The sequence below is a fragment of the Vitis riparia genome, chromosome 15, assembly GCF_004353265.1.
Source record: "Vitis riparia cultivar Riparia Gloire de Montpellier isolate 1030 chromosome 15, EGFV_Vit.rip_1.0, whole genome shotgun sequence".
In the NCBI taxonomy this organism is placed as follows: domain Eukaryota; kingdom Viridiplantae; phylum Streptophyta; class Magnoliopsida; order Vitales; family Vitaceae; genus Vitis; species Vitis riparia.
The window spans coordinates 3,024,641-3,080,968 of record NC_048445.1 but is presented as its reverse complement, the minus strand read 5'-3'; the positions used below and the strand labels follow the sequence as shown (position 1 = coordinate 3,080,968).

General features: G+C 32.1%; 6 protein-coding genes across 8 annotated transcripts; 4 read left to right on the top strand and 2 right to left on the bottom strand.

Annotated features, from left to right (window-relative positions):
• Positions 1–18,408: 18,408 nt before the first annotated feature.
• LOC117932602 (B3 domain-containing protein At1g05920-like) lies at positions 18,409–19,014 on the bottom strand. Its single transcript, XM_034853877.1, has one exon. It carries the CDS (start codon positions 19,012–19,014, stop codon positions 18,409–18,411), a length of 606 nt encoding a protein of 201 aa, XP_034709768.1.
• Positions 19,015–32,098: 13,084 nt separating this feature from the next.
• Positions 32,099–32,569, top strand: LOC117932601 (putative B3 domain-containing protein At3g49610). The gene has a single exon (XM_034853876.1). The coding sequence runs from the start codon at positions 32,099–32,101 to the stop codon at positions 32,567–32,569; it is 471 nt and encodes a 156-aa protein (XP_034709767.1).
• Positions 32,570–39,875: 7,306 nt separating this feature from the next.
• Positions 39,876–44,186, top strand: LOC117932156 (probable F-box protein At3g61730). Its single transcript, XM_034853248.1, has 8 exons — positions 39,876–39,954; positions 41,048–41,247; positions 41,344–41,388; positions 41,977–42,141; positions 42,234–42,281; positions 42,873–43,043; positions 43,586–43,693; positions 43,923–44,186. Exons 1-8 carry the CDS (start codon positions 39,887–39,889, stop codon positions 44,003–44,005), a joined length of 888 nt encoding a protein of 295 aa, XP_034709139.1. The 5' UTR covers positions 39,876–39,886; the 3' UTR covers positions 44,006–44,186.
• A 74-nt stretch (positions 44,187–44,260) lies between these two features.
• Positions 44,261–46,427, top strand: LOC117932155 (putative RING-H2 finger protein ATL21A). The gene is made up of 2 exons (XM_034853247.1): positions 44,261–45,172; positions 45,935–46,427. The coding sequence occupies exons 1-2, from the start codon at positions 44,500–44,502 to the stop codon at positions 46,378–46,380; spliced, it is 1,119 nt and encodes a 372-aa protein (XP_034709138.1). The 5' UTR covers positions 44,261–44,499; the 3' UTR covers positions 46,381–46,427.
• A 145-nt stretch (positions 46,428–46,572) lies between these two features.
• On the bottom strand, positions 46,573–49,239 carry LOC117932154 (replication stress response regulator SDE2). The gene is made up of 3 exons (XM_034853246.1): positions 48,511–49,239; positions 47,623–48,161; positions 46,573–46,968 (listed from the first exon to the last, which is right to left on the bottom strand). Exons 1-3 carry the CDS (start codon positions 49,151–49,153, stop codon positions 46,822–46,824), a joined length of 1,329 nt encoding a protein of 442 aa, XP_034709137.1. The 5' UTR covers positions 49,154–49,239; the 3' UTR covers positions 46,573–46,821.
• Positions 49,240–49,862: 623 nt separating this feature from the next.
• On the top strand, positions 49,863–56,044 carry LOC117932153 (beclin-1-like protein). 3 transcript variants are annotated; one of them, XM_034853244.1, is made up of 11 exons: positions 49,869–50,095; positions 50,993–51,354; positions 51,500–51,670; positions 52,395–52,519; positions 52,709–52,757; positions 52,857–53,015; positions 53,502–53,587; positions 54,190–54,261; positions 54,590–54,739; positions 55,500–55,794; positions 55,904–56,044. In XM_034853244.1, the coding sequence occupies exons 1-10, from the start codon at positions 49,948–49,950 to the stop codon at positions 55,744–55,746; spliced, it is 1,569 nt and encodes a 522-aa protein (XP_034709135.1). In that variant the 5' UTR covers positions 49,869–49,947; the 3' UTR covers positions 55,747–55,794; positions 55,904–56,044. The 3 variants fall into 3 exon arrangements, with proteins under 3 accessions (XP_034709136.1, XP_034709135.1, XP_034709134.1); XM_034853243.1 differs by having other exon boundaries at positions 55,500–56,044; XM_034853245.1 differs by lacking the exons at positions 54,590–54,739; positions 55,500–55,794; positions 55,904–56,044 and adding an exon at positions 54,339–54,574 and having other exon boundaries at positions 49,863–50,095.
• The last annotated feature ends 284 nt before the right edge of the window (positions 56,045–56,328 follow it).

Below are 56,328 nucleotides of genomic sequence, written 5' to 3'. Positions count from 1 at the left end.
AAATATATTTTTATTTTTAAATAAAATTAATAATAACTTTTAAATAAAATAGGATGTCTTATATAAAAAGTAGCAATTTATATGTTATATTATTAAAAAATCTTTATCAAAATTCTTAAAATTTAAGTTAATAATTTTCTTTATATTAGTATATTTTAGCAGTTTTAATTTTTTTTTAAAGCAATGTCTATGATTTAAATAAGAGTTCTATTTATTTATTTTTATTTTAAAATAGAAAATAAAGTACAATTATGATTCTTGAGATTAGTTTAGACTAAACCTAATAGATTTTTCTATAGAAAAAATTGTATTTTGTTGAAATGATTCCATTTATATTTGAATATTTGGCATGACTAAACCTAATTATGTCTTTTTTTTTTTTTTTTGGAACAAGCTGATGGCTTGTTATCAACAACTCCTTGACTATAAGTAAAATAACTCCCCTAGCCCCCTTCTCCTATCCCTTTTTTGAATTATTGCATTTCATCCATATAAATCATAACTAACATATATGTGAAATATTATTTTTGTTTATTTAAAAAAAATGTTATAAAGTTTTTGGCAAATCTGGAATACATGGATGGGGCCTCTTTGCACGTCGGAGCATTCAAGAAGGAGAAATGGTATAAGTTATAAGTTAGTAACAATAGTATTTTGGAGGACCACATCATTTGTTGTGATAAATTTACTGTTGATAAGTTCTCCAAATGGTTGCATTCCACTGATTTTACAGCAAGGCTAATACACATGCAGACTAAACGAAAATTAATAGAAGAATATATTGTGTGGTTTCCTCAAAAGGATAGAATTATTAATTATGGGATATCAATCTCCAGGTTATTGGGTATCGTACGTGGTGAGCAGGTGAGGCGCAATGTTGCAGATCTTAGGGAGGTACGGTATCGATTAGAAGGCAAAGATTGTTATGTGAGTAAATTCTTTATGATTCTATAATGTATATTTGTCTCACGCTTTGTCTTGACTATGTTTCGCTATGACTTGCTCAGTTCATCAAATGATAATCTTGGTTTAGTTTCTGAATTGCCCAATCATTATTGGGTTCGTTTGATTGTCATTGGAATTGTTAGCTATAGGTACTCTTTATTTCCTCTCCCTCATTTTCTCTCAAATTTCCAAGATCCAAACATAGGGGAAGTTTTTTATTGTTGGTTCAGTCTTATCTTTTAGAAAGTTACAGCAGTAACAGCAAGGGGTACTGATCCATCTCCCAACCCAGTGAGAGAATGGATCACACAGTTGTTTTCTTTTTTGGTGTTCAAGCATATTGAACTTGAAATTTTCTTTTTTAATTGGATTCTTCATACCTCAATTTATCCTGTAATCTTTTTCAGCTGCAATAAAATGTAAATTCTCCAGCAGATTGGCAGGTGCCATTTTTATGAATTACTGCATTGCATCCATGTAATCATAATTGATTAAATATCTGAAATGTGCACCCTCATTTTTTGTTGTTGTCTTTTCAGTAAAGGAAAAGAATTTTTTAGGAAGAAGATGAAAACAGAGGTGTAGAAGGGAAGAAAAGTGGGGAATGAAAAGAAAAGAAGAGAAAATTAAAGGGTTAGGTGTGTGGGTTCAGAGGTTGAAAAGAAGAAAATAGTGATTTTTTATCCTTTCATGCTAAGGTGTCAAATGGGTTGGACCGCTTGTTTGACATGTGGCTTGGCATGCAACGGGGCGGGTTTTTTAGGTACTCGCCCCGTCCCTAATGGGACGGAGTTTAAATTTAATAAACGGGTTTGAAACAGGTATGAGATTTTTTTTTTAAACCCGAGGTGAGTTCGGGTATTGCCCCGTCCCGTTTACATATAAAATTAATTTTAAAATTAAATTTAATTTGAATTTTAAAATTAATTTAATTTAAAATTTTATTTTACTATTTTTAATATATAGATAATAATAAAAAATTTAATAAAATAAGTTATAAAAATATAATAATTTCATTATTTATAAAATATATTTATTTTAATGTAATTAAAAATTTTAAAAGTAATTTAAAAAAAAAAAAGTTAAACGGAACGAGAATAAGAATTGCTTTTAATAAACGGGACAAGGTTGGGATGGAGTCCAATTTCTTTTTTAGTAAAAAGGGGTACTGATCTATCTCCCAACCCAGTGAGAGAATGGATCACACGGTTGTTTTTATTTTTGGTGTTCAAGCGTATTGAGCTTGAAATTTTTAATTTTCCTTTTTCTTTTTTCTTTCTTTTTTAATTGAATTCTTCATACCTCAATTTATCCTATAATCTTTTTCAGCTGCAATAAAATGTAAATTCTCCAGCAGATTGGCAGGATCAATATTATTTAAAAAAAAAAAAATAGTGGTGCAATCAAAATTGAAGAGCAGCGTGATTTTAGCTGGGTGTGCTCCTGGGATTCTTGGGAAAATTTTGGAAAATCGAAAATAAATCTTTTTCTAGATAAGAATCTTCCTACTAGTTTTGATAAGGGGAATTTATGTAACCATACACCAAGGGGCAAAATTTTGCCTTTTGGAAACTTTACTTTTTACTTTTCAAATTCAATGGATTTTGTGAAAAATAAACCACCTTTCATACACTGTAATAGTGATATTGAGGGCCCTTCTAAAAATACCCTCATACACTTTGACATAATCAATTGCTCAGAAAAGTCAGGTTCCACTTAAGCCAATGACATAGCTCATATGACATGTAGACACTCCATGTGCCAATATTTAAAAAAAAATATTTACTAAAATATAATAGTGAGATTTACCCGAAATCATTTCTTCTGTGTTGAATCAAAACCCTCAATCCATTCTTCTCTCTTTGAACCAAACCCCCCAAATCCTTTCTTCTCTCTTGAACCAAACCCTAACTCCAAAAACCCATATTTTTTCACTTTCTTTCACAGCCACAATTCGCGAGGGGAGCTTGCAGTGAAAACAGAGAGAGGTGGTCTGAGCTGAGAGGAGCTTTCCCAGGTACGAATGTAATGGATTTATGAGTTAATTTGGGTTGGTATTGTTGCTTGTTGAGATCTTTGACAGAAAATTGGATAATTTTTTAAAAATATCACCGAGATTTTGGTATTAATGGGTATTTTTTACCTATTTTTCAGAAAAAAAAATAAATACGGGAAATGTCACTGAAACTAGTGAAGTTGTAAGTTTGTAACTGTCAAAAAATAAAAATAAAATTCTAGGGTTTAAGTTGTAGGTCTTAAAAAGAGGCTTTGATGGAAATAAAAGGAAAAATTGATTAATTAAAGAAATAGTGTATTTGAACTCCACTTACCAGTCCAGCCCGCACATGCACATAGATCCACAATTTGCGAGCAAAGGTTGCGGTTTTCAGCGTGGCTCAAAAATCGTGGATTTAGGGTTTGTAGAATTTAAATCCAATGGCACAAAAGCAAATAGAACCCTAGAACAGATCCAGAAAACACAGGGAGCAACAAAATAAAATCATTTTTTTTTTTGGTTTTCCTTGGGAGTTTTGATGGATTTCTCTCGGAAATCAAACGAGGATGAATTTTCCCGGAAATCGAATGGGGGATGGGTTTTCTGGGAAGCAAACCGGGGTTGAAAAGAAATATTAATAACATGATTAGATTAGTACCTGCGAGGATTGAGAGTGGCAAAGGAAAATAGGGCATGATGCTTGCCTGGAGAGGAATTCAGCAAAGGGGCTTCTTGATGCCTCACTCGTGGTGGCCGTCTTTTGTTTGTTTTTTAGATATAGTATAGAAATAAAAAGAAAACAAATCATAAGAACAATAATATAAATCAAAATTATTAATTATTAATTATAAATAATTATTAATTATCCATCTTTATTTTGGTTAAATCAAAATTTCAGTTTTTATCAGTAATATTTTATAAATTAAAATTAATTTGATAAGATAAATTATTAATAATATTAATTATTTAAATAAATTAATGTTAATAGAAAATTTTGTTACCACATATTTTTAATACAAATGTAGAAAATTTTTAAATGGTAGGTTACTCTTTTCTTTCAGTAATTTTGTAACTTCATTAATTTTGTAAACATTGGTCTTTTTGTTGTTTGATGGATATTGTAGTTTAAAATGTGAAATGGTCTCTATTTGTTTGTGTAGATTTGTTTCAATTATGACAATTCATCTTGATGGCACTAACTTCATGGGTCATATGAAGTGAATTGTAGGATTACTGAAACAGAGGTTTGAGGACTATGATTTTTATTGAATTGGATTTTGATATGTCATATTTTTTTGATATGTCATATTTTCTTTTATAACTATTTTTGTAATCATATCAATGTTGGGGCTACCGATCTTGTTGTTTATTGAATAAAGTAGTTTAAAACAATATGACTTTTATTTATCAATATAAAAAAATATTATATTTTAATTTACAAAAAAATCAAAATTTACATGAACTATTATATATATATATATATATATATATATATATATATATATATATATATATATATATATATACAAAAACTAACCTCCTCAATTCTGGAGCTTATCTGTTACAAGAACTTTTTTTCTCAAAACTGATTGGTTGACAAAGAAAATTCCAATATTATCTTCAATTATTTAAAAATAATTTAAAATGCATGCACTTTTTAATTTATGATTTAATTATTCCCAAAAATAGCCTTTTACTTGTCATGTCATCCTAATCCATTGACAATTAGAATCCTTTGTATAAATATTTCCATTCTTTTTAGATAATTTATGATTTAATATACGAATCTATTGATATAATAGGCCGACATCCCATTTGAAACCCATGTATTGACACTGAAAGGGCAACAAACAATTGCATAAAATGACCATCATCCGAACATCTATATTCAGCAATCGTCCTTGGATTTGTTTCAATAAGCTTTGTACATAACCAAGGTAACGACTTATATGAACATTGCGGCACACCATGAATTCGTTCTTTAGCCTTCTCTTTCAAGTTCCATGCTTGACAATAATTCAATTGCATTCCGTATTGTCGACGAAAGTCTTTACATATTTGACGGGGTAAGTAATCTGGATTTGAACAAATAACATCATCAATCATAGCTGTGGCTCGATTACAACGAACTACTGTTCGGAAATTGACACATCTTCTAAAGAGTGGTTATGTTCATTTCTAAATGTATGCACTTGAACTATTTTTGTTCTCCTAATAGCACGAGTAGTTACTTTCCAAGGGCATCCTTTAACAACACATATTACAGTCATATGCTTAAGACAATTCCTCTTAAACTTACATCTAAAACGACCTCCTACTGACATGAGATATATTGCCTCCCAAAATTCATTTGCAGTTGAGAAGGTATGCCCACTACCCAATATTGCACTCTCAAAACGGCTTGACTCTAGTGGACCAACATGTGATTCAACACATCTTTGATGAAATCATTGTGATTGCATTCTAATATCAACATCTCTTGTTGAATACGGGACCAATGAGTTAGACCCTACGATTGTTTCGTTCAAGCTGCATTATAACATCTAATGAATAAACATAAATATTACAAAATAAATAAATACATGGAATCATTTAAGATTATATATTTTTTTTATATAACTTACCCTTGTTCTCCATTCTCAATCGTTTCATCGTCTTCAACTGTTGATGCTAAACATATATATACACGTGCACATCGGTCACTAAATTGAAACATGTTTGTCAAGTCTTCATCATTTTTCAATGGTTGAAGTGCATATAAATCAAACGGGAGAGTATATGAAAATGTTGGTCCCATTATATTGATGTTCATTTTCCCACAAATCCTTGAAACAAAATCATTATATGTCATTGATCGTTCTAAACTTAGACCCTCTCGTCTCCCACCCATATATTCCACATTGCCATGTTCATCCCTTACTAGCTCTCCTCCAATGTGCAGATAACAATAAATTGTATTACTTGGATCCATTTAAATGCTACTCGATCATGTGCAGCCCCTATTTAGAAGCATGAACCTTTAGTCAAGCTGAAACAATTAACTAATTTATTAATAACACTACATAAACCAACTTACTTATAACAAAACTGATTATCATGCCTATGACCATCATATATTAATACATCGTTTATCTTTGAAACTTTACAAACGAGTTTCATTTACATTTCATAGTCTACAATTAATGGTGTAAATATAGACATGTATAGTGTATACTTAACATTAAGCAATGCAATTATTCTATTTTACTTCGTAGTAATTTGCTATGTTATATAAGTTAGGGAGTGAACCTCTCAATTCATGGGCTAACCATTGTTTTGGTAACTCTTCAAGCCAAATTGTGCTAATGTCACTCTCTTCGGGTCACCCCCTCAAACAATGGGTCGACCTTTATTTTCCCCACTGCCCAAATTTAACCACAACAATGTTACAACCAAGGACCGACCTCCAAACAATTGGGCCAACCCTTATTTTGCCCACTGCCCAACTTAAACCACAATAATGTTTACAACCAAGGGCCGACCTCCAAAAAAATGGGTCAACCTTTATTTTGCCCACTGCCCAGATTAAACCACAACAATGTTTACAACCAAGGGCCGACCTCTAAACAAATGGGTCAGCCTTTATTTTGCCTACTGTCGAGATTAAACCACAACAATATTTATAACTAAGGGCCTACCTCCAAATAAATGGGTCAGCCTTTAATTCACTTACTGCAACCTCTTACGAAAACAATAATTTCATCCAAATGTCATTAACTGAATTACGGCTAACCCCTTCATCCAAGGGTAGACCCTTACTATGACCACTACACACATAAACAAAACAAATTTCATATTTGTGGTTGTGACCATCAATTTTAAACCTAAGGCTCCACTACTATTTTCCCTAATTCCCACATAAATTCATGCCCGCTTTACTCAATTTGTTTTATTTTCTTCTTCAATTCAACCCTTATTCATTACAAATTCAAAACTTTTATTAAGAAATTTATTCAAACTTTAATCCCAATCATTTTTAAAATTTATACTCATCTACTCATGACTAAACATCAGTTCTTTTCCCATGCATTAGATTTACCAATTAACAACTATAAAAGATCACTCAAATTACTCATTTTGAAATCCCAGATAAACAACATTAAACAACAAAACATCTTGAATCCCATATAAACAACATTAAACAACAAATTGTTTGAACATTCCTAAAAATTGTATTCCCTTCACATGCAATAGTCATATTTTTCTTCTCTTTTCCGTATTCTTCCCAACAACCACATACAACACAAACACAACAATTCAGAAAATAAAACAAAATCAATATAGCTTACCACCATCTCATTTTCCCATCATTTATCAAATTTTAAGCCATATTTCATTTCAAATAAACCCTAAATAAATTAAAATATAAATTTAGATACAATATTAATGGACATTGAACATGTAGAAATATGCAATGTAATCAAGTTTAAATCACAAAATTGCACAAATCACATAACTATGACATTATTCAAATCTCAAAGAATCAAAATGACAAATCAAAATATAAAGTTATTACAAAATTTAATAACATATATATATATATATATATATATATATATATATATATATATATATATATATATATATATATATATATATATATATCACCTGGAAAAACCCTTGCTTTAAAAGTTAAATGCAACTGCAATATTTTTATTCTTCGTTATCTCGTTCTCTCAATTGCTTTCTTTCTCCTTTTTCGATGTAAAAGCAAAATAGGAAGTATAACCAGGAGAAAAATGACTGTCACTCCTGAAATAAGAACAAGGAAATGAGTTTTTTTGTCTACCTGGACTTTGTTAAGGGGTTCGCACTTGGACTTTTGTTTTCAGATTGATGTTGTGTGGGAAAATGAAGATGTCATCTTCCTTATGGTGATGGGGGAGAAACAAAATAAGAGATCAAGTTTGGAGGTTCGTTTGGGGTTGATGGGTTATCGCGATTTGAGAATCTACCAGATTTTTATGGATCCTTTCGCCTTGTGATGGGTTGTGGCTGTGAATGAATAAGAAAGAATATGAGTTTTTGGTGTTAGGGTTTGGTTGAAGAAAGAAGAAGATATTTGGGGGTAAATATTTTTTAAAACATCAATTCATGTGGAATGTCTAGTTGGCCGATGACATGTAACTGAGCCATGTCATTGGCTTAAGTGGACAACAAACAACTTATCCAACTAGGAGAGATGTCAAACTATAGGAGGGTATTTTTGGAAGGGTCTCAACATCACTATTACAGTGTATGAAAAGGTTGTTTATTTTCCACAAAATCCACTGAATTTGAAAAGTAAAAAATAAAGTTTCCAAAAGGCAAAATTTTGCCCCTTAGTGTATGGTTACATAAATTCCCCTTTTGATAAACCCGGACAGCCGCTACTCGGTTTCCTTTCTGGGCCCAGCACACCAGCCAACGTTTTTTGTCCCCTTGACCTGTTGACCTTTTGTACCTATCAACGACTAGAGCGCTTGTTTTTTAAAACTTTTTGTTCATTTGCTTTCACATTGTTTATTTTTTTATTTTATGATTTATTATAAAAAAATTTATTAAATAAAAAAATTAAAATATGATTTTTCTAAATAAAAAAAAACATATTAGTTTTTTTTTTAATATTTAATAAAAATAAAATATTAAAAAAGAATCTAACACTTAACCTTATTAAACATTAAAATTCTATTTAACATTAAAATTCTATTTAAAATTAAATAAAGAAAAACACTCCATCACATCATATTTATAAAAGAATGCAAAAATATCATAATAAAAAATTAACTTAGGAAGAAATTTTTTACCAATTTAAAAATTAACTTACAACCTAAATATTTGTTATTGACTCACAACAAATAAAAAATATTTATAAAATAAAAAATTATTTTACTTTTATTTTTTTGGCATATTGTGATTATTTACAATTTATATGTACATGATTAATGTGTATAGTTTTAAATGGATAGTTGATTGATAATGTGATTATAATTTTAGAAGTTTCAAAACATGATAATTTATTTTTATTTTTGAAAATATTTTATTCCAAAACCGATGTTCAAAAATATTATTTTTTGTATTTATTCATGAATTTCTAAAAATTAAATCCTTTGATCAGGATTTGAAGGTTGAAAATTTATAGGTCCAAGTTAGATGGGTGTGAATGTGTTTAAACATTCTACTATATACCATTCGATCTTAAAAAAATGTATATTATCCTTTGAACCTTTTAGAAGCATATCAATTCGACTCCGCTAGAAGCATGTGGAATGCGTGAGGGCGTTTCGCAAGAAGAAAAATAGAAAAACATAGAATGCCGTAAATTATTAAAGTCGTCTGTGTCCTTCAAATGGTTTTTTTTAGCCTTTCTAAAAGTATGAATGCTGACTTTTAGGGTTTTGCTTGTTAAACCCACTTGAAAAATGTGTGCAAAAGTAATTTTTGTAAATATTTTTATTATTTTTAACACTTAAAACTTTTTATCTTTTAAATATTAAAAATACTTTCTAAAATTATTTTAAAATATACTTTAAAAATAACATTTCAGTTATTTATGATGGGTCACAAATTAAATCATGGTATAAAAAATTTCAAAATTTTAGGATTATTTTAATTTAAAAATAATAAATAATATATAAAAAAATATATTCCAAACAAAACATAATAATTTTCTTTTAAATAAAAATTACATTTAAAAAATTTAAGATTAATTTAATCATTTAAGTCATTAATTTAATGGTGCACAAGAATTAAAACAGGACAACGTTTAGAAAAATAGTTTAGCTATTTGATAAATTAATTTAATGACTTAATTTATATCGATTATAATTTTTTAAAAATATAATTTTAGATTGAAGTAAGAATAGAATTAATTGTTTTTCCATAATAATTAAAATTAATTTATTTTTATTTAAATTAAAATTATATTTAAAAAATTTAAGATTAATTTAATCATTTAAGTCATTAAATTGACAATTAGCACCGACATTTTAACGGCGGTTCCACGTAAAGATCGTGGCTCTCAATAACTTCAAAAAGTTTGAAAAAAATTGTACGGTATTTTGGACAATCACGAGATAACATCCCCCGCAACTTCAAATAGCTTGGAAAAAAACGTAAGGTGCTTATCTGTAATAAAAATCTTCTTTTAAATTTCTTTCTGTTTTTTTCAAAGTTTAAACTAGTTGCATCAAGTATATATGTTACTAATTTCGCCATTCTCTTGTTTTCATTAGTATTAATGGAGGTTTTGGTGTTGCTTAGTGGAAATTAATGGTGGTAGACATGAAAATTCGGTCTCCAGGAGTGAGCTGATCACTGATGTCAGCACACTCGACACCATATAATAAAGCTTTATGATCAGGCCTCATGCCAAGAAAGACTTTTCATTCTCTCTAAATCTGAGATGAGGCTCTTTGGTAAGGAGATGGTGCCGAATGAAGGAGAAAACGACCTGCCTCTCTCCCGACTGCCCGCTGCAATGCTGCATCCTATTGAAGGCATGCAGGGGCATGGCCTAGTTTTGGTGACGAGAAAGACAGTGACACGATCCGATGTGGCCGTGCGTCAGGGTCGGCTTTTGATCAGCAAGGGTGAGGTGCTGTGGGGGCAGTTATCGGAGGAGGAGAAGAGGGAGCTGGTGAGACCAAAAGGGTACGTTGAAGTTGAGGTAGTGGATCCGAGGGGGGAGAGGAATAAGATGAAGTTGAGGAGGCGGGGGAGTTCAACTACGCTTGTGTTGGGTTCTGGATGGATAAAGCTTGTGAAGGATAATAAGCTGGAGGCAGGGGTGGATTTTATTGAGTTGTGGAGTTTTAGGATGGGTTTGAAGCTGTGCTTTGCTTTGAATGTCGCAAGACAACTGACAATACCATCCATGATGATGATCCATTATTAATTTTCAAGAATCTGAATCTAGCTATAATGGTACTATATAAGAGTGCGTTGGTCCGGTTGTTTTTTCACTTGGATTTCCTTGGAAATATGTGAGTGAAATATGCACGTGAGAATAGCGATGAAGATTGTAATATGTGGGTTTAGAGACTTTAGTCCATACACACTTTTTCTCTTGAAATTTCATGTTTTATATACTTTTTTTTTTAATATAAATAAAATGTACATGATGGAATTTGGCTTGTTATCTCAAGGTCACGCTGATTGGATTTTCACTGCTGACAATATATAGTGATGGTGTAATACTCGGGTTTTTAAGTACACGTCAGATTCTCCGAGTATAAAGTCTTTTATAAAATTGTGGGTCAAATAGTTAAAAAGAGTGATAAAGATCTATGTGTTAGTTTTTAATTAGGAGAGATTTTGGAAAAATTGATCAAAAATCAATAATTTAAAAATTTTGTTGGATGTTAGGAGTGAGAATTTTAGAAATTAAATTTAGATTTAAAGAAAAATTTAACTATCAAATAATTGAGATTAGGTTTTGAAATTTTGAATATTAAGTATGTTATGAGAGTTAATTTAATTATTATTTGATAATTATTATAAAATCATAGTAAGAAAAACTTGGTAAAAATTTATATTATATCAAATTGTTATAATGGATAATTAAAAAGAAATTGAATTTAATTTTATAACAAATCAATTTATTTCTTAAAATTGGAATTAAACTTTATAGAATTACAAAACATTAAACAGAGTTGAATTGAAATTAAATTAAGCTTAAATTTTGATATGTGAATTTAGAAAATATATACAAAATGGGTAAATTAATTAAATGTGAATTTTATAAATTTAACTTTTGAAATTTTGATGTGATTGAATAATTTGACAAATGAAGTAAATTAAATAAAATTTATACCAAAGGGTTGATGATTTGATTTTTATAAATTGAATGACTAATTAATTTATGGAATTAAGTTTTAGAATATTACTTAAATTTTTGTTGATAAATAAATATTAGTAAAATTAACGGGTTAAGGGTTATTACAAATTTCAACTTATTGGGCGTTCAAAAAAAATTATTTTATGTTTATAATTTTTTATGAAATTGAATTTTTTTAATAGTAAATTATATTATGTTTTAAATGAATTTCAGAGTAAAAATGCCTAAGGTAATTAAACTCAAATTATATTTTTTCAAGAACAGATTTGTAGCAAATTTAATTATGAATACGATAGTATTTTTTGTGAGGTGGAAAATCATAAGTTGAGTGTAATTTATAATTATAAAATGTGAAATAAATAATGATAGTTTAATTTATTATTAAAAGAAAGGAGGTGCGCCACATTTTCAAATTTGTTTAATATGTATATAAAAGTGGATTGGTGGGCGCAGAAAGCAAAAGAAGAGGAAAAGAAAGAAAGAAAGAAAGTGGGGGATGCTGGGGAGGATCTCTATCGCATGTCTCCGTCGATCCGATGGTGAAATGACTTTCGATCGTGACGAAATTTCAAACAGTGATAGTCTTCAATGTGGTGAACACTTTTACAGAGTTGGATTTTCGATCCATGTTTGGATTTTACTGTACAGGTAGGGGTGTATTTTTCCTAAATTTCTCTTTTTAACTTTTTTTGGGCTTTTCCTTTTGCTTTTATTTACTTTCAAAAAACTCTATGGAAATGAGTGAGTTGTTGCATTGTAGTAAATCATCATATAGTTTTTATTTAGGTTGTTTTTGGAAACCCTAAACATGTAAAATGATTTGGTTTTGCTTTGAAAATGTTAAATGAGAAGTAAATGAAAGTTTAATGCAAGATAAAAATATTAGAATTGTTGGTATTTAATTGTTGTTTCTATGATAGGATTTACCAGATTGTTGTGGTTGTGAAAGTTCTTTTTATTGGAGTATTGGTTAATATATTTTTGTGATTGTTGTTATATTAGAAATTATATAAATTTATTGGTGATATATTAGTGTTGAAAATAATGGAAAATATTTGTTGAAAATTTTGAGTATTGAGATATGTTTAAAATGATTGTTTTAAAATTATTAATATTATTAGAAAAAAAAAATTGATGATATAAATTGAGTTTTTGTTAATATTTGAATTATTGAAAAAATATTTCCTAAATGTTGTGGTGGCGTAATTATGGAAAATTGTTATATTAAGTGTTAATATTATTGAGATTATTGGAGATAAATAAATTATGATATAAAATATTGTTTTTTTGTTGATATTTGTATTAGTGAGAATTTTTTTGGATATGTGTGATTATTTAATTAAAGAAAAAAATGGTTATATTGGTTGTTGGAAATTATTAAGTACGTCGGGAATAAATAGAATTTATGTGGCTACAATTTAAAACTATGTTTTGATGCTATACAATTAATTGTGAATTTTCTTTGATGTTGGTAGTGATTAAAATGAAGAAAAATCAATGTGTGGGTTATTGGAAATTACGAAACATAATGGGAGTAAATAGAATTATGTCTTAGAAAATTATGAATGTTGAAATATGATTTGATTGCAGTTCATATGCGTCATGATAATGTGAAGAAAAAGAAAAATTAAAGAAATGGTTATATGAAATGGAAATGAGAATGACAAGATGGTAATGAGGGCAAAAATGAAAAAAAATAAAAATGGAATGACCCAGAGAGGGCGAATTAAGAAGGGAGTGAGATCCTTAGGGTGAAAGACCCAAAATTTTATCTCAGGAAGATTTCGAATGAGGGGTGTATTTGGGTACATACGCGTATCATTTGGTGAAAGCCTGAGAACGACAGTGAATTGCGTGTAAGTATTTGCATCATGGTTGCATTTGGAAGAAGAATTTGTATTATTTATCAAGTGGATGTTTGAATATATTATTCAAGACTAAAATGACTTGTTTATTTTGTAAATTTAGAATTGTTGATATGCTAAACATATGATTGAATAAGGAAAATGATAATTTTGATTGGTTTAAATTTGTACGGTTGAATTTTCTTTTAAAGTGTATAATGTAAATGAAATATTATCTTTTGACATATGGTTGTGTGTGTATGTGTGTTTTTTTCTTTTTTTTTGACCTAGAATTTCAAGCCCATTTGGGTGTAAAACACCCTAATGAGCAATGTGGAAATGTTCACCCTTTTATTTTCTAAAAGTTTAGATGCAGATATAGTTTTGTAGGGACCACGGGAAGATAAAAAAGTGTTCCAAAAAGCAAAAGAACCATAATAATGGTTGTTTTTAAATTTATATTACCCTTTTGACATGTACTAATTTGAGTTATGGACTTTTGTAAGTTCAATTATATTTTGTTAGTCTGTAAAACATTTTTGAAAATATTTTTTTTAACTTAGAGATTATTGTAAATATTTGAGCTTTTGGATAGGAAGATGACTAATGGATTTATCATACTTGTGAACATGAGATAGTGTAATGGTTGATTTTGGAAAAAAATAAAATAATATGTTATAGTAAATCTAAAAAAAATAAAAAAATAAAATTAAAATTCAGAGTATTTTGATTGATTATCAATATGGATAAGAATAATCCTTAGGATAAAATCTTTAACTTGGGGTAAGGAGTCAAGTTTTGAATTGCCCAAAATCAGGGCGCGAGAGATGGCGTGCTTCGGTGGTTGGTTCAAAGCGGCCCTTATGTTGGCAATAATGAATCACTTTAGATTCTTATAGTTTTCAAGCATGTTTGTTTGTTACTTTATCATAACGGTATAGTAGACAGCATAATGATACGTTATTTGAAGATGGGTTGAGGATTGGGACTGTAACAAGATGATAATATGCAACAAAAAGCCATTCCGTTATTCAAGGCAAAACACAGCTTCGAATCCGCCCTAAAAACTCCATAGCTCTACACAATCCACCTCTGCCTTCAGCCCGTTATCTTCCGCAAGCTTTCGCCACCCAGAATTCAGGACTACTTTATTCAAACTAACCCACTTCTTCAACCTTATAGTGTACTTCCCACCCCTCGGATCTACCACCATTACTTCAACGCCCCCTCCTCCTTCCACCTCCCTCTTCTCCTCCTCTGATAAGACCCCCCATAGCACCTCACTCTTTGGGACAAAAAATCGATTCTGACCCGCGTCAACGTCAAACCTGATCCCTCCCCTCCATGTTATGAATCATCTGCAGCAGTGGAAAAGGAAACAGGGCTGGAGGTAAAGGCGGTGAGATGAGGTTCGGGTTTTCTTAATTGCGCTCCTCCTCCTTTCAGGAACCAAATCTCTTCCAAATTTCATGGTGGACCTTCTCTTCTTTCCTCTCTTGGTTTCTTTTGGTTTTTCATTCGGCGTCATCTCCACTCGAAACAGTCTCATCATTGTACCAGAAAGAAAAAATCAATAGAATGCAAAAGACGAGAATGAAGAGCAGCTTGCATGCAAGTGTCTGATTTATAGAGAATACTGCAGAGTTGGGGTGAAGATATGAAAGGTGACGGCCAAATTTGAGAAGGAAAAGGAAAGTGGAAGATTCTGTTCGTTTGAAATGGAGATTTGTTTCTAATATCTGTGGGAAATACTAAAATCTTATTTCTAATTTTAATATTTTCATTGCAACGTACTTCTTAATCCAAGCCTTTCTTTCCTTTTTTCGATACAAATATTTATTTATAATTATCTGAAATTATTTAATTTTTAATTAATTATTCATTAAATTTAAAATAAATGTCATTCATATTATGATAAAAATGCTAATAATTTTACATGAAAAATGGTAACATGAAAAAATTTACTATATTGGATCCAAATAGATAATTAGAATTATTAAGATTTAGTTTACATATAATAATTTATTTATTAAAAGTTTATTTATTTTTAAATTATTTAATTTTTCACAAAAAAAAAGCAAAATGAATTTAAAGAAATGTATTAGAATGATTTATTGAATATAAATTCTTTTTAATTTTCTTTATTTTTTCTCTCTACTTTATTTCTCTCAAATTTTCCTTTAAATGAGAACCAAACATAATATAAAAATAATGATAATAAAGTAAAGCAAAGAAATATTCAAGTTAAAATTACTATATTAATAAAAGTAATAAAGATTGTTTACATATATTGATAATCAAATCAACCTTCAAACTTTAAAAAAAAACCCTAAGTCATTCTGTTGAGTTGATCATCAAGAACATAACACAATTGAACTTTACACGATTATCATCTTCTTCTTCAAAGATTAATTACTGGACGTTGGTCTCTCTTGACATTCAAGGCAAAACACAGCTTCGAATCTGCCCTAAAACTCCATAGCTCTACGCAATCCATCTCTGCCATCAACTCGTTATCTTCCACAAGCTTTCGCCACCCAGAATTCAGCACAACCTTATTCAAACTAACCCACTTCTTCAACCTCAAATTGTACTTCCAACCTCTCGGATCCACCACCATTGTTTCAACGCCCCCTCCTCCTTCCACCTGCGTCCTCTCCTCCTCAGTTAGCACCCCCCATAGCACTTCACTCTTTGGAATGAAAAATCGGTTCTGACCCGCATCAGTGTCTGACCGTTCTAGTATCTTTGTGGTAACAAAAACCTGATCCCTCCCCTCCATGTCATGAATCGCCTGCAGCAGTGGAAAAGGTAACGGGACTGGAGGTAAAGGTGGTGATGAGCTTCGGGTTTTCTTTATTTTGCTCCTCTTCCTTTCAGGAACAAGGTATCGTCCAAATAACCTCGCGGACTTTCTCTTCTTTGTTCGCTTCGTTTCTTGTTCCTTTTCCTTTGGCTCCATCTTCGTTTCTTGTTCTTTTTCCTTTGGCTCCATCTCCACTCCAAACAGTCTCATCTCGGCGTACCAGAAACAAAAATTGATAAAAACTAAGATAAGAGAATGAAGAGCTTGCATGCAATGGTATGAATTTATAGGGTATAGAGTTGGGTGAGGATATGAAATGCGATAGCCAAATTTGAGTAGAAAAAGGAAAGTGAAAGATTGTGTTTGTTTGGAAAGGAAATTTGTTTCTGATATCTGCAAGATATGAGTGAGGAAGAGTTTCTAAAAATCTTATTTCTAATCTTTATATTTTCATTGCAACATACTTCCTAATCCAACTCTTTCTTCGAATTATTTCCTTTTCCGATACAACTACTTATTTTTTTTAAGTACATTTTTAATTATCTGAAATCCTTTAATTTTTTTTTTTTAATTTATGGCACAATTTTTTTATAGGCATTTCCATTTAATTTCTAATATATATATAGATTTTTTTTGAAAATTTGTACCTGACTTTTTTTATGTTCTCCATTATTGACGTAACAAATGTATTATTCTTCATATAAAATTAGAATTATTATGGTAACGTCTAAATATATATTTATTTTTAAATAAAATTAATAATAACTTTTAAATTAAATAAAATAGGATGTCTTATATAAAAAGTAGCAATTTATATGCTATATTATTAAAAAATCTTTATCAAAATTTTTAAAATTTAAGTTAATGATTTTCTTTATATTAGTATATTTCAGTAGTTTTTAATTTTTTTTAAAGCAATGTCTATGATTTAAATAAGAGTTCTATTTTTTATTTTTGTTTTAAAATAGAAAATAAAGTACAATTATGATTCTTGAGATTAGTTTAGACTAAACCTAATAGATTTTTCTATAGAAAAATTTGTATTTTGTTAAAATGATTCCATTTATATTTGAATATTTGGCATGACTAAACCTAATTATGAATTTTTTTTTGAACAAGATGCCTTGTTATCAACAACTCCTTGACAATAAGTAAAATAACTCCCCTAGCCCCCTTCCCCCTATCCCTTTTTTGAATTATTTCATTTCATCCATATAAATCATAACTAACATATATGTGAAATATTATTTTTGTTTATTTAAAAAAAATATTATAAAGTTTTGCTTTGCAAGTTTATTTATTTATTTAAAATCATCATATCTTTTGGTTATGTTTGGTTCTAAAAACTATTAGGGATAGAAAAAATAATGTAAAAAAAATTATTATTTCATATTTGATTGTTCCATGAAAAATATAAAAGAAAATCAAATATAATAAAAACTAATTAAAAAATTATATATTTTTAAATTATTTAATCTTTATATTGATAAGTTAAAATAAATAAAATGAGTTTGAAGTAGTAAATAAAAATAATTTATTAACTTTTAATCTAATTTTTGTTTTTCTTTACTTTTCTTTAATAATTTTTTCCCTTGTGTTTTCCCTCAAATTTTCCGGGAAGCTCTAATACATCACCATAATAATTAAAGAAAATAAATTGAACTCCAATAATTATATAATAGCAATAATGATAATCAAATAAAGAAAAGAAATACGTAGTTAGATTAAACAATTACTATATTAATAAGAGTGATAAAGATTGTTTACATATATTGATAATCAAATCAACCTTCAAACTTTCAAAAAAAACCCCAGTCATTCTGTTGAGTTGATCATCAACAACTTAATGCAAAAACTAAAAACAAGAATCAGTAACATAACACAGACTCAACATCAAGAACTATGCACAATTGCTCTTTACAACTTCATCTTCTTCTTCTTCTTCTTCTTCAAGCATTAATTACTGGACTTGTCTCTTGACATTCAAGGCAAAACACAGCTTCGAGTCCGCCCTGAAACTCCACAGCTCTACACAATCCAGCTCTGCCTTCAGGTCGTTGCCCTCCACAAGCTTTCGCCACCCAGAATTCAGCACTATCATGTTTAAACTAACCCACTTCTTCAACCTCATATCGTGCTTCCCACCTTTCGGATCCACCACCATTACTTCAACGCCCCCGCCTCCTTCCACCTGCCTCCTCTCCTCCTCAGATAAGACCTCCCATAGCACCTCATTCTTTGGAATGAAAAATCTGTTCTGACCCGCATCAGTGTCTGACCATTCTAGTATCTTTCTGGTAATAAAAACCTGATCCTTCCCCTCCATGTCATGAATCGTCTGCAGCAGTGGAGAAGGTAACGGGGCTGGAGGTAAAGGCGGTGATGAGGTTCGGGTTTTCTTGATTGCGCTCCTCCTCCTTTCAGGTCGCTTGGTTTCTTGTTTAGGAGGCTCCATCTTCATTCCTTCTTCTTTTTTATTGGGCGCCATCTCCACTCCAAACAGTCTGATGATCTTCACCTCTTCGTTTTGATTCGGCTGCATCTTCACTCCAAACAGTGTGATCATCGTAGCGTGGCAGAAACAAAAAATGGATGAAAAGTAAGAGAAGAGAATGAAGAGTTTGCATGCGAGGGTCTGATTTTACAGGGTGTAAAGTTGGGTTTGAGTTCAAAAAGGAAAGTGGAAGATTGTTTTAGTTTGGAAAGGAGATTTGTTTCTAATATCTCCAATAATATGAGTGAGGAAGAGTTTCTAAAATCTTATTTCTAATTTTGATATTTTCAACTCTTTCTTTCCTTCTCCAATACAAATATTTATTTTATATATAGAAACTGTATTTTTAATTATATAAAGTCCTTTAATTTTAATTTTTTCTAGTTTATCATTTCCTTTTTCTATATAAATATTTATCATTTCAATGCGTGAGAAGTATATTTTTAGTAACCTATAATTAATATGAGCCCATTTAAAAATAATAATAATAAAAATGATTCAAAACAACTGGCACAATAATTATTATTTTATGTATTAATTTTTGTAATTTATATTTAAAATCCAAATTAATAGCATGCAGAATATATTTTTTCATGGGTCTATGTTATTTTATGAAAACAATATTTTATTTATTTCTTATGAAAATGAACAAAAAAAATATATTGGGTAAGGAAGAATGACTTCATTAGAAGTCTTCTATTTTTAGACCTACATAGAACGTAACCGAGTAAAATTATAAAACTTGTGGTTGGTTTATAATTTACACCTAATTTAAATTAAAAGGAAAGAGCTAGATTGTGGTTTTTTTTTTTTGTTTTTTTATTTTTTTTTTTTTCGATTCCTCATTTAATCTAGTGTATTTAATTTAGAGTTTGTGGATTTTGTATATATGGATTTTGGGAAGTTAAAAATAGCTAATTTAATTTATTGGCTAATTATGAATATATGAGTTATAAAATGATGTATATATTATATACAAAAATTGAATTTATATTAAAGGTATTTTTTCAAGAAACACGTTTCATAATTCTATAAAATTAAATTTATGTTAAAAATATTTCTTCAAAAGATACTTTTTCATAATTTTTTTATTAGTCATACACATTAAAAATAAATAAATTTATATGAAAAAAAAAAATCTCATTTCTATAGTACCATAAAATCAAAATTTATATTAAAGGTGTCTCTTAAAAAAACATATTTCACAATTTTCATATCAGTTACATAATGAAAAAAAAATTGAATTTACATTGAAGTACACTTCTATAAAATTGAATTTATCCTTAATGTGATTTTTATATTAGTTACCCGTCGAAAAAATTAAATTTATACTAAAAGTGTTTTTTTCGAAGGAAAACCTTTCAATGTAAATTTAATTTTATGGAATTATGAAAAATATCTTTTAAAAAGACATTTTTAGCATAAATTCAATTATTTCAATTAATAACTAATACAAAAATCATTGAAGGTATCTCTTGGAGAGACACCTTTAATATAAATTTAATTTTTTAAAATTGTAAAAAGTGTCTTTTAAGGTGATATTTTTAGTATAAATTCATTTTTTTTATTATGCAACTGATATGAAAATTATGAAATATTTCTCTTTAAAAGATACTTTTAATATAAATTCGATTTTATAGAATTATAAAAAGTGTTTCTTGAAAAGACACTTTTAAAGTAAATTTAATTTTTTTAACGTGTATTATTAATATAAAAATTATAAAAGGTGTCTCTTCGAGATACCTTTAATATAAATTCAATTTTTTAAACGTATATCATTAATATAAAAATGACTGAAGGTGTTTTTGAAATATATTTTTAAAGTGATAAAAAGTGTCATAGATTTGAAAATATTTTTTAAAATTAATTTTAAATTCACAATACAATGACCAAAAATCCCACGTCAAGGGATTGCTTGATTCTCAAATTTATGTAAAAAGGAAATCACGAGCCTATATGAATAATCGAAACAAACTATTTCTTATCATTTTTATCTTAAAAAAAAAAAATTATATTTTTATATTTCCAATTTTTTTCAAGAACCATCAATTACTTTACTCTTTTAGACTTTTCAAATCAAACAATTTTGTTTGATGTCCAATTAGACAAATCACACTGTGGGTGTTCATGGACTGAACTTGATAGGTTCGGATAAACGTGTTATTCAAATTTTGGGTCAAATATTCAAATATTTTAAAATAAAACCTAAAAGAACAGCTTATACTAAAATATTTGAAATGCATTAAGAATTTACACTTAAAAATAAGTGGGTCTTAAATTTTGTTAAGGATTGGAAAATTTTTTATTATGTAATAATTAAAACTTTGACAGGCTTTTAGAAGTCATTGTTATTTGCAGAGTAACGTGAGGAATTTGATATAAATATTTATTAAAATGTCATGGTTTTGAGACTATTTTCAAATTTATACTACTTTGATATTAAAAAATATGATTTTGAAAAATATTTAATAAAATATATCAATTTTTAACTAATTTCAAATATAAAGCATTTTTTATGATAGTAATAAGAAGTTTTCTTTTGAATAAATAATTTTAATTTAAATATGAAAATTGCCTTTTAAGAAGATAATTTTAAAATAGTAATGAAATTGTTTCTAAATTTTTTTTAACCGGATTGCAAATTAAAATTTTTTTTTGAATTATGATATTTTAAAAATTATTATTATTTTTAAATTACTGTGTGTTTTTTGAAATCCTTGAATCCCACATGCTTTGGAGAGAGAAGAGAATAAGATAATACCTAAACTCGAGATGAGAAAAAAACGAAATTTAAACTCACCACTGACCCAAGTTAGTATTATCACAAACTCGTGGTACTAGAAATAAAAAGGATGAGTAATTTGAAAAATATAAAACACTCGTCCTATTATCACCCCTAGATTATAAGGTTCCGGTTGTAGAAATGGGATAGAATATTGCCACCTCATTACATCAATCCTCGTTACAAGCAATGATCCTCATCACCTTTGTCTCTACTCATGTATTGAAGTGGAATAAACTTCAACTTTGATAGCAGAAAATGTGGGAAAAGTCCAGAGAAGAATTTGACAAAGCATGGGAAAAGTCCACATGCTTTGGAGAGAGAAGATGATGACATCGTCTTTATTTGTACAGCTCAGCAATATGAATTCCACTGAAGAAAACAAACGTGGGCGATCTTCGGGATCTTTTGTTTTGTGCTGTTGTAGGAATGTATTATATATTATTATTTTTACGATTTAGCTTTAATTAAATTAATTATAATAAATATCTATGTAAATATTTATGAGAAAAACAAGATAATAAAATAAATTAATTTTAATTATTTTCCTTTCAAATTTCATTTAATTGATAGTTAAGAATAAAAAAAACTACAAATGAAAATATTATACATATATCATCATTTATTTTATATAATTAAATATATTTGAATTAAATAGATGGTATTTTTAATATTAGATATATTTTTAAATTAGATGTATTATTATCAAATTTGACAATATTATTTTTGAATAATATTTAATATAATTTAATAATAAATAAACACCAATCAAATTCATTTTTTTTATTGACACGTACTTTATTATTGTTGACAAATTATATTATATATATTAAGTTTTTTTCTATAAAATAATTTCAAAACATTTATTATTACTCTCTTAGAATTTTTTTGGAACATTTTTTATAAGTTCTAATCCATTTTTACTCATTCATATCTTGTATTAAAATATTTACTAATATTTTTCAATATATCTATAAAATCAAATTATTGACATATCAAAACTAATATTTTTATCTTTAAGTACAAAGAATAATATAAAATCTTCCATCAATAATTATTTTTTGTTCTAATTTAATCACCCAAAATATACTAAAATATTTGAGATGAACATTCAATCATGTAATGACTAATGAGTTGCTGATTTTTATTTATTTGTAATAAATAGGAAATTTTCAGATGTGTTGAATTAAACCCTAAAAACAAGGTGGTCAGAGTTATTAATCAATTTAATAATTCATCAAGCTCTGTTCAAAGTGTGCTTTTTGACTAAAGCGCTTCAAGGAATTCTAGGCAGGAGATCAGTGTGTAGAAAATTTTATTTTCTTGGCGGCCAAATGAGTGGGGTTTGTTGGAATATTCCTATTTTTATGCTATGAAAATGCTGAGACAAACTTGAATTCGTGGGACACTTTAATTTAGAAGGTCTCATCTTGGTAGGGGGTCCCCAAGGGCCATCCTTCCCCCCTTTGGCTTTTGTAAATTCATGGAATGTTACCAAATTTCACTTGCTGATTTTGATTCATGTGAGATGATGAGATTTAGGCCAATGGGGTGATATCAAAATAACCACACTATAGGGAATTCAGATAAGACCTAGGTATTTGTGGCAATGTGGGCAGTTGGCAATGCCAACTAGTGTGGAACTAAAAAAATACATATTCCAACATTCTTGGTTTCCGTTATCTGAACTCATACAAAGAAAGCGACATTATCCGATTCAGTGAATCAACCGGTGAAGAAAATCCCATTTAATTTGTATCAATTAATTAGGTTGGAATTGATTTGTAGATGGAAACTTCCTCATAACAACCCCCATATAAATAATCTCACCAAACTCCGTCCACATCTGGGAAACAAAAGTCAAATTTTCACACCTAGTTCAAAACAAAAAGCTTAGTTTCGGATATGCGGGCCAACTTCTCTTAGAGTCAAAGGGTCAACTTTAACCCAAACAAATTTCATATTTAGTGTTAGTGTGTCACTCATTGTCAACCATCGATGTCCTGTCGTTCTTTCTGATGATGCCCACGGATGCTCCCACCAAGACCCACACCTCCATCTTCAATATATATATATATATATATATATATATTTTAAATTAATTTAAAAAAAAAATAATAATAAAGATGGTGACAATTTTGAACAAAATATTTAAAAGTGAGCCAAAATCCACATTTGTTTTATTGAAAAGGTTATTTTTAACCCAAACTCCTTTGGAAAGGGTAGAACGCAGAGTTTAAAATGGTTGTAGAGGTAGTGAACTGTTTAGGTTTTTGGATAATATCCATGGGAAATCTATCCATGTCTTTCTTTCCTTTTGATACAAAGAAAATCCATCTAAAAAATGAAGCCAACTGGTTTCCACCGTATAGGGAATCATCTTGGTCCAATCTTCAATCCCTAAGAAAGAAGGTGAGGTGAGGACAAAATACCCCACACATTTTAATTAAAAAAAAACATAAAACATGAAATTAATCGAAGAAAATAGAACAAATAAGATAGATAAGGCCGATCACACGCGTTATCTTCTTCCAGATCGTTTGGAAGAAGTCCCAGCCAATGATCGAATTACAATTAACGTTTACACCAATCATCTATTTAATTATTTCAAAAGAAATCATGACTAAAGCCCATAGCTGACAATCTTCATCGTCATTCTCGCATATTTCACTCACACATGCATATTTCAAAATACAACCGAACTGCAATGACGGACCAACAGAACTGCAATGATAGTCTAGTACCTTTATACCTGGATTCTTCAAAATTAATAATACATCATGGATGGTTTTGTCTCTCCACACCCAAAGCAAAGCACAGCTTCGAACCCACTCTAAAACTCCACAACATACAATCGATCCCCGCTTCCAGGTTATTATCCCTCACAAGCTTCATCCAACCAGAATTTAACACAAGCATACCCAAACGACGCCAGATCCTCAACTTCATCTCATTCCTGTTCCCTCTCGGATCCACCACTTCAACTTCAACGTACCCTTCTGGTCTCACCAGCTCCCTCTGCTCCTCCTCCGACAACTGGCCCCACAGCACCACACCGTTGGTGATGAGAAGCCGACTCAGATGCCTACTCACATCGGATGGTGTCAACGTCTTTCTCATCGCCAAAGCCAGGCCACACCCCCTCATGCGTTCAAGGGTATGCCGCATTGCTTCTTCTTCATCCAACACCAATGTCGTAGTACCAAGCAGGCAGACGGTCTGCATTTTAATTGCAGGAATTGATAGAAAGCAAAAGACGAGAGCATAAGGTCTGAGCTTCTGTTTGTTATATATAGACACTTCACAATTGTGTGCAGTGGGTTTGACAATTGTGAACACAATTCAACATGAAAGACAAGAGATCACAATTCAACCTTTGTTTATTTCATACCGTTTTCCATGAAAGACAAAAGATGTCAGATTGACACTTCACAATTGTGTGCGGTGGGTTTAACAATTGTGAATACAAGTCAACCTTTGTTTATTTCATGAAAGACAAGAGATCACAATTCAACCTTTCCATGAAAGACAAGAGATGTCTGATTATAATGACAAGAGAATAACATCATAATAAAAAACAAAAGACTAACTTTAGCTTTAACGAAAGATATTTAAAAATTAGTTTAGTGCCTAAATGTTTATTATTGTCATCTTATATATAAGGGAGCAGGTAAAACTATAAATTGTTTAGTTAAGAGATAAAAGCATATGTAACATAGAATCTATTATTTAAATATATATATATATATATATATATATATATATATATATATATATATATATATATATATATATATATTTATAACATAAAATATATTATTTGATAGTCAAAATTTTCTACAAAAATTATAAAATTTAAATTTCAAGATTATTATGATTTATTTTTTAATAATATTTATAAATATTCTATTTCATATTCTCTTTCTATTAAAAAAACATTATTTATTATATAACAAAGAATGTGACACATCTTTATAATAAAGTCAATGTCATGTTGGAAAAGATACACAAAGATCCGGGGGGGGGGGGGGGGGGGGGGGGTGTTGTTGTTTTGTGGAGGCGGGGCGGGGCGTGGGGATGATGTAAGGTTTGGGGGGTGATGAAAACGGGGGGGAGGTGGTGGTGCCAGGTAAGGACGTGGAATTTAGGAGCAAAAAGATTGAAACACGAGGCGGGGCGGGGCTAAGGTTGGGGTTGATGAAAACATACATGTACGGGGGTGATGTAAGATGGTATGTAGTGGGGGTGATGTAGTTGCAACTTGCACATAGGACAACAAAAGATTTTCTCATAAAGCATATTTTCCTAACTAAAATAAAAAAGAACGGGGACAAGGTAACTCTTACACAAAACTCATCTTTTTTATTTATTTTTTATTTTTATGTTAATCTAATGTGGTAAAGAAATATTTTTACCCATTTAAAAATTTTCTATTATTGATTTCATTTTTAGAATTATTGAGGTTTCTTAAATTCTTCGTACCTCTTTTAATTTTTTAGAATTTTTGGAGTTTAAATTTTTTGGTATCATTTGAACACCCACTAGGTGTAATAAACCTATTTAAACAATATCACAATCATACAAAGTCCCAATTTTTTTTTTTTAAATTCAAAGAAGTGAAGAATAGGAAAAAAAAATAAAAAATAGGAAGGGTACGAAAAATATGAAGATTCCTCATATTCTTCGTACCCTTACTAATTTTTTAGTATTTTTAGAGTTTGAGTTTTTCTGGGCATTATTTGAACACCCTAAGTGTAATGAAGTTATTTAAACAATATCAAAGTCATATAAAGTCCCAAAAAAAATTTTAAAACATTAAATAAGTAAAGAATGGGGAGGGTACAAAGAATATGAGAAATCCTCACATTCTTTGTCTCGTTGCTAATTTTTTTTTAGTATTTTTCGATTTTGATTTTTCTGGGTATCATTTGAACACTCCCGAAATGTAATAAACTCATTTAAACAATATCAAAGTCATAAGAAATCCACAAAAAAAAATTAAAACATCAAAGAAGTGAAGAATGGAGAGGGTACGAAGAATCTAAGGATTCCTCACATTCTTTGTACCCTTACTAATTTTTTAGTATTTTTGGAGTTTGAGTTTTTCTCAATGTTTTAAAAACCGGACCGATCATTGAATCGGAAAAGTTACCGGTTCACGGTTCACTAGTCGGACCGCCGGTCGAACCGCTATCGAACCGGTGACGTCATAAATATATATTTTATTATTTTATATAATATAAAAAATTAATAAATTAATAAATTCTATGTAAATTTTGACAGCATCTACTTTGTTTATTGAGTAACTTGAGTTTTGTCACAAAATTTTTTACCTGTAGAAGTCATCAATTATCATATATAATAATAAAAAAAAAAAGATGAATATTTAGATATAAATTAGAAAAATATTTTTGATAATACTAAATAATAAAAAATTCATTTAGAAGAAATTGTCAAAATTCATTAACAACATGTCAAAATTCATAAGGTGGTCTAGAAATTGTTTAATTTTAATATCCATCATTCCATCAATATAATTAATAATTTCTCAAATTTCTCTAAATAATAAAAAATTCCTCAAAATTCTCAAAGACTCAAAGTTCTCTAATTATTAGATATCAATCCAAGGAAGAAAATATCGACCGAAATATCGTGTATTGAAGGGTTTCGACACGATATTTCTCCAGGTCCGGCGATATATTGGTGATTTGGCGATAAATTGGCAATTTTTCTCCGATATATCGCGCGATCAACGTGGGTCAGACGCGCTACAGTACCTCTCCAAGTCTCCATTTGCCTGCTGCCGAGGGGATTTGAACCCCAAACCAAAAGGTTTGGGGTTCACGCACTTACCACCTGGGCTAAGTCCCCTTTTGATATATAGTATGCAACAACTATATATATACTTAAATTCATTATATAAAGAAAATATAAGAATATTTTAAAGAGCAAATTAATTATAATTATTTTATAATTAAATGCAAAGTCTTTTAATTAATTACCAAAAATATAAAAATTATATAATTTTCTTCATAATGTTTTTAATATCATTAATAATTAATTAAATATTAAAAAATTATATATATATCATTATTCATTTTATATTGTTTAATACAATTGAATTAAATGGATCATATTTTAATACTAATATATATTTTAAAATTAGACATATTATAATCAAATATCATAATATTAGGTGTAATTTAATAATAAATGTACACTTATAAAATTCATATTTTTATCGATGCATACGATATTATTATCAAATATGATAAATCATGTTATACATATATCAAAATTTTCAATAAAATAACTTTAAAATGTCTATTATACTTCTAATTATATTATTATGAGGTTTTTCTTGCATTTCCATGAGTTTTTAACAATTTTAAGCCTACCAATAATATCTACCGATATATCTCCGATATATCCAAAAATATCTCCGATATATCCAAAAATATCTCCGATATATCCGATATATCCGTAAAATCGAATTACCGATATATCCGTGATTACCGATATTTTCATCCTTGTATCAATCCAAAGTTCCAAACCATTATAAAATATTAAAATCCCTCAAAGTTGTATAATGGAAAGTGGAAAGTTGGAAACAAACCGAGAATGCCGAGAAGCAGGGCCACGAAGGTTGCGAAGAGAGAAGAGGGCGGGCTGCCGGCGGGACTGTTGTGGCTTGTGGGCGTCGCGAGCTGCCGGAGGTGCTGCTGTGGGTGTCGCGAGTTGCCGGTGGTGCTGCTGTGGGCGTCACGAGCCGTCGACGGTGCTGCTGTGGCCTTATGGGCGTCGTGAGCTGCAGCGGGGTTGCTGTGGGGGTCGCAGCTGCCGTCGTGGTTGCCGTCAAGGCTGTTGTGGGCGTCGCGGCTGCCGGGGGACCTGTTGTCTTGTGGGTGTCGTGGCTGACGGCAGGCCGAGGAGGAAGGGTTGGAGGCTTGGAGGTTGCTGGTCTTAATTTTGCTTATATAAGCAACAAAAAACGACGTCGTTTGATGCTTTAAAAAAAAAAAAATTTAAATTCATTTGAACCGACTGGTTCCCTCAGAACCGGCCGGTTCGTCTGGTTCACGGGTTGGACCGCCGGTTCAAGCGGTCCAATCCCGGTTCGGTCTCCATTCGGTCTAGTGACTGGACCGAACCGGAACGGTGACCGGTCGGGGGTCCAATCGATTGGACCGGTCGGTCCGGTCCGATTTTTAAAACCATGGTTTTTCTAGACATCATTTGAACACCCACTAAGTATAATGAAACTATTTAAACAATATCAAAGTCATATGAAGTCTCAAAAATTTTTTTAAAACATCAAAAGAATGAAAAATTGGGAGAGTACGAAAAATGTGAGGATACTTTACATGCTTTGTACCCTTTTTAATTTTTTAATATTTTTGGATTTTTGATTTTTTTTTTTTAGGCATCATTTGAACGCCTACTAAGTACCTTTTCTATTTAAACAATATCTAAGTCATACGAAGTCACATTTTTTAAAAAAAACATTCAAAGAAATGGAGAATGGGGAGGGTATGAATAATGTGAGGATTCCTCTACCCGCACTTGAATATCCTCTTGACCACCACCATGTTAGACAATAGTGTCCTTTGCTACGTGTCTCTTACATCTCACTCCCCTATAGAGATTGTATCCCCACTCTCTTTTCCAAAAAGGTGGGTCCCAAAAAAGAAGAGGAAAAAAAAAAGCCTCACAAAGGGCAAAAAAAATAAAAAATAAAAAATCTATGATGAGTTGAGTAAAGAAGGACGAATAAAGAGTGATGAAAAGGTGAAATAAAAAAATAAAATAAAAAAAAGTCTTAAACACGCTCTAAAAAAGAAAAAGAAAAAGAAAAAGAAAAGGGTGTGAGAAAAAAAATAATAAAAATACAACAGAATAGATGATCTACGATAATACATTCCTATAACATGACAAAAGTGCTTTATCTGTTAGAATCAGATCAAATTGACCAATTGAACTGGCTCGATTGCTGGCATTGAACCAACAAATTGGTCTCTTAATCCATCCAATTTCCTCCATTGGGTTTTTTGTGTTGCCAAAGTGAGCCCCTTATTGATGTTCATTAGTCGTTGATCGCATTGCCCTTGATGGCCGAAAGGCCACATGATTCGTTGAGGTTGATGAGGTTTATAAACCTCTTTTCATCCTCTTGAATTTTTGATATGAGATGAGAAGTAGCTTATTTAAACAAAATTTAAAGCATGTGGAACAACCACTTTGTTGCTTACCATGATGTTAAAAATTGTAAAACTAAAAATAAATTATGTATGTTATTTCATATTCAATATATATATATATATATATATATATATAAAAGATAAAAAAATATCATTGATTTTTAATTATATATATACATATCAACCAATGAATCATGAATGGACAACTTTTATGGAATGATCGGTTTTTATTAGGTGTATGTGCCAAATATTCCATCAAAAAAGTGCTATGGGTTGAGAATGTCAAAATATTTTAATTTTTAGGGGTTTAACACTTGATTCCAAAAGATACAGTCTTATCTTTGTGCTTTAAATAGGGATGACAATGAAATAGGTTACTCTCATCTCAACCTCGCTCAATTTATTCAAAATAATTCTCATTAAAAAAAATTAAAAAAATTAAAAAAATTAAACAAATTAAACGGGGCGGGGCAAGACAAATATGAGAAATTCCCATCTTGCCCCACCTTGAACCTGTTCCAGATTTTTTTTTTTAAAAAAAAAAAATCTCAAATCATTCTAAACCTATTTATTTAAATTTCAAATTCATTCTATCAGGGACGAAATGAGCTTGTAATAAATATAAAAAAACCTTGTCTGACCTTAGCTTTAAAAGACATGAGTACTAGATTTTTTGAAGTGCCCACATGCACTTGGCAGGGGATCTTGAATGGAGCCTGTTGTTGGTCCTATTTTCTAACTTTTATACTAGTCTAAGAAGCAAGTCCTCTTAGGAGTGAGTTTTATTTAATTCAAGTGTCAACTTTAATACTTGTCTTTGTCTAAGAAGTTTCCGAGATTCTTAAGCAAACAAGATGAATGCCCAAGATGAAACAAGTGTCATCTCTCATCAAACAAGATGAAAGATAGAGTAGCTGTGCCGAGGGATGCATGCTAGATTGTTGTGTTAGAGATAAATGCTCAATTTAAAAGGTTTTTCGTAAATATTAACCTTTTCCTTTATAGTTTCTTAAAACTAATTTTTGAATTTGAATATAAAATTAAAATAAAATATTGAATTTGAATATAAAATCAAAATGAAGTTATGAACATATAAGTTTTTATTAAATCAAGTAATTAAAACCTTAAATTAAATCCCTAATGAAATAGATGATAAAATACAAATTAAAAGCAAATGAAAAGATTAAATTTTTCGTCACCTTTTAGGCTTTTGAGGACAATGTTATAAATGACTTTTATTACGTTAAGTAATTAAAATCTTAACTAAATGAAAAGATTAAATTCTTATTTAAGTTGATGATGAATATGAAAAAGATAAAATTTTAAATTATCTTTTAGGTTTGTGATTTTAGTCTTCATAAGGGTATTTTTCGAAATAAAAAGTGAAAAACATAAAAACAGCTTCTACTTTCATTGGTAGGACTGTAGGAGACATGACGGGAATTTAATTATCTAAAACTCATATTTTTTTAGATTTCTTTTTGCATTTTTAATATTCTTTTTCTTTGTTTAATGGGAGAATTTAATTTTTTTATTTATTAAATTGTAACAATTTTGAGACTGTTTTCAAATTTATAGTACTTCGATATTAAAAATATTTTCAAATTTATAATACTTTGATATTGATTTTTTTCTTTTTGAAATTTACTATAGTTTTGATAAAAATATAGTTTTTAAAAATATTTAATAAAATATATAAGTTTTCAACTATTTTCAAATAAGAAATCTTTTTTATGACATTAAAAAGAAGTTATGTTTTGAATAAATAGTTTTAGTTTAAATATAAAAGTTGACTTCTAAAAAAATAATTTCAAAATTCAATTGAAATTGTTTCTAATTTTTTAACCTTTAAGGGATTGGTAATTTAAAAATATTATTGAATTATGATATTTTAAAAATTATTTTTTTAAAAAAGTGCTTGTTTAAAATAAAATTATGTAAAAGGGACACCGTTGGGTACCGTTGGGGACCGTTGGGTAGACACCGTTGGGTACCTAGGGAGACAGGGACACGAATCACTCCAGTACTGGGGTTCACTTCACTCGCTCTACCCTTTTCCACCCCTATAAATTTGAGAGGGAAAATAACATGGCTCGATTCAAGGCTTCCTTGTTCTCTCCTCGTTTATATCAACTCCTCTCTTCATTCTATCAATTCCTTTTTCTCTGGTAATTAAATGACGACCTTCAAGCTCTTTGGTACTGAGATATCGGTGCCGAAGGAAAGAGAAAACGAGATACCACCTCTCTCCCAACTGCCTTGTGCAATCCTGCATACTAATAAAGGCATGAAGGAGCGTGGCCGGGTTTTGGTGATGAGAAAGACACTGACAACATCCGATGTGTCCGTGCATCAGTGTAGGCTTTTCATCACCAATAGTAAGGTGCTGTGGAGCCAGTTATTGGAGGAGGAGCAGCTGAAGTTGCTGGCAAAAGAGCACGTTGAAGTTGAGGTCGTGGATCCCAAGGGGGGGAGGACTAGGATGAAGTTGAGGCGGTGGCAGAGTTTGAATATACTTGTGCTGAATTCCGGATGGGTAAAGCTTGTGAAGGTTAACAAGCTGGAGGCGAAGGTGCATTGTATTGAGTTGTGGACTTTTAGGATGGGTGACAAGCTGTGCTTCGATTTGAATGTCGAAAGACAATGACAATACCATCCATGATGATGATATATCATTCATTCTGAAGAATCTGAATCTAGCTATAATGGTATCAGTGTGTTTGGTCCGTCATATTTATGGATTTTGGTTTGCTTAATTTGCTTTGTATCTTGATTTGGAGTCGGCCCTGTTGGTCTTTTTTTTTTTTTTCCTCCGGTTTCCTTTGAAATGTGCATGTGTGAGTGAAATATGCGAGAATGACGATGAAGATTGTAAGCTATGGGCTTTAGTCATGATTTCCTCTGAAATAATTAAATAGATGATTATTATCAATGAGCATGTTGGTTATTATCAATGAGCAACTAATGAACATGTTGTCTACAGTTGTTTATTATCAATGAGCAACAACAGTGCCAATATCCATTCAGTAGAAAAAAAAAGAAAAAAAAAAACAGGTTGAAAAGCTGAAGCGCTCACACAGGCCGCCTTCTCGGTGGCACTCCCCCTTGTGTGAGTGGAAGTGTGAACACCTTTTCCATATATATATATCTTCTGTTAAAGTTGCCAGCATCTTTCAGAGGTTTTGTTGTCCTTACTAAACTTGAACGTTGAATTTTTAAGGGGAAAAGCCAAGATGTTAGGACTGTGGGTCCATGTCACGTGTGCTTGGTTTCGGCCTGAAGTTGTTTTCTTACACTACAAGAGAATATATTTACGGCTGCGGCTAGAACCCGCAGCCAAGGGTAACATAAGCGTGACTCTAATATACAGGTGCAGATATGGAAGACCGCAGCTAAGCGTCACCATAGATGGCGCAGATAAATCTTATAATTGCGGCCTCATACAATTGTGCGAATATAATATTCAAGTTGGAGCTGGGCCAATCTTTTTCCACCACCAAATCGCTTATATAGCTGCTGCTCCTTGTAACCGCGACCATAAGGCTGCTACAACATTGCCAGAGTGCCCTATGGCACAAAGAAATACTGATTCTAATGCCCTATCCTGTTCAAATTTTGCTCCTTGGATCTACATTCTGGAGCTTTTGACATGACAAGTTTTTCTAATTTTTTTTTTATATCCTCATCATTTATTATGATGTCAATATCCACTTGGAAAGAAAATATACTATCTATGACAAGAGTATTTCAATATTATTTTTTTCTGTAAATAAATAGATAATCGAGATCTTATCATTATTACCTACTTGTACCCTTTTAGGAGCTAATTGTAAAATATATACCTCCCCAAGGGCTATTTGTTTAAACTATATCTCTTCGGAGGCTATTTGTTTAAATTGTACATTTTCAAGGGTTGTTTGAAATTGATAAGTCATTTTATATGCAACTTCTTCAAGAATGTCTCTTTTTATATATCTTTCATTGTGTTTTCCTCTTCCATGGAATGTGTTTGCCTCTTCAAGGTCTACCACACTTCAAGTGTGCCTTAAACTTATTATTTAATTGTTCTTCAGGGATATCAACTCATCATTCAAGAACATCAACTCATTATTTAATCGTCTTTTAGGGACATCAATTCATATTGGAATATTCTCAATTAGTGATAATGATTGTGTCACTTTCCTTGCATGAATGAAAACATTTGGTAGTTAATTTGCAAGTCATTGCAAATGAATAATCTTTTAAACTTTTAGTTCACATTAATTAGTATGAGGATTAAGATGAGTCAAAGTCAATGCAATCCAAATAATTTCATGTCGTTATTTTGGAATTGGTTTTTCTCCCTTTAAAGTTGGGAAAATTGTCTCATTAAAATGACAATCTGCATAACATGACATTATACCTTTCAAGTGAATAAGTAGACTAGTCACTAAATAAAAATTTTTGGTTTTATAATGTACGTTCATGCGACTTTACAAAAAATTAATGCATTATCTTTTACCTCAAGGGACAAAGTTGATCTTACAAGATTCTTCTAGATCTAACATACTATAAAGTGTCATTCACATGGAATCAAATATTAGTGACAGTATAAGGTCTTGTAGAACTTTTAGTAAGGTTTTTATCACCTAATAGTTTTAACATTGTTGTCATCAATGTTGTGCAATTAATGAGACAAGAGTTTCATCAAAATGATAAGTTATAAAACATGTCATAAAGACCTCACCTTTATAGAGTTAAAGAAATATTATCATAAAGGAAGAGTTAAAATTAACAAGAAAATATTATTCATCGATGATGACTTAGCTTAATAAATTGTACGTAAAAACAATTAGAGCATATATAAGACAACAAAACAAATATGAAAATAATAATTTAAGTCATATACTTTTTAAATATCTAACACATTTAATTTTATAAGTGTGACGCAAGTTACACATGAAATAACTAAGAAGTATTTCAATAGTCAAACTAATTGTAATGATTGATCAATAATTTTATTCAAATATTATTATGATTTAAATCAATGTGTAAAAATTAATTCAAAGGTCAAAATTTCAAGTAAGCATATAAGGATTTAAAGTATCTTACAATTTTTTCATGTCTCAAAACTTTAATTGAAACACTACAAATCCATCTAAATATATATGTAAAGATATAACAAAATATATTAAAACTAGTAGTTGAACCTATTGTAATTTCAAAATTATTCTTGAATAATAAAATTATTACATTAATAAAAATATGAATGATACATTTAAATCCAAATCATAGAAATTTAAGGACTTCAATAATTAAACTCTTGAAAAAAAAAAGAAGAAAAATTCATATTTCATAACTTCATACTATAAAAATATATAAAATTCTTATACCTCTAGACTATAGGTGAAACAACAATGTTTATATTATAATACTTATAATAATATTTATTTATATATAACATATATTTCGTTTCACACATATGACTTTAGGTCACAAATTTTCTATATATTATAGTCATGAAAGATTATAAAATTAATTATTCCACTTAGGTTTTAGTTATAAGAAATTATATAATATTAATTTTATTTGTATAGCTTTTAGCTATAATAGGAAATGAAATGATAATCTCTATAGTTTTCATTTATAGGAAATACATATTTTCTTTCACATGACTTCAAGAATTAATTTGTCAGAACTCCTAGTCATAATTTTATTACGATAAAATGAAATTTTTGCATAATATCAAATTATAAAATATTCTCTCTATGGCTTCTAGCTATAAAATTTCATAAAATTATTAATTGACAATTTAGTTTTTATAACTTCTCATTATACCATAGTTAAAATTTTCTATATAACTTCTAGGTATACAAAATTAAAATACCAATATTTTCATGTTTCTATCTTAAGTACAAAAAAATATGTCTTATATAGCTTCTGGCTATGAAAACATTTTTTGTATGGTTTCTACTATACATTCTATTTTATTGTACTATAAATTTATAAATTTATACATAACTTCAAGTTATAAAATATTCATTCTATAGTTTTGGCAATAAAATTTTGTTTTGTATAACTTTCAGCTACACAATGTAATTAAAATAAATTTAAAAGTTAAATCTTTCATAACTTTGGGCTATGATTATTTTGTAAGAATAAGAAAATGTGTAAATTTGTACATAACTTCAGACTATAAGCTATTTTTATGTGAATTTGTACATAACTTCAGGTTATGGACTATTTTTATGTAAATTTATGCATAACTTCAATTTATGAACCATCTTTTATGTAAATTTGTGCACAACTTTAGGCTATGAACTATTCATTATATAATTTTGTACATAACTTCAATTTATGAATTATTTATTGTATAGATTTATACATAACTTTAGGTTATGAACTAATTATTTTTATAACTTCTAACTATAAAATTTTGTTTGATATAACTTTCAATTATATCGTATAATTAAAAATAAACAATTAGGGATCATATACATAACTTCTGGTCATGTATTTATAATTTTGTAATTTACCCTACAACTTCTTATTACAAAAGTTGCACACATTTTTCATAACTTTTAGTTATGAATTTACTCCATAATTTTGTAATTTACCCCATAATTTCTAGTTATAGGGATTACACATATTTTTTAGTTACATACCTATAAAAAATTTTGTAGATGAATTCTTTTCTTTTTCTATTTCAAGGATTCTTCTCTTTTTCTACATACTCAGAGCGTCGTGCTGATAATGTGTTGTAAAATAAAAGAATGAAAAAAAGAAAAAGAGAGAAAGAAATTCTCAAAGAAAAGTATAATAGAATATAGGGAGAAAATTGGATCATTTTTTATTAAAGTCTCATCCTTTTATAGGGAGTCACAAAAAGATATACATCAATATAAATGATCATTACAAGTTACCATTATAGTACAAAATCTCATATTCTATAACAAGAATGACTTTATTGGAAGTCTTCTATTTTTAGACCAATATAGAACGTAACCAAGTAAAATTATAAAACTTGAGGTTGGTTTATAATTTATGCCTAATTTAAATTGAAAGGATAGAGCTAGATTGTGTTTTTTTTCCATTTCTCATTTAATCTAGTGTATTTAATTTAGAGTATGTAGATTTTGTATATATGGATTTTGGGAAGTTAAAAATAGCCAATTTTATTGGCTAATTGTGAAGATATAAGTTAGAAAATGATATATATATATATCATATACAAATCTTTGATAGATAAGACAAGGAAAGGCCCATATCTAATATTTCATTAGCTTCAATTATAATCAATCATAACATTGGTGCATGCATTAGAAACCAGGAATTTTCCAGTGTGGTTACAATGAAGAGAATCAGAAAAAATATTTTCTACATTATGATTTAAAGAGAGAAAGCACACCTTGTCTCTGAAGCAAGAAAGAAACAGTAGGAGCTTGGTGTTAATTTCCTGCCTCCATTACTGATGTGCCTTTTCAGCTTGGAGGGTGGGCATTGCTTTAAAGGGTTTTATTGCAAATGATTCATAAAACACAAGCAGCTTACTGGGATTACATGTACTAACTGCCATTCATCATCTCAGTTGCCAGTTGCCACAAGGGAGAAGCTCTCAACTACCACAAACTTCTAATAAATGAGACAAAATCTAGAATATTGATGAAGGGCATTGGAAAAATGCTAGTCTTACAATCTTCTTTACCACCTGCTGATGTGTGTGACATTAAATGTCACCAGAATAGGAAGTAGTAATTTGTATTTGAACGTGCGTTAATCAGTTCATTCAAAGAGAGACTCAAATCAATATCTATCAGTAATTTATATTATTTTTCTGGCTAACCAATCAGTGTTGATTAAAACAGAAACATGAGCTACAGAATCAAGGTTCAAGTTGTCCATTTTTGAAATGGTAAACCGTTGATCTCCTTCATGATCAAGTTAACAATAGGTAAGTGTAATGGCCAAACAGGTTCTTAACTTCTAGAAGCATAATCTTTATAAATTTCAGATGACATAGGAAAGAGAAAAGACAAAAAAAGAAAAAGAAAAATGACACCAAAAGGATTTAAAATGGAGAAAAAAAAAAAAAAAAAAAAAAGAGAGAGGCAGCAAATTCAGTTACCTTGTTGATAATAAGCTCTGCATGTTTCACAAGCAGCAATAGTGTGTCACCTGAAGCAGTACCAATAGTGGCAGTGCAGTTCATTTTTATCATACAATATATTTCAAGACATAAATCAATTATCCCATGCTCATGAAAGGTCAAAGACCACTTATCCATCATCACATGCAATCAGAATTAATACCTGAGACTCAGCTATTAAGCGAACCATGGGCAGAACTAAATTCCGACGTTTCGTACAAACAGGTGGAATTTGGAAGCGCCTCCAAAAGAAATCAATCGAGAGGTTGAGAAAAATTAAAGAAAAAAAAAAGAAAGAAAGAAATACTACAGATCAGGGAAAGGATCGAAGAGCCGAAAACTCAGTTTTGACAGTTCTACGTTTTCCGATAAATTGATGAGGTGCAAGTCGAGTAAAGAGAACCAAACAAGTAGCGAAACTTAAAACTGAAAAACATCCTATTTTCATCTCATTTTCTTACATTTTCTCAGAAACCAGAGGAGGTGAACCACTCTGCAATTCTTCCTTTTTTTCAGTTCTCTTTATTTTGAATTAACGAAGCCGAAGCTAAGTAGAAGTCAAGAAATAAGAAGCGAAAAGTCTTAAGAGTGAAACTTCTCCAATCTTGGCTCAATTTTCCTCATTTTTCTTGGCAACCAAACAGAGAAGAGACATACTTGTTTCCACAATCTAGAGCTTTCCACGGCTGGAGAAGACGACCACGGTAACATTGACATAGCAGAGAACAGAGAGCTGGCGAGGTTTCTTGATCAATCCATTTCGTCTCTTGGAGAAGGTCACTTGGCGACTGCTCGTCTTCGATTCGCTTCATCCCGACCATAACTCTACTTCGAGCCATAACTCAGAGAGAGAGAAAAGAAGACTTCCTACAATTCCGATTCCTCTTGCTCCGGTTATGGGATCCTTGCTCTTAGCCCCCTTTGAACATGAGTGGAAACAAAGCTGTCAGCTGTGCAACGAGAAGTAAATCATCCTTCTATTTTTTATGTTCAGAAAATATAAAGCAAGGAAAGAAAAATAGAGAAATAAAGTGAAAGAAAGTAAAAAATATAATTAAAATTTATAAATAAATATTTAATAATCTTAATAAATTTGAAATAATTAGAAAAATTTGTGAAGAATATTTTGAAAAGAAAAAAGTTTTCAAAAAGAACATTTAGATGAAAAATATTTATTTTCTTTTTTATATAAATAAAGATAAATGGATTGGAAAGAATTTAAAATAATTTTAATGTAAAGTTAATTTTAGATCATTTTAATAAGTTGGTATTAGATTAAAGTATTTTATTTAATTGAATGTATCCAATTTATAATTTATAGATTTTCTACTCATTTTAGAAAATACAAATTATTGACAAAAAAATTTATATACTTTTACAAAAATCTAATTTTCATATTCTTACATCACATTTTAGGGGTCGTAAAGATATTTTAGAAAATAGATCTTTTATTGTAGTTTTAAATCTTAGAAATTAGTTTTGTAAGGTTTAATTACGATTCAATCACTTGATCTCAAGAATAAATAATCAGGCAGGATTAAGTATTTTTTAAATTCCGCTAGCTAACGTGTCAAAATCTTATGGACACTACAGCGAATCGCAGTGCACCACCACGCAGAGGATCCAGGTCCTTACCCAAACTTTTGAATTATCTTACGTGTCGAAATCTCATGCACACTGTGGGAAATTGCAGTGCACCGCATCACAGAGGATCCAGGCCCTCATCCACACTTTTGAATCCAAGCGTTTCCCGCGTCTATAAATAGCGAAGCATGAACTTCTCAGAGCTCCGTTTGTGTTGTTTCTGAGGAGTGAGGATTGAGATTTGAAGAGGACAAAATGGGGAAGCGAATGAGAAGAGAGAAGTCCATTTGCTGCTGCAACTCTCCTCTCGCTGGTTTCTCCTGGTACTTGTACTCTCTTCAACTCTGCGAGTTTCTCTCTGAAATCAGCTCGAATTTCATGAAATTTTGAATATTTGGTTTGAATTCAGCACATTTATCTGTAAATCTAAACTCGAATTTCCTGAAACTTTGAATTTCATAAATAATTTGATGAAACTTCATGATAATGTAAAATAGTTCCAGGCAATGAATATTTAGTTTGAATTCTATCATATTTGATGTAGAAATCTAAGGAAACTAGAAGAAGCTGTCTCTCTCTATTCTTTCTCAAAAACTCTACGGATTCCTCTTACAGATCCACGGGAATTTCATGAAAATTTGAATGATCAATTTCAACCTTGATACATCTATCAATCGAACTCTCTTTCTCTAATGTTTTCTTTGGAAAACAATGCCACTGAAAATATGATTTGAAGTTTGCTCGAGTTTTCATGAATAAACATAATCAGAAAAATGTAAACTATTACCAGAAACTCTCTCTCTCCTTCAAGTTTGGTACATTTATGAATAACTATCTCTCACTTCCTATGCAATTTGATGTGAAAAATCAATGTGAATGTGGATATCATTTGATATTGTCTTGAACTGTTTTACATTATCATAATCAGAGGAATGTGGAAGACTAAGGTCGAATTTGGATTTCCTATACTTATCCATTAATCTTAATACAGAGGTAATAATAATCTTCACTCATTAGCACAATCAGAAGAATTGTGGAACACTACCAGCAGTTCTCTCTCCCTTGCTTGAGAACTCTATGAATTTCTCTGTCAGATTGCTTGGATTTTCATGAAATCTTGAATGTTTATTTTGAATGCTGTACATTTCAAATAATAAAGTTTATAATAATGAAAACATTATTTTTTTTCCTTTTTTAAAAATATATATATATATTTCACAGCCATTGAAAGAAGTGAATTTCTTTTCTGATTTGGATCTCTATACCCTTTACTGTTTTAATTTTTATAAAAATTAATACTATATGAGTCCTAAATTTATCCTTCTCTCATCCAGATTCCTTGCAACAATACTGGTCAAATGTTTCTTTTTTATTTTGACCTTTTTATGTGTATTGCTTTGTATTGCATGCAAAAAGGTATGAAGAAGACATATGGACAGAGATTGCAAAGCACCTGGATGGTAAATCTCTGGTGATGCTGGGAACAACAAATAAGTGGTTCCACTGTCTGATCATGGAGGACAGTATATGGAAGTTTGCTTGTCTGCGTGATCTCCAGCTACCAGAACCACAACACACATTCCTCAATTGGATCAAGCTTTATGCTTCTGCTTTCGGTAATGAGCAGGGTGTTAAATTTTCCCCATATTTCAGTTATGTTATGGTTCTTATAGTGGATTAGTATCACCATCTGCTTAATGACTGCCTTGCAGATGGAAGTCACTCTTTCATGTTCCGTCAGCGGGAGAAACATATTGGTAATTGCCCTTCCCTTTTTACTGTTATCTGGATTTTTTTTGCCTTAGTTGCAAGAGACACCAATTAGTTCTCATGGTTGAAGCGGCTGCTTCTGTGGTCTCTGGAGACTGAACAATTTTCAGTTATTAAATAACAGTGCACATTGTTTAGGGAGGAGGCTAATTCGGTGCAGTTAAGGTGAGAAATTGTTTGGAAAGCACAGACAATAATTGTATACCATCAAAGTATTGTAACTTTTCTTACCGACGAGTCTTAAAAGAGTGATGGAACTCATTGTGCCACATTATGCCACTGCTTGAGCTTTAGCAGAGTAGAAAGGATCAATCCCATGAGTCTCAAAAGATAATTTAGATTATTATCTAGTTTTGGGTTCTGCCCTTGGATAGGACTCAGGACGCATCAATTTTAAGTTTACCCTATTTTTCATCTACTTTTTTCTTAACAGGGATAGACAATTTGTAAATTTTTTTCTCCTTATCATTATTCTCACCAAACATCATGAAATGCAGTTTTCAAAATATGAATTCAAAGTCTTTTCTCTAGATTCATAATTTTTCATGCATTTTTTTTTTAATGAAACCAAATAGATTGGATGCGAATCGGTGCTTTTTTCCTTGATTCACCCATTGCGCTCCTAGCTGAGAAGCTGAGTTGCCCCTTGAAAATCCCACAAGGTGAAAACTTAGGGAAAACATTGGAGTCATGCGGCTTCTGCATATTGAACAATATCAAAACGGGGATCTGGATAGCTGGTACTTCTAAACATTGAAGGATGTTGTGTTCAATTACTTCGACTAGTATCACTCCAGCTAATTACATATTTTTCCTGGATTTGTCTTTTCAGATCTACAACTTGTTAGATGCCCTGTCTGTGACCTCAACACATGTGATGGTAAGCAGGAATCCATCTATCAATAAATTTGAACTCCTAAAGAGCCATTTTTGTTAATGCTGGTAAAAACGGATTGCTGGTTGAAGAGTTTGATTGTAACTTGACACTTACTGGGCGCTATTTTAGCCAGTTAGCCTAATATAGACAAAAGGCCAAACTTTACAGAATGTGGAACACTTCCTATTTTTGCTCAAGTAGTTCAAGGGGTAGGTTGTTAATATGCTATGGGCTAGGCATAGAGATTCTTCAAGGAACAGTTCTTACAGCTTATTTTGTTGTATTCATTGGAGGATCATGTTTGTCATTTTATATGGAAGTAATTGATCCAAATTGTTTTGCTTTGTTAGTAAAACCAAACTGTAAAATCAGAAGCTTGAGGGCAACCAGGAATGCATCCTAATGAGCTATTTCTTGGTTTACATGAGGCCAAATTCATTGGCCTTCCAACAAGTAGGAAGGTTTACAGAGCATGTTTAGGTATTTTTGGTTAGAGAACCACATATTCCACTTAAACTATTCATTACAGGCAGTTGGTGTCTTAAATTCTGTGTTGAAGCACAACTCAAAATGGTAACTTGCTCATTTATGCAGGAACCATGCAGACATTAGATGCTAGGCATATAGAACTCTTCCTAAGTGAGGGCTACAGGGATGGGAGCTGGGAGTACCAGATAATAGGATCTCATGACATCAAAAAGCATGCAGATGGAGCTTCTGCAGGCATTTTTGATATCAAACACCTCAATGATTCTTCAACGTCTGGTAACTCTATATGCTTCATGCCAATTTGTCATTTCATTCTTCTGCCTGCTAGTCATTTCATGTCTTTGGGGCAAACAAGCAAAATTTTGTGTTCTGCTAATTGCCAACGATGGCCCAATAAAATTGATCACTTTTGCATTAGGGCTTGGAGTGGTTGTTATAAAATTTTGAGGCTTCTTTTCTCCTTGACTTTGCAGTAATCCAATAGAAGATGGAGAGTTTTTACTAATATTTTTCTATCTTAGCTTTCTTTTCCTGTTAACTAATTTCTTATGGAACTACATCTATGCTACTTTTTGTGAACCAAATGACTTTAAAGTTCCTCTATGTATGGTATCATTGATAGAATCTCTTTCTAGTAACTATGATGATCCTTCAATGTGATTCACATACACCAACAAAAGAATTTTTAAAAGAATCACAATTAGTATTGGCCAAAAGATTCTCTATCTAGATGTGCATCAACTGTTAAAAACCAAAAATTAGATATTTCTGAAATTAAAGATATATTAGTCTCATCTAATCTCCATGTGAATTGGCAGAGATCTTTAATCTCAAGTCATGGGTAGGGAAACCCAATGATTGGCAACCAAAGGCTATGATAACCCTACATGCAGTTGCAATCAACACAAATTTACAAGAGAATGAAGGTAAAAACTTCCCAATTGTATAACCTCCTATATCAATTTACTCTCCAGTTTATCAGTCTTATACTCATGTCATCAATTAGTCACCTCAGTTACTTAAATCTAATGAGCAGATTAATTATATTTGCCCATTAGTATTCGACCGTTTACTGACAGTATACACATCTACACTCTGTTAAAGATTTCACATCCAAATAACGTTACATGTTTTCTTATCTTTTCTATGAAGCAGGTCTTCATGTAAAATACCAAGCTATGAAAGCTGGGCCTGATGGAGAAGTTGTTTCTCTGAGAATCTCACAGCAGCTCCTGTAATTCTTCTTAAATCAGATAGAAATATACAGCTTTTTCTTCAAGGCTTAACGAAGAAGCCTTTTTGACATTTTAGTAAATAAATATACCTCACAAATAAATGAGTTCTGTATACATGCATATCAGTTAAGAGACTGTTATGTAGTCAACTTCATAAAGAAAATACAAATATTCAGTTGTTTCAGTCTTCCCTCTGCATACCTTATCTTGATGTGCATATTACTATTACCATGGTACATACATTCCAGTTTGTCAATACCTTTTCTATATTTTTTATAGTCTGCCTCTGTAACAGTACAGAACAGATGGAACCATCTCATTTCTGCGGTGTTTGTATCAGTACCCAAGGGCTTCCCTAGTAGGTATGGGCCATAAAATAACAACTTGGTTATTAGAAATTACCCTTGTGTGAACTTTTGACTTTAGAAATCTTTAAATAGTTAATGGGGTCTTACTAATAAGGCCTGGCCATCCCTTGAATCATTCCTTTCAAGCTCATGGCTTTCTTGGACATCTTCTTCTTTCTCTTCTCTGTCTTTCCCCTGATTCTTGCAAGAGAGTCTTGCCCAGTTTCCAGGTGTGGCAGCAATGGCTCCACAATTGGATTCCCTTTCCACCTAGTAGCCCAGCAACACCAAAACTGTGGTTATCCTGGGTTCAATCTAAGCTGCGGGAGTCCAGGTATAACAGTTCTGAGACTTCCTTATTGGGGAGAATTCTTCGTTCGCGGTATCAATTATATCACACAAGAGATACAACTCTATGACCCGGACAATTGCCTTCCTAAACGACTTCTAGCCTTCGATATTACGGGTTCTCCTTTCATGGCTGAGTACTACCTGAACTACACCTTCCTCATCTGCCCCTCTGAGCTCACAAGGTCTCGGTTCACCGCCATTGACTGCCTCAGCAATTCCACATCCTCGGTCTTAGCTACTTCTTCCATGAGTCTTGTTAGTAAAATGTCCTCATGCCAGATACTCACTACTCTAGCAGTTCCAGTTTCGTGGCATGTTCAGAATGACGAAGACTTCTCATCAGACCTCAACTCAGATCTTCAGTTAACATGGGATGTGCCCAGTTGCGGAGACTGCGAAGCTCAAGGCGGTTCATGCGGGTTCCAGAACAGCTCCAGTCTAGAAGTCGGATGTTTCTCTACGCCCGGAACAGGTACATAATCTTTCCTCATCTTCGCCGATTCATTCTCTTTACATCTTCTTTTGCACCAAAGATTTTCTCAATCACAACGACTTCATACCGCCATCTAGCCTAAAACATTTGAGGAAAAAAACTTTGTGATTTTCTGATTGGGTCAAGATATTCTTGGTGGAGCCAAGCTGTAGTTGGCCAAGAAACTGAGATAAAGAGGATATTTTTAGCTTTGCAATAGTCAATAATACGATGATGATGGCATGACATGTAATTGGTTTTGTGAAATTGACTTTATACCATTATTATTATTAAATTAACCAAAATTATAGCTAACAATAACAATGTCAACTTGGCGGTAGCCAACTTGAGATGTAAACAGTGACGTTGCTTTTCTCATTTAAAATGGGTTATAGGGAATTGCGTGTACTAAATGTACTCCATTCTTTGAATCGCCTTGAAAGTCAAAATCGCCCACAGCCCTACTACAGTTTTGATAAGAGTCATTTGAGGGCTTCATGCGGTGAAACTAGGGAAAGTAAAAGTGACAATGGCATAGAAAATGAAAAATGGTCCTTTCAATTTCTTCAAGATCATTATAGTTTTGGAAAGTAAAAGAATATTCCTATATCGGTAGAAGTCAATGTTTTATAAAATTTTAAAAATCACCCACTCTCCCACTCCGAGAATGGCTTTTAGAAGATGTTAGAAAAGCGTGAACAGAGCCTCATTCAATTTCAATAAAAATGCTCATAAGAAAACTCTTTTGCACATGATTTGCAGACAATGGAAGCGAATCCAGTGGTAGTCTCCAAGTCTTTAGGATCATTTCCTTGTCCATTACCTTACCAGCCTTCATATGTGCTGTTGGGATCGCATTCTTCATATGCTTCAGTGGCAGGAGGCGCGACCACAGCCGGGTAAACGCTGCACAGCAGAGCGCTGCTTCTCTTGAAGCGCCACAGGAGCCTGTTGCCATGATGGGCCTAGATGAGTCCACCATTGAGTCCTACACAAAAGTGGTTCTTGGAGAAAGCCGACGCGTTCCTGGACTTAATGACAGCACTTGCCCTATATGCTTATCGGACTACTGCACCAAGGAGACACTGAGGTGCATACCTGACTGCGGACATTGCTTCCATGCTGAGTGCATTGATGAGTGGCTCCGGGTGAATGGAAGCTGCCCAGTTTGCCGGAATTCTCCATCTCCTGTTTATGTGAATCCATAGCTTCTCTGTAGCCTGGCTGAAATGAATAAATTGAAAATTCCTACAAATTGAATTCCTTTCTCAACCGTCCATATCCAGTCTCCCGAGATCCAAACAGAATTATTTAGTGATGGGGTGTTATTCATTTTTATGTGTACATAGTGATTGTCAGCTGGAAACATATGGTGTTCATTTATATTGTGCACCCTGAAATTGTGAGTTGTAACATATGAAAATGTTTTAGGAACAGTGATACAAAGAAAGAAAAATATATCCTTTGATTGCTTTCATCAAAGTTGATGCGTCCCAGACCTGTGTTCCAGACTTCCAGCATACAAACTATATATATAAAACAGAGGATTAGCAGTTACACACACTTCAATTGCGATATCAGTCATTTAAAGGGAACACATTGCTCAAGAAGAGGAGAGGATTGAAGTCAGATGAGCCATGGTGGACATCTCATTTCTTGGCGAGCAGCTTCTTTGGTAGCTTCTCCAAAGGTATAGTCTTGAGCAGGAAAAGCCTGGCAGCCCGCTCTTGCAATGTACCTCCACATTTCAACCCACGTTCTTGCAGTTCAGATTTTAACCTTTCCAGTCCAAGAACCTACAATCAATTCAAAAAATTAAAAAGAATGTCGGTGACTGTTAAAACCGACGATATAAAACTTCCAGAGTACATATATAAAGATGCCACTAGCATGGGCTTGAAAAACTGGTTGGAGATTTATGGTTCTGCATTTGCACTCATACTATTACCAGGCACATTATTCCATCAACAAAGAACAGGTTAAGATTCACAGTTTCACACCCTCTAGTTCTCAACTAAAATATCCATTGACAATTTTTTTTCCTATTTCTATTTTAAAAGTCATGACAACAATCCATTTGGAGTGTAGGATCATACTCATCACAATTTAACAATCATTTTCAACACAATATAATCTTTACCCAACCCACTAAATAGTGGTCATGATCATCCAACTGCTGCTTATTCTCAAATTCATAGTTTGCTAATGGGAAGTACGTAGGGAAGGTCACAAACTGATTAAATCTAAACAAGAATTCAAATGTTAAAATCTATAAGAGATGACTATCAGTAAAAAAAATCATTGTTAGAATCAAAGTATAATAAGGAAACGATGGCTTGCAGCAAGATCTATGATGATGAACCACTAAAGAGTTGTTGAGGCAGCTAAACTAATAAATCATTCAATTAATGTAATCATGTGAATGAGAAAATCGATTCTGACAAGCATACCTCCATCTCTGCAGCTGAACTGAAGTCATCAAAGTTCAGAGGCTTTCCTGCATCCGAGGTATCTGTGTTTGCCACGCTTTCTTCTCCTTTTTCATGAACACCTGGTTTAGATTCAGAAACACCCTTGTCTTCAGAATCAATTGCTACCTTTTCTATGTCACTTCCATTCTCTGAACCCGAACTGCTTTGGGGTAGACTGATAACTTCCACACTTCCAGATTTGGGTTCATCAGAATCTCCCTTTTCAGGCTCAACTGCTTCACTTCCCACTGCATCCAAACAAGAGACACTTGTAGCCTGAACTACTTTTTCTTCCTGGACCTCTGGTTTAACTTGCCCAAAAGTTTCTTTTTCTTCTTCTGAACCACTCTCACATGACCCTCCAGAACATCCTCCATTCAATTTTCCACCAGATACTGAATCAAAACTCCCATCAGTTTCCTTGTTTGAATCTGAATCACTCCCATTATCCAAAACAATAGACCTCTCGTTTTCTGCATCATCTTCATCGCTGTCACTTTCCTCTAATTTTTTCTTTCCCATCCTAATAAAACCAACCAAAAAAAGAGAGCGAGAGAGAAATTTAGAAAGAGAAATCAAAAGAACAAGGTTCATGCTCTGTTTGGTTGGTAAGAAAATTAGCAGGAAAAAACACATAATGTATAAACCAAAAATTTGAATCTGAGGAATACTGTTTGGATTGGTACACATAGGGTTTCCCCTTTTTGGATTTACAAAAGTCTATTTTGAAAAGAGAGTAATTTTACAATTGAAAACCCTAACCTAACCAAACAGGCCCTTTATTTTCCATTATTCCCCAATTTTCTCAGCAACCAAACGTTGTTATAATTAACTCAAATCAAAACCCTGTCGAATTAGGGATCTTACCCATCCAAATCTTCAATCTTTTTGCATCAGAAGCTGAGGTCGCCACCTCCGCGCCCTTCCGCTTCCCAAATCCGCCCATCGCCTCCCTCACCGATGCCTCCACCTCCGCCACACACTTCGCCGACTCCTCCCGATACTTCTCCACATACTTCTCCGCCGCCACAGCCGCCGCACTTCCATTACCACTTTTCCCCTTCTTCGCCGCCTTCTTTATGTAATCCTCCGCCATCCTCTCTAGCTCTCTTTCCGCCGCCTCCGCCCTCCACTCCTCCAACTTCTTCTCAGCATTGACATGCCTCAGCCTCCGCCCACTCATATCCCTACACGCATCAAAATTATTCGTCTTCTTCTGCCCCGCCTTCGTCGCCGCCCCACGGAGGAGCGAACCGAAACCACCCTTGCCGCCGGGAAGAGGCAGAAGAAGGTGCACAGTCGGGAAGATACCGCTTCCTTTATCGGCGGCAATCAGGGTTTCGTCGGAGATTTGACGCGATTGTGAAACCAAACGCTGGAGGTGGACAGGGACCGATGTGATACGGTGGAGATGGCCCTTAATGACGTCGCCGGAGATTGTGGGTGATGTAAGCCGGATGGTTAGAGTTTTTCCATCCAGGAGTTTGGCGAAGAGGTGGTAGATCTCCATCGTCGGGTCTGTTGGGAAGATGAGAAAATTTGACTGGAGAAGGGAGACGAATCGAATAAATGAAGAATCGAAGCCCTAACTGATCCAATTTAGGGGAGTGTTTGGAAATTGGGTTATTGAAATCCTATCACGAAAAGAAATCCTATCCACAGATAAATCTTAAAATAGTCTGTCCCTTTCTTTTACTTTCCTTTTTTATTATAACAAATTATTTTTATTTTATTTTTTGGCATGACATAATTTATGGAGAAAATAAAAATAACATAAATAAAATTAATTTTAATTTTAATAAAATTAATGAAATATCTCAAATAAATAAAGTTGCTGTATAATTTTGTTAGCTCAAAGTTTCATAATAAATTTAATATAAAAATATTTATTTTGCATATGTTTTTTTATTGATTTTTTTCATTATTTTGTTTTTATAACTTATAATTTAATTTAAGATTTATTAATAAATGAAACTTAAAATAAAAAAATGACAAGTTGGGCCTTTATTTAAGCAGAAACCCAAGTCAGAATCCTGAACCCAAGGTCCGTAGGGACAGGTTTCGGGCCTTAGATTAGGGACAATTGATCTTGTCCGAAGTCGTCTCTCTAGCTTGAAAAGCCCATTTGAGGCCTGAATTTTCGGGCTTGGGCCGGGCCGCGGGACCAATTTACAATCTTTTCAAAGTCCGATCCAGAATGCTTCAATCCACCCGAAACAAACCCGGAGAAGAGCAAAACTTCAAAAGAGCCTATTGTACGGCACATGCAAATCCTTGTGTGGAGAGTATACAGAGGAGAAGAAGATGATGGAGGATTCGGCCAATAAATCTCGGACCTTTCCGGTGGATCCGACTCTGCCGAGATGGGTCTGCCAGAACTGCCGCCACAACCTATGCATCGTCGGCGTCGACTCCTACGCCGACAAGTTCTACTCCGACTCCTCTCGCTCTGGTTAGGGTTTCATCTTTTTTATTCGTCTTCAGTTTTTTTTTTTTGTATTTGTGGTTTTTCGTTGCTGGAATTGTGGTTCTGAACTGAGTCTGAGTTACTTCTCAGAATCGTCCATGGAAAATCTTTTCTTTTGAGTTTTTTTTGCACTGAATTGTGTGGTGAATCAGTGCATTTATGATTCGTGCGAGTTTAGCTGTGAAATATTTCTGAAATCGGGTTTCCTTCTTTTATGCCCATTGAGAGAATTCAGACTCAATTCTGTGTTTGTAGTCGCCCTAAAGACTATGAGCGCATTAACTATGGATATATGATCGAAGGATTCTGAAATTGGGTTTCCCTTTTTTACGATATTGAGACAATTTAGATCAATTTTGTGTTTTGTAGCTGCCCTAAAGAGATTGTGTTCATTAACAGTGGATTTATCTCAGATATGCGCCCCCAGCCACGTGCTTGGACTTGTCTGTTGGAGGGGAGCAAACATTCTGAAATTGGGTTTTCCCCTTTTATGCATCTGGGGACAAATGAGACTCAGTTTTCTAGTTTTCCTAAAGACAATGTATGCATTAACTGTGAATTTGTTGATAGTTGGGTGTTAAACATGCGGCCAGTCAGTTTTTGTATTTTGGAGGGATGAACTTTTGCTAAAGCTGGGCCAACTCAGGTTTAATATAGAAATATTTGTTACCAATAGTAGGATAAGATGTATGGTGTAATTTCATCATCTTGATACGTCATTGTTGAGTATTTAACAATATGTCAATTTGGGATTTATCTTTGCTTTGATATTGTGTAGTGTCAGCCAATAGAAACATAGTAACTTTTTGATGTGCACTCTATATTAAGTGAATTGGGTATGTGCATTAATTTTTTGTTTCGATTTGGAATGAGGGCATGCAGGAATGCAGGGATCTTTGATCCATGGGGCTGGCAGTGTGTTGGGTTCAACGCATATGGACCATTCATTTGTTGTGTTGCCAAAGCAGAGAAACCAGGCACAGGGGGTCCCTCCTCGTCCTCGAGGCGGAGCTGTCCAGCCTGATGTAAGCCAGTCTGGAAAGGCAATGGAAGAGTCTTTTGTGATGCTGCCTCCAGCACCTGCTTCAGTGTACAAGTGTGAGTCTGCATCTGAGGGTTCTGGGACCCACTTACCATCGCCTGAAGGAGGTCCGAGTGGTCATTTACAGCCGAACAATTCTGGGTTTCACACAACTATAACTGTTCTGAAGCGTGCCTTTGATATTGCCACGACCCAGATACAGGTTTGATATATCTAATTTTGTTTTCTTAATGGCATAGGAACTTTGATTTGGTTTCTGCAGTTGGCTCTAAAAGTTAGGTTCATCTAGTTCCATTAGGCTTGAGATATTAAAATTATGATCTCTTTGTCTATTTGCTATTTTCCAGGTTGAGCAACCTTTATGCCTTGAATGCATGAGGGTGCTGTCTGATAAACTTGACAAGGAGGTTGAAGATGTGAATAGGGACATCCAAGCATATGAAGCTTGTCTCCAACGTTTGGAGGGAGAGGCACGAGATGTTCTTAGTGAAGCTGATTTTCTCAAGGAGAAATTAAAGGTGCTTATCTGGAAACCAATTCTCATGAATGGGTCATTTTGTCAATTCACTTTTGTTCTTTTATCAACCTTGTGGGGAATATGTATTTAACATCTCTTTTTTATTAAGAAATCCATATTTAAGATGGGCAAAAGTGGTTTGGTTCATAGACAAAAACTAGGTTTTGTAGAATGATAGAAATACTAAGTGGCTTATTGCATCAGCAGCAGAGTTGTGATCCTGTTATGACAACACTAGTAGAAGGCGCATGCACAATTCATTTACTTATTTTTACTTTATTGTCAATTCATGAAGTTTTCATTGCACTTTTTGCTTTGGGGAGAAACCAATAAGCGGGAGGCAATTTACCCTGAATTGAAGAGGATCCAGGGTTAGTCAATTACTCCCATGAGGACACTATTCAACTTTCCATGTAAAACATTCTCAAGTTTGCTATAAAGTTTATAATGCTATTGGATAAGAACTTGTTTATCACTTAGTGGTTTTCTTTATATTATTGTAGTGATCTGAACTTAATGAGTTGAAAATGCTAAGATGTATTCAATCTTACAAGGTGAAACAGTTCAAATGTGCCTTTGAGTAATGAAAAAGAACTCAGTTGAAAATAGTTCCATGCATTGATTTCTTGATTCCTTGTGTACCCATTAATATAGCTGAGATATCATACTGAACTTTTCCATCTGAGGACCAACATGTTAATTGCATGATCTTTGGGTGCATTTAGATTGAAGAAGAAGAACGGAAACTGGAAGCAGCTATTGAAGAAACTGAGAAACAGTGTGCCCAAGTAAATGCTGAAATGAAGGAATTAGAGTTAAAATCTAGCCGCTTTAAAGAATTGGAGGAGCGGTATGTTTTTCCCCATGATAATATTTGGTTAACTAAATTCCATATTTTAATGGTTCCTGACAGGCTATTTTGTTAACAAATCTGTTTTTAAGAATTTTATTCACTTGGAGCTCTCTCTCTTTCACTCTGTGTGTGTGTGTGTGTGAAATTGTTCATTGGTAATTGTATAGTGAACTTCATGTGTATCAGGTACTGGCACGAGTTCAACAATTTCCAGTTTCTGTTGACTTCACATCAGGTATGTTTCTGGTATATAAACCGTTGCTGCTCTTTTTAGTAGTTTTACTGCTTTGTCTATGAATCTTTCAATTGTTTACAAAGAGTTTCCTGTCAACAGGAAGAGAGAGATGCAATTCTGGCCAAGATTGAAGTGTCACAGGCACATCTAGAGTTGTTGAAGAGAACTAATGTACTGAATGATGCCTTCCCCATTTGGCATGATGGAGAATTTGGAACAATTAACAATTTTCGGCTTGGACGACTTCCTAAAATTCCAGTAAGAAATCTTAGCCTCCAGTCTGTTTACTTTTGAGTGGAAGGATGTTGAATGAACATATCTTGTGCCCCCATCCCCTCCATGAACAGCATTGTGAGCCAATAGCTTATCTGGGTCATGATTTGCTAAGATATTATTATCTGTCAAATGGAGGTTGACTGTTGCTGTGTTTCTGTCAAAAATTTTAGGTTAAAAATTAACCTTGGTAGATTTGATAACCCACTCCTTCAAGATATTGTGTTTTGGTTTATCTAGAAAAAGTAGTGTAACTAGTGTTTGGTACAACATGCTGAGTAGTCTCTGAACAAGATATTTGGGATCCATGTGAATCATATTCTACAAAGATACTTTTTCCGTATTATATATCAGATGGCCTCTTACCCTTTTATGTCATCAACTAGTATACAGCTTATTTTAGAATATTTTCCTTGATATTGGAACTGAGGCACCGACTAAGAAGTTTATCTGTACTGTGGAAACATATAGGTTGAATGGGATGAGATAAATGCTGCCTGGGGCCAAGCTTGCCTTCTTCTCCATACAATGGTTCAATATTTCCGACCAAAGTTCCAGTATCCTTTGTAGTGAAACAACACATGTTTGAATGTATGTTATCAATTAAATATTTGTGAAAATAGTCAATTCAGTTCTAAATAGAAGAATCATCCAATTGAAGGGGGAATTTCGATACTTAATCCTGTGTGAATATCCTCTTGGACATGTGCTGTTGAATAACACAGATCTTTCTTGTTTAGGTCCTAAGTGAGAAGATGAGTATGCTTTTTGAAGTTGAATGAAAAGCTAATGCCTCTTGATGTTTGTGACACTGACTATGGTGGAGTTATAATTATTTTGCTTAATTAGCGCTTTAGTTTATTTTCAGAGGTGCAATTGGGAAGAAAGAATCATTGGCTTATGTAGTAATGGTGTTACCATCCCCCTTTTCATATATTTACCCATTTAGCTTTAAAATTGAAACTTTCAAATATGGTTGTTTAGTCATTTAAACTAATTGTTAAGGTTTTTGTTGTTCTTATTGTTAGAGAACACCTCAACTCAGAACCTCATCCTTGCTCCTATAAGCTCAATTTTTAGGGAAGATATCTTGTTGGTATTTCTCACATTGTTCTTTGTGAAATGTTTTGTTGTATGTTCTTAATTTATTAACTTTCAGATACCGAATAAAAATAATTCCTATGGGAAGTTACCCTCGGATTACGGACAGCAACAACAGTACTTATGAACTGTAAGTATAGCCTGCAGCCCTGCTCCCTTGGTTCTAACTGGATTTGTCTTTTTAAATAGCATTTTAATAATATGCAGCTTAGACTGTAATGGAGTGCAAGAAGCCTACTGTACTTGGTGCATGAATGGGGGATTTGATCTACTATTTGATATGTTCCAGGACATTTTAAGTGATTAGATGGGTATTACCATGCTATTTTATTCTTCTTGTCAGCAAACATGTGGGAGTGATACAGGGAAAGTCCATGGTTTGATGTTTAGGTCATGCATCTGGCTCATTGTTCCCCAATTATATATTGGATCTTTTGATTGATTCAAGTATTTCTTAGGTTTGGTCCTGTGAACTTGTTTTGGAGCACACGCTATGACAAAGCAATGACGTTATTCTTGACATGCCTTAAGGACTTTGCTGATTTTGCCAATTCCAAGGATCAAGAGAACAACATTCCACCAGAGAAATGTTTCAAGCTGCCTTATAAGTAAGTTTCTTTTTAATCAGCCATAAACTATGCATTCCTTTGCATGTTCAATGAGAAATATTTTCATATTGAATTGTCGAAATGTGTATGCTCTTGATTAACTCATCTTTGTTGAATCAGTTCTAGGTTACACAGTTAACAGTTGGAGAAAGAAAATTTGAGAATTTTTTATGTGTATGACACTTGGACTACTCCCTACGCTTGATGTTTACAATGAATATTGTCTTGCTTAGGTTGTTAAACCAATTTTAACGTTGCCACTTTTGTGAGATGTACTGCTATTCCATCCAGTCCTTCACTCTTCCATTCAAGGCAGAATTTAACTAATGTATTGAATCTAGATTTAAGTATTTACCAATATACTTCCATGATGGATGGATCTTAGATGTATCACCTTCAATGATCTAGGCACAACATACTCACCCTGTGTCCCATGTATTCATATTGATCTGGATCATCCCACTGCCATCCTCTAGGATTGGGAGTTTCCCTAGTGAGATGCAAATGATGGTATACCTATAAAAAATGTTAATAGAAGAACCACAAGTGATCGGTTTAAAAGAATTGGCCTGAGTAGTAATTCTTGCATTGATATCAGTATTTTAGATGTAAAACTGACAAATTTTGTCATGGTTTGGACTACTTAGAAGTTGGATAAAGAAAAAAATTAATTCATTATACATGTTATTCAACAAAACTAGATATTCTTGTCTCGTTGTGTGCTCTACATTGCTGTAATAATCCAAGACTGGTCTTGCAGGATTGAGAACGACAAAGTGGAAAACTACTCCATCACTCAGAGCTTCAACAAGCAGGAGAATTGGACCAAAGCTCTCAAATACACCCTCTGCAATTTGAAGTGGGCTCTTTACTGGTTTGTTGGAAATACAAATTTCCAGCCCCTTTCTGCAATGGTCTCGTCACCTGAAGTTTCAGCTGTAGGCTCTTTGTACACAAAGCGCACTGCTGACTCCAAATCCGAAGCTCGGAACTCATTGAACCCATGATACAGAAAAGTACATTGTGAGCAACACATGATGTAAATAGAAAAAAACGTAAGTAACAGTTGTCTTGTGGATTCCATGTCTGTCTAAAGAAAAGAGTTGTCATTGGAGTCCATATTATTTGTCATGCTGTCTCATATTGTTTCTTTGGACCTTTCAGATGGTGAAAAACAGCAATTGTAGAGAATATGCTCATTTTTCTTAATACATGGAAAGGTCATTTCTATTAGCTCTTTGTATTGTATGTTAAGGCAAGGAATGTTTTCTGTTCAGCCCCTTAATTAAACCTGGTTTTTATCGGCTTTTGATGCAAAATGATTGAATATCTGGTGAAGAATTTCTAACTAGATTGAGGATAAAACGATGGCTTAGCTGAGGATGAATCAGTGAATATATATATAAACTAAACTAAATTATTTAAAATTATTTCATTTTTCAAATTCTATTTAACATATTATTAAAAATATAAAAACAGGATAATATCCTTATTAATAAGTTTTTTATATATATTTTATGTAGTAACTAAATATAAAGGAAATATAAATTTGCAAACAAAATTATTAACATTTACAAACATAATAAATA

Excerpts from the sequence above, each read along its gene's own strand:
- LOC117932602 (XM_034853877.1), bottom strand. The coding sequence starts at position 19,014 with ATGATCACACTGTTTGGAGTGAAGATGCAGCCGAATCAAAACGAAGAG.
- LOC117932601 (XM_034853876.1), top strand. The coding sequence starts at position 32,099 with ATGACGACCTTCAAGCTCTTTGGTACTGAGATATCGGTGCCGAAGGAA.
- LOC117932156 (XM_034853248.1), top strand. The coding sequence starts at position 39,887 with ATGGGGAAGCGAATGAGAAGAGAGAAGTCCATTTGCTGCTGCAACTCT. Across the intron at positions 41,389-41,976 it reads TCAGCGGGAGAAACATATTG|ATTGGATGCGAATCGGTGCT; the intron begins GTAATTGCCCTT and ends GAAACCAAATAG. Across the intron at positions 43,694-43,922 it reads AAATTTACAAGAGAATGAAG|GTCTTCATGTAAAATACCAA; the intron begins GTAAAAACTTCC and ends TCTATGAAGCAG.
- LOC117932155 (XM_034853247.1), top strand. The coding sequence starts at position 44,500 with ATGGCTTTCTTGGACATCTTCTTCTTTCTCTTCTCTGTCTTTCCCCTG. Across the intron at positions 45,173-45,934 it reads TTTCTCTACGCCCGGAACAG|ACAATGGAAGCGAATCCAGT; the intron begins GTACATAATCTT and ends CATGATTTGCAG.
- LOC117932154 (XM_034853246.1), bottom strand. The coding sequence starts at position 49,153 with ATGGAGATCTACCACCTCTTCGCCAAACTCCTGGATGGAAAAACTCTA. Across the intron at positions 48,162-48,510 it reads AAGATTGAAGATTTGGATGG|GAAAGAAAAAATTAGAGGAA; the intron begins GTAAGATCCCTA and ends TTATTAGGATGG. Across the intron at positions 46,969-47,622 it reads GTTCAGCTGCAGAGATGGAG|GTTCTTGGACTGGAAAGGTT; the intron begins GTATGCTTGTCA and ends AATTGATTGTAG.
- LOC117932153 (XM_034853244.1), top strand. The coding sequence starts at position 49,948 with ATGATGGAGGATTCGGCCAATAAATCTCGGACCTTTCCGGTGGATCCG. Across the intron at positions 53,016-53,501 it reads GACGACTTCCTAAAATTCCA|GTTGAATGGGATGAGATAAA; the intron begins GTAAGAAATCTT and ends GGAAACATATAG. Across the intron at positions 53,588-54,189 it reads TATTTCCGACCAAAGTTCCA|ATACCGAATAAAAATAATTC; the intron begins GTATCCTTTGTA and ends ATTAACTTTCAG.